This window comes from Populus alba, chromosome 2 (assembly GCF_005239225.2).
Source record: "Populus alba chromosome 2, ASM523922v2, whole genome shotgun sequence".
Classification (NCBI taxonomy): domain Eukaryota; kingdom Viridiplantae; phylum Streptophyta; class Magnoliopsida; order Malpighiales; family Salicaceae; genus Populus; species Populus alba.
The window spans coordinates 18,433,740-18,489,354 of NC_133285.1; the positions used below are offsets into that span (position 1 = coordinate 18,433,740).

The 55,615-nt window shown below is 33.7% G+C and overlaps 4 protein-coding genes and 1 pseudogene across 8 annotated transcripts; 2 read left to right on the plus strand and 3 right to left on the minus strand.

Annotated features, from left to right (window-relative positions):
- Window positions 1–2,576: 2,576 nt before the first annotated feature.
- Window positions 2,577–7,567, minus strand: LOC118044144 (uncharacterized). Of its 2 annotated transcripts, XM_073407676.1 has the most exons (3): window positions 7,153–7,566; window positions 6,479–6,510; window positions 2,577–5,274 (listed from the first exon to the last, which is right to left on the minus strand). In XM_073407676.1, the coding sequence occupies exon 3, from the start codon at window positions 5,191–5,193 to the stop codon at window positions 3,073–3,075; it is 2,121 nt and encodes a 706-aa protein (XP_073263777.1). In that variant the 5' UTR covers window positions 5,194–5,274; window positions 6,479–6,510; window positions 7,153–7,566; the 3' UTR covers window positions 2,577–3,072. The 2 variants fall into 2 exon arrangements, with proteins under 2 accessions (XP_073263777.1, XP_034908201.1); XM_035052310.2 differs by lacking the exon at window positions 6,479–6,510 and having other exon boundaries at window positions 2,577–5,199; window positions 7,153–7,567.
- A 9,767-nt stretch (window positions 7,568–17,334) lies between these two features.
- LOC118044189 (uncharacterized) lies at window positions 17,335–19,055 on the plus strand (annotated as a pseudogene).
- A 1,994-nt stretch (window positions 19,056–21,049) lies between these two features.
- LOC118044143 (transmembrane 9 superfamily member 12) lies at window positions 21,050–23,891 on the plus strand. The gene is made up of 2 exons (XM_035052307.2): window positions 21,050–21,329; window positions 21,696–23,891. The coding sequence occupies exon 2, from the start codon at window positions 21,723–21,725 to the stop codon at window positions 23,685–23,687; it is 1,965 nt and encodes a 654-aa protein (XP_034908198.1). The 5' UTR covers window positions 21,050–21,329; window positions 21,696–21,722; the 3' UTR covers window positions 23,688–23,891.
- An 8,929-nt stretch (window positions 23,892–32,820) lies between these two features.
- On the minus strand, window positions 32,821–39,549 carry LOC118044141 (auxilin-related protein 1). Of its 3 annotated transcripts, none has more exons than XM_035052305.2 (8): window positions 38,507–39,549; window positions 35,844–37,476; window positions 35,622–35,754; window positions 35,433–35,533; window positions 35,250–35,315; window positions 34,196–34,285; window positions 33,397–33,573; window positions 32,821–33,273 (listed from the first exon to the last, which is right to left on the minus strand). In XM_035052305.2, the coding sequence occupies exons 1-8, from the start codon at window positions 39,142–39,144 to the stop codon at window positions 33,235–33,237; spliced, it is 2,877 nt and encodes a 958-aa protein (XP_034908196.1). In that variant the 5' UTR covers window positions 39,145–39,549; the 3' UTR covers window positions 32,821–33,234. The 3 variants fall into 3 exon arrangements, with proteins under 3 accessions (XP_034908196.1, XP_034908195.1, XP_034908194.1); XM_035052304.2 differs by having other exon boundaries at window positions 35,433–35,530; window positions 35,832–37,476; XM_035052303.2 differs by having other exon boundaries at window positions 35,832–37,476; window positions 38,507–39,548.
- Window positions 39,550–45,482: 5,933 nt separating this feature from the next.
- LOC118044140 (uncharacterized) lies at window positions 45,483–55,137 on the minus strand. 2 transcript variants are annotated; one of them, XM_035052301.2, is made up of 11 exons: window positions 54,678–55,137; window positions 54,034–54,077; window positions 53,240–53,372; window positions 52,778–52,904; window positions 52,304–52,683; window positions 52,043–52,225; window positions 50,949–51,354; window positions 50,039–50,333; window positions 49,373–49,534; window positions 47,458–47,955; window positions 45,483–46,374 (listed from the first exon to the last, which is right to left on the minus strand). In XM_035052301.2, the coding sequence occupies exons 1-11, from the start codon at window positions 54,838–54,840 to the stop codon at window positions 46,078–46,080; spliced, it is 2,688 nt and encodes an 895-aa protein (XP_034908192.1). In that variant the 5' UTR covers window positions 54,841–55,137; the 3' UTR covers window positions 45,483–46,077. The 2 variants fall into 2 exon arrangements, with proteins under 2 accessions (XP_034908192.1, XP_034908193.1); XM_035052302.2 differs by having other exon boundaries at window positions 50,949–51,339; window positions 54,678–55,136.
- Between the last annotated feature and the right edge of the window lie 478 nt (window positions 55,138–55,615).

The following is a 55,615-nucleotide window of genomic DNA, read 5'->3' on the forward strand; positions in this document are numbered from 1 at the left end:
TATGTTTTTTAATTGCACCTTTATACTCTTAGTCATTTAAGAGTATAAGGAAATAGGTGATATAGAAAACTATTATGTGCAGGTGTATGAATCCAATCTTGAGGACTTTAGTGATCTAGATAAAGATAATGCATAAAAAGAGGGACTTAACATTATAAGTCCATAGGAGTCTGAAAATGAGGAAGAAGTTTTAGGAAACTCTTTAGTGAAATTGCTCAAAGAGTTGGATATGATCTTAAAAGAGTCTTGTGATATTAGTTCTCTTAAACTATATGATTCTTCACCCACCATGATGCGAACCTCGTGATCACATGGTCACACAACTCATACGCAAAGACAGCAATTCCTGGAAAGCCAAGTAAGTCAGGTTTGATAGGAGTGTAACACAAAGATAACTTGTACCTAGGCACCAACACTATTGGAAACGGAGACCCCTACCCAACGAATATTGATTCGCGAACAAGAAGTATAAGGATGACGTCATAAAGACAGTTGTTCTTCGATAAGTCGTTTTTCAGTTCTTTAAAGAACCATGAAAGAGAGATTATCTCACCAACACACACACATAAAGTGCAGCAAATAAGAAATTTTATTAATTTGAATTGTCTAGCCTTACATCTCTGGTCATGCCCTTATTTATAGTGACTTCAAACTAAAATAAACCCTAATGGACCCCTTTATATGGATTTATATGATGTCCACTTACAATTAAACCCAAATAATATAAATAAACCAAAAACTAAGAAGAAAATAATAATAAAAATACGAATTTAAAATCCTAAATATGATAGGATCAAATTTGTTGCCCTTTAGAAGTCCCATATAAGCTAGGAGAATCAAATCTGAAGGTAGAATTAGTTCTGAAATCTTCTTTTTCCTTTTTGTAGTTAGGATGAATAAGGAATCCTTGTAAGAAAAGGATTCTGAAATATTTATGAATCCTTGCCACACTTGGAAACTATGTTGCAGCCCATTAAAGATCTTTGTAGAATTAGAAGATTTTCAAAATAAGTTGCCACATCCTCTTAAGAAAAGAATCCTAACCAAATAGAAAGTCCACAAGTCAAAAGGAAATAAATAACAAAACTCGTACGCCTCTGTTGACCTATTTTTGGATGCCTTACCGAACTTAGATTGACATGATATTTTAACCCATGGTAGGCAAACATGTCAGGAGCCTCCACATAAAATTTCAGCTCGATCCAATGGTAGGATTGAGAATTATGACTATTGCTGTAAAATTGGATAGTTGCATATTTTACGTTAAAATCCGAATTTGACCTTGCCTGGATTGTATTATACCATGCTTGACATTCAACATGTCACAGGTTTAGAACAACATGTTGGGCTTCATGATTTGTTACCCCTAACATGTGGTGAGAAAGATGAAGATAGTTTTGATTTACTAGGTTATGTCCAAACTATATCTACTAAGGCTTCCAATAGTGTTTGTTTCACTCCACATCCTCAATCATATAGTATTCATGGTTATGAACCTAGAAAGCATGTAGATCATCAGTCTAAGTCTCCTCACCCTAAAATATTTGATTTAGCTAAGGTTTTTGCATGTAGAATTCATAATTTGCATATTGAGATCATAAAACAAATTCAAGCAGGTAATGGACAATATAAATTTTGAGTTGATTTACATAAGTATTATAATGTACTTAATGTTGGAGACTATTTCATGATACAAATTAGACCTGAATAATGTCCTTTGAAAACCAACCATAAATTGCAAGAGAGTAGTGTTAGGCCATTAAATTGTTACAAATGATTGAATTAAATAATTATATCATTAAATTGTCACTAAACTTTGATATTAGCTCTAGTTTTGACATAAAGGACCTCGTTATATATAAAACACAATAGTCTATCCCTGATGTTCCTTTTGAAACCTTTGCCCCATTATCCTTATCATTAGTACAAAAAAAACATATTAATGCTACTTTTAATGCATAAGTTTTTTTTACCAGGGATGATGAACTTCAACAAATCTCTGTATATGGGCTAAATGATCAAATTCAGACTATATTTGGATTATCAAAGAGACATCACAATAGCTTGATCCTTATCTTTGAGAGCGTTATTGGAGTCGCTTTGATCGATATTCAACGGGGTTGAGTTCTTACAATCCAAGGAGAATTGATAGGGACATCAAACTCGAAATATTATTTACGCACTCGTATGATCATAGACAATGAAGAATAGTCTAACCATTGAGAGATTGAGCTTTAACTTATGTTTTAGTTTAGTTTATATGAATTTTTAATTGAGATTTATTAATAGGCTTTATTTATTGGGTTTAATTTAATTATTGTTGAGTATTTTATTTAATAAACTATAAATCCAATAACTTGTTATAATTAGAGTTTTAGTATTTATATCCTATTTTTCTAAATATTAAGATAAATGAAATAAGAATTGCAAGGATATATATTTCTCATGAGAATTTTTGTTTATTGTTCCGCATGAGAATTTTTAAGCAACATAATTTGCAGGCAAGTCAGCGCAGCTGTGACTAATAGCCTGTCAACTCAAAAGTGGGAATATGAAAGGACTAAAGAAAACGAAAATGAAGACAAAAGTGAAAAGTACGACAAAGCCAAGTCCATTTTTGTGCTCGGCAAAACAACATGATCCTTCAGATGGCCAACATTCAGCTTGTCCAGCTGGGCAGTGAGTTCCAGCAACAAAAGAAAACGTGAATTTTGAGTACATATATATATATGTAAACCTTCCCGAGGAATAGATTCAAAAGTCTCAGATTGCTAAAAAGTTCGAGTCTACTGAATCTTTCTGTTGAATCGCAATCAGTTCTGACACTTAATTAATGTTAAAACAGCCCCCAGATAACCACAGAAGAACATTCTGTCTACAACCCAGTCAATAGACTCAGAATTCCAGATGCAACAGCTCTCAGTAAACATCAAGATGTCTAAGATCATATGGAGTTAATGTTGCAATGCCTTTGAACCAAGTGTAAAATATTGTACAGTCAACCTAAGAATTTTCTATAAGAATGGTAAATTGGACTCCAAACAAATATCGTTTCCTGCTTGACTGGTTATGCTAAGCCTTCGCTTCTGTTGCAGCATGAAGTAGCTCATCTGGAGTTGCAGCTGGGTCCAGATCCCAACACTTTTCTGGCAAATTACTAGCTTCTCCTTCAAGTGACCAAGAAGGCACCTGATGAGAAAAGCGTACCATCTCTCTTCTTGGAATCCATCTAATGGCACCCTTGTCTGTATTCCTTTGGTACACTGTTTTGAAACCAGTCAACTTGATCAGAGGAGTAACACAAACTCCAAGCTCTTCAGAGTAATTCTCAAGGACCTCTACCATCTCATACTGGTGCCTGACATCATCTGGGGTTGATCTGTTCCAATCAGGTGACCAGTTTTGATAAACAGCCCAAACATCTCCACTTTTTGGGTATATTCGAACACAACCACCTCTACCAGGCTTTTCTCCTTTCATAACATGAGAGAAAATGTTGACTTGATCAACAACATCAGAATTCCATGCTCTGAAGTGTCCACAAGATTTAGTAAACCCAGAATCCATCCAATTTACTACCCCAAATTCACTATCAGTTTTAGAGTTCAAGTAAGTGATGTGAATCTTAAAGGGTTTAACTGAGACCACCTGGCGAATCAAACAGTATAAGCGTGGCATGCCATCATCTTCATCATACAAAGCCCATATTTGTTTTGGCTTGAAGCATTCCTCTGCTCTATCTTTGTCAAAATCATGGAAATCAGGGTCAGGGACTGTTATCGAGATTGGCTCGATTTTGTTTGGCTTTGTATGATGGCCAGTAATATCAGAATTTGATTGTTTAGGAGCCTCTCCTGCCTTGGTGAACAGATCTTCAATGTTCTTTGTATCTGCTGCAGCTGCAGCTGCAGCTGAAGCTAATCTCATCTCCTCCAATTTCTTCCTGATGTCGATCCTTGCTTTGTCAATCAACAACTTTCTGGCATCAAAAGCTGGCGCAATCACGCTGCGTCTTGTTGGAACTTCACTTGGATTGGAAAGCTTGGTGTCGTGCTCAACATTTGCACATCCGTTAGCTAGTCTTACTTCTGAACCCAATCTAGGTTCATTTTCTTCATGCCCATTTCTACAAGTGGAACCAATAACCACCTTCCTTTTCTTATCAGGTCTACCAGTCTTGGAGCCTGAAAATTCATTACAGCTTGCGGATACATCAGAGTATACTTTTTCTGTGGCAGTTTTCATGGATCGCCTTCCATTGGCTGCTGGTTTAACCTTTGCTGCACTAACATTTCCATTAGCCTGATAAACAATATCAGAAGATACTGCACATGATCCATTGGGACCAACAGCATCCCCAGAAGTTCCAGAACATGAGCTCCACTGAAATGAAACATTTGAAACATGCTCATGCCTGTGTCCAGCATCCAATCCTGAGACCCCATTTCCTGTATATAGGGTGGTGGTGGTGGTGGTTGGGACATATGCAACCCCATCATATCCATGACATCTATACCCATTACCAGGGACATATGACCAAGGACAGTAAGGGAAAGAACCATTGACAGGAGCTGCCCCAGTTTCAATGGCAATGAAAGTACCCCGGCAGTTCTTACAAGAAAGTTTCTTATTCACATACTTCCGAAGATACTCATACTGAACTTTACAAGATGTGCAGACTGTCCAGAAAGTATCAAGTCCATGAGCAGTGGGTGAATTGGAACATTGGTTATATCCTGTAACCCCAGCAGCATGAACTGAAGATAAGTTTGTCTGAACAGCACAAGATGCCATCTGTTTGTTTCTCTTGACATTGTAAGAGTTTTTCTTAAGACTATCTGACAACATAGTCCATGCTTCAGATACAAGTTTAAACGCTCCATCAGCTCCTACAGTTTTATTCTTGTCTGGATGGAGCAACACGGCCATCTTCCTATACTGCTTTTTCACTGCATCTTTATCTGCAGGAGGCTTCAAACCAAGAATAGAGAAATAGTCAACTTCACCATTACATTTGGCCTGAGATGCAACATAAACTTCGAAAGTGGCCACCATCTGAGATATACCCTCTAATCCAGGAAACAATGTTTTTGCCTTTAACGCATAGTTCTTTGCACCAGCAAAATCTCTCTCGGCAAATCGCTTCTCAGCAAACTCTTTTGCCCTGACGGCCTCTTCTATATTTGATTCCATCTGGACCTTCAAATCAAATACAAAGCCAAAATCTTGAAGCAAAAGCTATGACAGACCCAGTATACCAAAAACCGGATGACACATCGTGGCCGTTTGGGAGTGTGGTTGCGGGTGAGGTTCACCCGCAACCACACATGAAACGTTTGGTTAAGGAAAACAAAACGCATTTAGCTGATGGGACCCATTAAAATCAGAGATTAAACCGCAGGTTGTGAGAAGCAGCATTTTGCTGCTTCTCGTCGTGGGAAAGGAACTCAACAGTGGAGCATGGCTCCACTGTTCAGTGAACAGTGGAGCCATGCTCCACTGTGCACTGTTCACTGAGTGAACAGTGCGGGTGAATTTTAATTCACCGCACTGTTCACGTGAACAGTGCGGTGAATGTGAACAGTTTTTTTTTTTTTTTTTTTTAACCAACACCCAAAGTTTTTTTTTTTTTTTTCCGAAAAACTAGTGTAGTTAATTAATTGCACTCATATTATTTTTTTAATTTTTTAAAAAATTAGTTTAAGGTGAATTAAATTTACTTGTATTGTAATCTTAATTTTATTCATGATAATATTTTACTTAATTTTATTGCACGCAGGATAAATCATGGAAACTGTAGTTATTGCCGAATGATTTTTATACGTACTGAAATTGTTGATTTTTTTTTTTTAAATTGTGTTTTACTCGAAAAACTAGTATTTAATATTATTTAATAACACTACATAAATTAGAAGGATATCGCATGATGACGTAACATTTGTGAAATTTGATCGCAATTCCAATTATGTTCTTGCCGGGTCCGGCCCAGTTTAAAAAAATTCAGTTTTTATTTTTATTTTTATTGTGTTCTATTCAAAAAATTAGAAGAAAATCGCTTGATGACGCAACAAAAAATTCAGTTTTTGTTGTTGCGCGCTTAAGAAACCATGAAAAATATAGTCATTGTTGGATAGATTTCGTATGTGATGACATTGCACATAGTTTAATGGAATAATAAAAAATATTTGATATCAATATTATTTATTTTATGATGTAATAACAGTAGTTAAATCTACAATATTTAAATTTAAAATCATTAATATTAATATATATATATATATATAATTATTTTATAAATTTAATTTGAAAAGCATTTTTTTAACCAAACACATTAAACTACTTTTTCTTCAACCTCAATTTCAACCACAGTTTTAACCAAACACCTATTTTTTCAAATCAACCTCAACTAAAAGTACTTTTTATAAAATAACTTTTTTCAAACCACAACCACAAAAGCTACCACAATACCAAACACACTCATCATTCTCATGCATAACCACGTTTGCTTATCTGCACAAATTATTGTCAGAAACATTTAGGGTCTTTGTTGTACTTCAAGAGAATGCCAGAGTAATACCTCAAATTGGCCAAGTCCAAAATTTATGAATGCGCGAGACTGATTCTCGTGAGGATTATAGATGCAGACACAATTTGTTGGGATTTCAATTTAGTCTCAGAAGATTTGATATCAAGTAACAATACTTGAAAAGCAGAAGGAAACAATAAAAAATGTAAATCATAACCTAAAATATCTAACTTTCGAGCTCACTAATTAAGAATTTTAAATCAAAAGGCTAAAAAAAAAAGAAGATATACAATGCTTGATCTCTTCACTCTTTCAGCAATGAAACAAAAGGTAGGAACTTTGCATTAGATTTCACTCAATTTTCTCAGTAACCAAACAGTCACAGCTCAAAATTGAAAACCCATTTCACAGTAAGCACCCAGAAACAGACACATCAGCTCAACTTCCTCAAATCAAAAACCAAATTCAACTACTTAACACCAGAAACAAATGCACAAAGATCGAACCTCAGATTATCCATTATCAACTCAAACTCATCAATTAATAACAAATTTACACTCTAGACTAACAAACAAAAATTACACATGATTTAAAGAAATAAACAAATGAAGAAAAAAAAAACTCACCAAGATTTAAGCAAGAAATGGGAAAGGAAGCAAGACCCAGATCGCCACGTGTAATTACGAGATCGAGCAAATCAAGGTAATGAACTAATTTTTTGAGAACCTAAGTGCAATTATAGCATTTGCTCTCGCACCCAAAAATAGACAAAGTTACTCAACGAGGAGTATTATTTATTTTTGGAAGCTAACACAGTGTAAAACGGTAAGAGATTTAGGGTTTTCAAGTGATTAGAGAAATTGGGTAAAAAAATTCGGGTCGGATTTGGGTGAATCGGCGGCGAGGAGTTGGGAGATTCCCACAGATCGCCGATCAGAAATGAGGGAAAATTAATAAATAAACAGGAAAATGATAATTTTCGGTGGAAGTAAACGGTGCCAATACTATTTAATGGTGAGTCTTGCTATAGTGCGCATGGATGCGTATTGTACGTATTGCTCCTTTTTTTTGTTTTTTTTTTAATCTTATTTTTACATATTTTTTTTTGTTTTTGTTAGAGTAATGTTTGGTGAACGGAGACGGGTAGAAATGGAATTAGGTAATGGAATCATTGTATTTTTGCTTTTAAAATAGTCATGTAATTTACTTTATTTTCAGGGCATACCCAGACAAAGTAGAAAATATATTCACTCTTTCAATGAGCAGAACCTACTCCCTAATAATTTATTATGCATATTTACTGTACATATATACATTCCTATATATTTGCATTCATACATGCATATTTTAAGATATTTAAATGTTATGTGCATATATAGATTAAAATAGATTGAAATACAAATTCCTAAAAAAATCCAAACCTATAAAATCTACAACACTAAATTTTAACGAAGAAACATGAAGAACGAAGAATGTGTTCATCGTGAAGCTTATTTTCAATGAGAGTTAGATTCCATGAAACTTAACATGGCTCACTTTACTAGCCTATTAAGAAGACACTTAAAAGCATCTCTAGTAAAAGTCCATCTAATCAGCCTGTAACCTTTGCCTAAACTCAAGCTATATTCCAACCATAAGAAAGGATAGGTGGCCAAAGTCAAAAACCCTGTTGTAATATGGCATATACGCAACCAACTATACTTGTACCAACCTCAATAGTTTTGGATGCATCTTCTATTAAGTCTCTCAAGATAAGATACTTTAAGGATATCGAATATGAAAAAATAGCAGCACTAAAGGCAAGAGTGAGGGCTATTAAAGGTGGTGACTTATATGATCTCGTTCGAGCTATCACAATACATCTTGTTCCAAATATGGTTGTACCAAAGAAGTTTTATGTACCTGAATTTATCAAATATATGAAAATGCAATGCCCTTCCACTCATCTCAAATCATTCTATAATAAAATGGTGGCGATTATGCATGATGAAAAGCTATTAATACAATTCTTTCAAGATAATTTGAGTGGAGTTGCATTTAGTTGGTACATGAGGCTGGGTAACACAGAAATTCGAAGTTGGAAAAATCTAGTAGTTGCTTTCATTAAGCAGTGCAAATACAATATGAATACCGCTCCAGACATGTTTAGTTTGTCTCTTCTAGAAAAAAGGAGATAAATAGATTATGCGTGAGCATGCTTAATAATGGAGAGATTTGCCCCCCTTCCCAATTACATCCCCCACTCTTTATTAGAGAAATGATCACTTTATTTGCTAAAACCCTTAAAGCATCTGCTATGAGCATGTAATAGGTAGCTTAACTTAACAATTTATTGATGTTGTAGTAATGATTAAGCACATTGTGCAAGAAATATGTAGTGGAATGATTTATGCACCCGTGGAGAAAAAAGATTTTGAAGGAAAAAAGTTAGATGTTGATAATGTTGAGGGAGGTTATAAAGGAAAAATGAACAATTTCTAAAATTACAATCTCAGTCCTCTTTATCCCAAATAGCTAATGTCAACTTTAACTCACCTTTTCCCACTAAAAAAAAACTAAAAAACAAAATAATCAAACTGAGAACCTACCTAGAAGAAACTCTCAAAGAACTCAGGAACAATTAACCCACTACCCTTACATTTGAGCGAATTATACCAAAAGCTACTAAGTATTGGACAAGTAGCTCAAGTCCCTCCTAAACCGCTATAACTACCCTATCCTAATTGGTACAAACCAAAGCTTACTTATGAATATCATGCAAGCATGGTCGGGCATAATATTATCTCCTGCAACCACTTCAAAAACAAGCTCTTATAATTGATTAAAGCGGGATGGATAATGATTGATGAAGATCCTAATATGAATACAAATCCTTTACTTAATCATGTTACAAGTAATGGAGCTGTAAATGCACTAGAGATTAGAGGCTTTAGGGTCTTGAAGGTGTCTATGAATGAGATCTATAAAATTCTTATAAAAGCTGGATATAGGAAAAGTGGTTGCGAAAATGGGCTAATGAATGAGAGTTTTTGCAAGTATCACAAAAAAGAGCATTGTATGATTGATCAATGCAATTTTTTTCATAATAAAGTGATATAGATATTATCTCAAGATATTTTGTGATTTGAAAAGGCAATAAGTAAAGAGATAATTTTAATTGATGAACATTTGAAGATAGTTGACCTTTGCATCAACAACTTAGAGTATGAGGATAAGGGATAAAGTGTGGAGACAAAATTTAAAGTTGAGGTTGAGATGTTGTCATAGTTGTCTATTCACACAGTAAAAAAGACTCATGCAAAAGCTTTTGTGAACAGGCTAGCAGATGGGAAGGGACTCTAGAATTGGAAAGTTGAGCTTGTTCCTTTTGTGTTTTTTTAAAAAAGTAGTTGCTCTTGTTTAATCATGCTTGTTAAGATGTTTTATATTTGTTTTGTTTTGTTTGCTTTTCTGATCATGTTGACAATCTAGCTCATAATGCCACAAGCTTTTTATTTATTAACGAACCTTTATTTTAATGAGATCATTTATTTTCTTTGTTCAAAATGTGTCTTGTTTCCTTTTTACTTTTTTATGCAAATACACACTTACACAAGCATGCCTTTTGCTTTTTGAAATTCTAAAAGTGAATCTTTTACTAATCTAATAGACTAGGATTTCTTTTGTGTATTTTTCTCTTTATAAACTCCAAAAAAAAAAAATGTTTTTGAGAAAGTTCAAATTTCAATCAAAAGTTTTTGGGAAATCAAAGTTTTTATAAATTCAAAAGTCAATTTGATGTTTGTATTTAACAAGTTTTGGGAATTCAAGTAATCTTCTTCTAATGAGGTGACCAAACGCTTAAAAACCTAAAAATTAAATCAAAGACCATTCATACTAACTTTAAAGCTGAGTTTTAGTTGGCTGAATAATGATGTATAATTTAATTTCATGAAAAAAATTTTGCATGTCCAACTAATCACAATGGATGAGAGTTAATCTTATTGGTCCTAAACATATGTGTTTGAGATGATGAAAGATCATATTTTATAATCCTTTCATAATACTTGAAAAATATCCTTTGCAAGTTCTTATTGAGCCTGATTAATTTTTTTTCTTGAAAAAAAAACTCTGACTTAGATTACACCCCATACTAGGAGCAAGTACAAAGAATATAAGAGCAATATGATCTTGGATTTATACAAAATAATTCTCAATGATCAATGGAAAGATCAAAAGTGCTCAAATAAAGCTAGAGACACATAAAGATTCAAAGATTTAAAGGGGTTAAGCATGTCGTGTAATGAAAAATGATGGTGATCAAAATCAAATGAAGAAAACAAAGACAAGTAGTCCAAGCCTGATACTGGAGGCATCACAAGATCATTTTATAAGATAAATCCCAAGGTCTGGGAAGCCATCAACCAAAATAAAGAAAAATAAAGGAAGAATTAAGAACAAGTGCTATTATAGAGCAAATATGATGAATATTGAATGGTGGTCATGACACCCTAATAGTGATACCCATATAATTACAATGATAAATATAGGAGCTTTGAAAGGTCACAATCAATGAGACAAACTTACCCATATAATAGGATAAGAAAACATCTAAGCTTATAAGATCAGTGTCCCTTTCCAGAGATTGAGTCCATAAGTTGTAGCTCAAGTAGGCCAAAATAGAGGAGCTTTGGAAACTTGCTACAAAGATTAAAGTGTTGAGAGACAAAGTCTATAAAAGAAAGGGGACTTGATGCTATCCAACCATTAAATGATCCATTGGAGGTTCCAATTGCTCTAATTATTAGGCTTAGGGCTAAGAAGTTCAAAGAAGCTTTCAATGGATTTCTTCAAGATACATGGGCTAAGGTGGACATCAAAGTGATTTATAATAATAAAGAGCAAGCTTTCATTAATCTGATTCATGTCCAAGAAGGGCTTGTTGGTGAAACCAAATCTTCTTAGCCCTAGGCCTAGTAACTGGAACCTCCAATGGATCCTTTGATGGTTGGATCACATCAGGACCTATGTTTTTTAGGTAAAAACATATAAATATTAACCCCCAAAGTATTGGATTTTGATCCTTTTAAGAAATTCCAAAGAAAAAATCATTGATAAATTTTAATTTTTTCTAGCAAAGAAGATCCATTGAAGATTCAATTCCCGTTGATATTGGAGCAAATAAGTCAAAAATTTTAAAATATGAGATTATAAGATTATATGAATGCAATTTTGAAGCATATCATTTTTGGAGCGCTTTTATGCCACTCACTTTTAGACAACATTTTTGAAGCATATCATTTTGAGTGTGCTTTTGAACCACTTATTTTTTCACCAACATCTTTGAAATTATCATCTTTTGAGTGTGCTTCTAAACCTCTCACTTTTAGATATCATCTTTGAAATTATTAATTTTTGAGTGTGTCTTTGAGCTTTTACCTTTAAGATAGTGCGCTTTCTATCTCTATTTTTTTTAGTGTACCTTTGAGCCATCATCTACCAGATAATATGCTTTCTAGCCCTATCTATTTTTTTCTAAGTGCGCTTTCAAGCCCTCACCTTTTAAATAATGCATTTTCAAGCCCTCGCCTTTGAGCCCTCACATAGTGCTTTAGACACTATCAGTTTATGAGTGCGCCTTTGAGTCCTCACTTTTTAGATAGTATGATTTTTAGCCCCTATCTCTTTTTGCATAATGTTTTTGACACTATCACTTTCTAAGTATGTATTTAAGCCATTGCCTTTCAGATTGTGTATTTTTTTAGCTCTTATCTCCTTTGAATAGTGCTTTGGACACTATCAATTTCTAAATATACCTTTGAGTCATCACCTTTTAGATAATATGTTTTCTAGCCCTTATCCCTTTTAAATAATACTTTTGACACTATCACTTTCTAAGTGTGTTTTTTAACCCTCACTTTTTAGATAATACGTTATTTAACCCCTATTTTTTTGAATTTTACTTTTGGTATTATTAGTTTTTGAGTGCACATTTAAGCTTCACTTTTCAAATAATATGCTATTTAGGCCCTATCTAAGGAGAATTTTGGAGACATTAACAAAAAAAAAAAAAAAAACAGAGAGGAATTAGTTAGAAAGAGCTCACACAAAAATGGCATGACCCTGTACTCCTTAAAAAAAAAAAAAAAAAAAAAAAAAACACAACACAAATGAGAAAAAGGAGGAGAAGCAATAAAAAAAATTTAACTATCCCAGCCTCCATTGAAGCAACAATAGCAGCTCTTCTCTGCACAACATCGTGACTTTCCATTCTCAGCATAGTCACCAGCTGCGGCAGCATCTCCTTCTTTGCATTGTGAACACCACCATATCCCACCATACTAACCTCCACACCAGGAAGTTCCTCTACCCGTGAACAGACTCGCCTGTGGCAACGGTGCGGCCTATGGTGTTCCTCTGTCAAGCAGGCCAGCAACTATCAGCCAGGCACCATAAGTAGCAAACCAGCAGCTCCTCAGCAACCGCCAACAATATCTCCTCTGCATCAGCATCATTGGTTCCATCGCGATTAGCATTACCAGCAACTCATCTCAGCAAATCAATAGCTCATCACGGTTGTGACTTGTTTTTGAAGAAAAGCAGAAGCCTTCCTCAGCAGCTCAGCCTTCCTCAATAGCTCAACCTCAGCCACCTCTGTCCACAGCCAGTAATGGTTGTCCTCCCAGCCAATAGCAACATCTCCTTCCAGCAGCATCCAGTAGCGTCTCTCAACTTATCCTGATAGAAACGATGGAAGTTCCTCGTTCCAGCAGCGACATCTTCTCTACACCGTGAGCAAGTAGTAGCAGGAGGTTTGCATCATCAACCTTCAGCCTTTCATCTCCTCTGCATCGGGGATTCGGGAGCAAACAACTGGTCTCGATAGTCGATACAATAGCTTCTTTCATGTAGCAATAGCAGTGTAACAGCTATTCTTTGCCTCTCCATCATAGCAAAAACAGAGGTCTGCAATTCAGTAACTTCTCCAAGCCCTGCACATCATCAACAACAACAACAACAAATACTCCAGCCCAGGTAATTCCCTACCCCATTTGTTTATGTAGAGAATAATGCTTAAATGTGATTATGGATGGACAATAGCATTATAATTCATGTTAGTTTGAAGTGCATGAGTGTTTTAGATATGAACACTAAATGAATTTTTGCAAAGGTGTTGTGGTTGTTGTTGAAAATTTTTGGGTGCAGATCTTTTGCCATGGGTTTAGCTTGTGTTTATAATGTTTAGGGGCATGGGTTGACAACTTAGTAGGTTTATTTACTTTGATAATGGGCTGTGCTTTCTATTATTTTGGTTTGCATGCCTTTTAGGCCGAAAAATATGCTTGCAAGCTTGATAGGCTTGAGGTTAGGGTTTGTCTATTAGACCCCATCCGCATGGCTAGGATGAACCTTTTACACCTTAAAACAGAGTTTGGTTTATGAAAATTTTACAAGAAAAATAATATTTTTTTAGGCTCCATTTGTTTGCTGAAAAGTATATATTTTTTTTAAAATAAATTTTGAAAAAGTAAATTACTTTCTAATGTTTGGTAGTGTAATGAAAAATAAATTGGAAAACACTTTCCAACGTTTGGTTATGTCATGGAAAATGAGCTGGAAAATAACTTATTTACATTTTATTTTTCTCAAGTTTATTAAAATAATGAGGAACAAATCTTACAAATTAAAAAGTTGAATGAGAATGAAATTAAAAAAAAATATATAATCTCATAAATTATCTCAAATAAAATAAATAATAATCAAAATAATAAAGATCAAATCTAAAAAATTTTTTTAAAAAAAAATGAAAGATGAAAAAATTAAAATAATAATAATTAACATTTCATAAGTTATTTCAAATAAAATAAGTAACAAAAAAGAATGAGGACAAACTTTAATAGATAAAAAATTTCAATAAAAAAATAATAAGGAAAAAACAAATAGCAATTATAAAAATAAGAACCAAAGTTAATATAAAAATTAAATTTTAAGAGATAAAATTGAAAAATAAACATTCAAAACAAAATATATATAGCAATCAAAAGTTTGAGGATCAAATTTGATATAATCAACGAATAATGATATTTCTAAATTTTTCATAACTTCTAGAAAATGTTTTCCGCTCAAATTTTTTCAGGAAAACACTTTCCTGAAAATCAAGTCAAATTTTCCTTTAACTGGAAAGTGTTTTCGGTTGATTAACTTTCTTAATACCAAACAAACACAAGAAAGTTTGGAAAATGATTTTTCAGAAACCACTTTCCCGAAAACAAACATAGCCAAAAAAGAAAAACACTTTTCTAGAAACTAAACCAAATTTTTCTTTGCTGAAAAAGTGTTTTCTGTTCCCGTTCATTTACCTTTTCTAATAGCAAACAAACACAAAAAAGTTTGGAAAATGGTTTCCTAAAAACTACTTTTTAGAAAACAAAATGGCTTAATCTTTAAAGGCATATTAGTAAACATACCCTAGCAAATTCTTAACCGTCTTTTTCTGAGTTTTCTTCTAGTGTTTTTGAGAATAAATATGGATAATGTGAAATTTCTATTAATTTTGTTTAATTAATATATAATGATTGTTTATTAGTGTAAACCATGGAAAAAAAATTGAGTAAATTATAGGCAAGGGAATGGCTTATAAGCCGATCATATGAAAAAGTTTTTAGGAGATGGTTTTAATTTTTTCTAAAATTTTTTTTTTCTTAAATATCATTTAAAAAAGGTTTCGGATAACCATAGTAATATTCCACCAACTAATTCAAGAACCCAAACTTTCTATTAAATGAAAAAAGAGACCAATCAGGCAAAAATACTATAAACATAAGATATAGAAAATAAATGAATGATTTTTTTTTTTTATCATTTTTTTTATATGTTTTTTGAGTTTTTTTTTAATGAATCCATTCATTTGTAAACTCTATATGATATAATATTTCTATCAAATATAAGTTTTATTCTAATATTAAAATTAGAATATAAAGCTTTGAACCAACAAATCCATTCCTTTTTTTTTATTTGTGAGTTCGGTGGTTGGTCTTGAATTTTGTGGAATTACATATGCATTAAACCAAACTATCTCTAGGTAAAGAATATTGTTATGTTAGTTGTATCATTAGTATTATAACAAGATATAAAATATACAATCTTAGAAAACATATCTACAATAACAAAAATATAATCATCATCATTTTTTGACCTAGATAAACCTAAAATAAAATTCATAAATATATTAACTCAATGTTCCTTAGATACCGATAAAGGAGTACACAAACCATGATGTAAAACTTTAGACTTTAACTTGTCTACATGTTATGCATCTACTATAAATTTTTGGCATATCCCTTTTTATTTTAAGCAAATAAAATGTTAGTGCAAAACATTTAAAGCCTTAGCAAACCTGAAGTGTTCCATTAAATTGTCTTCAGGAGCTTCACGAACAAGCAATTTCACATATAGAACAATTAGGCACATATATTTTTTTTGTAAAATCCTAAAAATTTATAATTTAAATATACGGATCACTTTGTAGAAATTCTTTAAAACCCTAACAAAAAACTTCACTATGATAAATTGAACTAGTAAAAAATAAAATATAAATGGTGGTAAATTGTAAAACCCCGATTAAATTTTATAATATTAATAAAATTATTGATAATTTAGAACTGGAAAATGAGATGGGTTAGTTAAAATAAAATAAAATGGAATAATATTGAATTATTAAAAAAAAATTTTAGAGAGAAAGATTTTTCGCATAATTTTAAAAGCGAATTGAGAAAAAAAGCATTTGGTTGAACGAAAAAGATACCTAAACTTGACATAAGGGTGTTTTTATGGATGAAATATAAATATAAAATTATACAGAAAATATATGGCCAAATAGAAAGAGTAACTCTTAACATAGTAATCCCTTTATTCTAAAGTGGATTACTATTTGAGTCTGGATTTGGATGACTTGTGATTTGTAAAAAATTATCTTTAAAAAATTATTTCAAAATCCAAAAAAAAAAAATTCATATTTTAAATAATAAAATTTTAAATAATTCTAAATCAGTTTAGTAGGATTTCAGAGAATTCTAAATAATTTTATTTTATTATTTTCTTTCCACTCGGGAACTTACCGTTTATATACAGTGAAAAAATAAAAGTATAAATATGCAAGTAAATATAGCTAACAGACACTAACTGTCAACGATGGTGGACCACTAAGGGTTTTAACTTTCATTTATCTTCATTTTATGTCATCGTTTGAAATTCAAAAAGAAAAATAAATAAATCAGTGGCATATATTCTATCAAACATTTTGGATCAAAAGACTCTCTCTCTTTTCTTCACTGCTTCTTCTTCTTCTTCTATTCCAGTTTGTGTTTCATTAGCTCTCCGTTTAATCTGTTTTTATTCTCATATAGAGCAAGTGAAATAAAGAGGAAATAAAATATAAAATGAGTGGTCTTCAAAAAAAAAAAATACAAGAAGAGTACGATAATATATGCTAAAGAACCATCTTATCCAATAACTTAAACTGTTATGTGAAGTTTCAAGATATAATTATAATATTTTTTTAACATATTCCATCAAGTGAAAGTTATTCTGGGCTTGAAATTTACACTGGTCTACATTACCTTATACTTAATTTTTATCAAATAAATAGAAATAGTGAGATTTGAATTTGTGATTATTTGTCATTAAAATGATAGCATATCAAAGAACCATCTAATCTAATAAGTTAAATTATTAGATGAAATTTTAAAATATAATTTATATTATTCTTTAATAATATGAAAACATGTTTTATTAAAAAAACTTCTTTAATGCATTTAATATTTAAAAATATGGCAACAAGAGGTGGAGCAATGGGAGTCAAGCTTCCCATCATCACCTTCACGTTTCAGGAAGAATGGCAGGGCCACCTCCTCTACTACACTCCATTTGGTATCAATGTGCCTATTTTGAAACAAATGCATGCAATCATTTGTGCCGATTCTACTTCATTTCTTACTTTTTTTTTTTTTTAAAAAAATAAAAAATCTGAAATTGAACAATTAAACCTCAGAGAAGAAAGAAGTAAATTAGGCTTGGTTGTGGTGGGTTTTAATTCGTTTGGAAATTATTTATTTTCAATCACATGAAAGAGATAGAAAAGGAAAATTCAACTCAACTAAGGTATATAATTTTACTAAAATTTATCTACCTGAAGCTGTAGGTCGTCCCTTTGCCTGCAAAAAATGCAGAAAGAAAGATCAAGAATGCAGTGAGGATACTTTAAAAACCACCATTTAGATATAGCTTCGGCTAATCTAAAAATATACATGGGGCTTAATTTCCTGATCTGGAACATGAGAATTTGATAAAGCTCCTCTCCTTTCACTGCCATATGAGTTAATCTTTTAATGCACAGACTGACATTTTGTATGATCCATGTGACGAGCACATCAACAGATGGCTAGCAAGTCTGTAATACGGCATATATCAAAGAATCATCTCAACCTAATAATTTAAGTTATTAGATGAGATTTCAGGATATGATTTATATTATTCTCTAATACACCCTCTCAAGTGAAAGCTCTTTGAGCTTGAAACTTACATATGTCTATTTTACCTTATGTATAATTTTTATCAAATAAATGGGGATAGTGAGATTCGAACTCGTGACTATTAGATCATCAAGATTCTGATACCATGTCAAAAAATCATTTCAATCAAATAGCTTAAGTTATTAGGTAAGATTCCATAATATAATTTATATTATTTTCCAACAGCGTAGAAGAATCACATTCTCAGTTGTGCAAGAATCGTCTGCTTCCACCGGTAAGCAGCCACATTCTTGGTGCATAAGTACTACGTCTAGTTGTGTTCAAGTGTCGATGTTGAAATTCAATGGAGAAAACTGAGTCTTTTGTTATGGTTCAATAGTTGCAGCTGATGCAAATGAGGTCAAGCCAGTTGAAAAGAAGACGCCGACAAAGCCCAAAAAAAGTCCGGCTAAGCCACTTTCTCAGTTGACGGAGGAGGACGTGATCCCTTCTTTGAAAGCAACTCTTGAGGCTCAAGATCATATCACTGAACTCGAGCTATCTTTCGAAGAAAACATAGTCAGTTTTCCACTTTGTTTCATTGCTGTATTTTAGCCTAAAATGTCATTGTAAGCTATCCAAAATTGCTCCGACCTGTTCCAGTTGGAAGGCTTCTTCCTAAAGAAGGGCAATCCTTATTCATTTTGGGCCTTCTTCCCTGACGGAGTCCTCACAGGTACTTTCTTTTTATAGCAGCTTGAGAGTTCAAACTGTAGCCCATCACTCTTTCATTTTACATGAAACCCGGCGTCGTTTTCTTGTTGCCGGCAGGTCCAAGAGGGTGTTCTCTATCATCCTACGGTTCAGGAGTCAGCTCAATTGAGCCTTTTCTGATCGATGAGAAGAAAATTACTGAAAAACACATCGTATTTTGGGTGGAAAAGCGCTTGGCAGCTCAAGGAATCATTCCTGTGTGGCGAAGATAGTCCCCCACCAAGTTTAAAGTTCATTCAATTCATTCGAGATGATGTATGCGTTGGTTCGAGTATAATGCATATAGTTAAAATAATAAAATAAAATTATTTAAGAGTTTTTATGATTTTTTTAGATAAATTTATAGTTATTTAAAGATTTATTAACTGAAAATATAATCTTGTTCGAGTTTCACTAATTGTTTAAAGATTGAGTTATTGCAAATTATAAGTGATTCAATTGTTAGCCTCTAGCGTTAATCCATAATAATAATCAATAAGAAATCTTCTAAAATCCATATCTAGAAAAGAGAGATAATTATGTCTATAGTTTTAACTTTCTATTCTATTACTTACATAATTTTTTTTATCTAAATAAATAACCACACAAAAAATAAAAGGTATAACTTATTATTTATAGAAAAATTTAAAAAACCTTATAAATTAGAAAAATATCAATTTACCCCTTGAATGGTATCCATATATTAATTAAGGACAATTTTAGAAATTAACTCAATGAAATCCTTACTTTATTTTTCTAGGTCTAGAACTATAATCCCGTATTAATTATATTCTAGTATTTAATTTCTAAAATATATTTTAATCAAGTCATACTTAATTAAATCATCTTAATTTAATATTTTACTAATGGATTCTTAATATGTGTGACTCATTAAATATGTTAGTCCAAATATAAATTATAACTCTGCATGAAATAGAATTAAATAATTTAATTTATTATCAATTCAACAATTGATTAATTTATATTTGAAGATCAAATGCATCATCTAACAACGTATCATGATCCCTCAAATATTAAAAAAGTTATTAGTGGTTTGACTTAATCTTTTAATGACCGGTTTCTCAATGTAATTAATATTCTTTTATCAATAATGTTATAATTTAACATTGAAGCATAAAGTATGCCTGCCATGTTAAATCATGTTTGTTCTCTATATAATAGTTATTAATCATTTAAATAAGATTTGAAACTCTTTTCCAATCTCATTTCACCTTGGTTAAGAATTTCCTAGTCAATACTATTTGAGAACAAACAAAACATTTTTCTCTAATTCACCTAGGATGATGAATCCTCTCTTGATCACTCAAGTACCTTCATATAGTTCATCTTATACCCAATATCTGCCCCTTTGTTATCTCGATTAAGACAACATGTAATAGGATCAAAGTATAAAATTCTCTATATAAAACAATTTAGTGGTCTCTAGTATAAGAATTACTTACACAATTATCACGTGAGCCTTTCTATGTACATAAGTGATCTCTCCATATAAATTTTTATGCGGGTCAGTTTAGTATACATGTCTTATGACAAACATTTACATATTAGTTCTAGGTATCACTTATATCTTAACTTATAAGTATAATTGTTTCCTTTCATAAAGAAAACTACATGATATGCATCAATCCTTATGGATCTAATAAATTTATAGTATTTAAGAAAGCATTGACTAATAATGTTTTAGGAATAATATTTGATGTAATAAAAATCTCATAATTATAACAACTTTTTAATTTTCTTTGTAAAATATTTTTGTCTCATAAACTTTATCTTTACTCTAGATTTATTAATCTAATATTATATATAAATATTAAAAATAAATAAATTTTTATTAATAAATATAATATTTTTATAAAGTTACATGACATGTCAATGCACAATCACCGATTGTTTTGCTTTTTTGGTTCAATGGAAAAGATGTTACATACCGTTTATCCAAGGTAGAGAATAAAAAAGGATTTCCCTAATTTGTCTTGGGAGTTTGTTCAAACCAGAGAATGACCAAGTGACAATAGTTACGCAATGCCATGCAGCCAATCATATTAAAATATGGATATATTTTTTTATTAATTTATTTTAACAAATATATTTTTTTTAAAATAAAAACAATATTTCCAACTAAAACCATTGGATAATTAATAAAAAAAATATCTTTTATAAGATAATTCAAAATAACTGTATTTTATCATTTTTAATGTAATGACGTTAAAAAATTAATTGACACCTAAAACTTTTTTTAATGTGTAAAAAGATTTGGCCGGCTACCCCGCAACTAGTTCTCCGTATACGTTTTACTTGTACGTTTCCTAGCTATTCCTCTCTCTCGTTTTAGCATAAATCACATACGATTCGTGCTCTATTTTACCTTCTTCTTCATTCACCCCACGCGAACAAAATCACGGAAGAATCTTCCACTTCTGTTATATCAGTGAGAAAGAGATAGCTGGGCGTAACACTTTTGGATCGAAGGAGGCATCTCCGGATCCGGATCCGATCTTTCTTCACCCGAACCGTTTTTCAGTTTTCTAGATTGATTAGAGGTAACTCCTCAAGTCTTTCTCCAAATTTATTGTTAATTGGATGCATGTGCATGTGTATGCTATATGTTTGGATTTTAGATCTAGTTATGATGCGATGCGACCCGCCATTGATTGATTTAACTTTTTATTTTTCCCAAGTTAGATCTAACCATACTGAGATGATGCACGTATCTATAGATAGATGGATGCGTTTATGTTGATTAATGGATCTATTAATTATTGCCATTTCCTAAGTGAAGTTGAGAATCACCATTATTTTTCCCTGAACATCGGCGTGCTAGTTTTCGTGTCAATTCCATCAGCTTTGTTGCTCAAGATTAGGTGGTTTGAGTAGTATTGACTTGAAGTTGTTTTTGTTTGATCCAGTGGCTTTTTACCTTACTGGTAATCAAAATGAGGGCGCCCATGATCTGCTGGGCTTTCCTTCTGCTGGCTCTGTTTGGGAACGCATGTAATGGCTTTTATTTGCCTGGTAGCTATATGCACACGTATTCACCTGGGGATGTCATCTTTGCCAAAGTTAACTCCTTAACTTCTATCGAAACTGAGCTTCCCTTTAGCTACTACAGTCTCCCTTACTGCCAACCCAAGGAAGGAGTCAAAAAAAGTGCGGAGAATCTTGGGGAGCTTCTTATGGGAGATCAGATCGATAACTCTCCTTACAGGTTTAGAATGAACGTGAATGAGTCTGTTTACCTTTGTACCACCAAGCCTTTGAGCGAGCATGAGGTTAAGCTTCTGAAGCAGAGAACACACGATCTATATCAAGTGAACATGATTTTGGACAACTTGCCTGTGATGAGGTATGCCAAGCAAAATGGAATTGACATTCAGTGGACGGGGTTCCCTGTTGGGTATACGCCACAGAATAGTAATGATGATTATATAATCAATCACCTCAAGTTCACTGTCTTGGTTCATGAATATGAAGGGAGTGGTGTTGAGATAATTGGTACTGGGGAAGAAGGTCTGGGTGTGATCTCTGAAGCTGATAAGAAGAAGGCATCTGGTTTCGAGATTGTTGGTTTTGTGGTTGTTCCTTGCAGCGTTAAGTATGATCCTGATGCGATGATAAAGCACCAGATTTATGACAATGTCTCATCTGTGAGCTGCCCCTTGGACCTTGACAAGTCTCAGATCATAAGGGAACAAGAGAGGATTTCCTTCACCTACGAGGTTGAATTTGTGAAGAGTGAAATTAGATGGCCGTCGCGATGGGATGCTTACTTGAAGATGGAAGGTGCTCGTGTTCACTGGTTCTCAATCTTGAACTCGCTCATGGTGATTTTCTTTCTGGCTGGTATTGTTTTCGTAATCTTCTTAAGGACTGTGAGAAGGGATTTGACAAGGTATGAGGAATTGGACAAAGAAGCTCAAGCACAGATGAATGAGGAGCTTTCTGGGTGGAAGCTTGTTGTCGGTGATGTGTTCAGAGAACCAGATTGCTCAAAGCTTCTCTGTATTATGGTTGGAGATGGTGTTCAAATTACAGGGATGGCGATAGTTACTATTATTTTTGCAGCCTTTGGTTTCATGTCGCCAGCTTCACGAGGGATGCTGCTGACAGGGATGATTCTGCTGTATCTTTTCCTAGGTATTGTGGCGGGCTATGTTGCAGTACGTATGTGGAGAACCATCAAGGGAACTTCAGAAGGATGGAGGTCTGTTTCTTGGTTGGTTGCGTGCTTCTTCCCTGGAATTGTCTTTGTTATCCTCACAATACTTAACTTCATTCTCTGGGGAAGCCAAAGCACTGGTGCAATTCCAATCTCCTTATATTTTGTCCTTTTGGCCCTCTGGTTTTGCATTTCAGTGCCGCTCACTCTTTTGGGAGGGTTCATGGGGACACGAGCCGAGGCAATTCAATACCCGGTGAGAACAAACCAGATACCAAGAGAAATTCCTGCACGGAAATTGCCATCATGGGTGCTTGTCCTTGGTGCTGGAACCCTTCCCTTTGGGACCCTCTTCATTGAACTGTTCTTCATTCTCTCTAGCATCTGGCTCGGACGGTTTTATTATGTCTTTGGTTTCTTGCTGATAGTTCTGCTGCTACTAGTTATTGTCTGTGCTGAAGTATCTGTGGTTCTTACCTACATGCATCTTTGCGTGGAGGATTGGCGGTGGTGGTGGAAGGCTTTCTTTGCTTCCGGTTCAGTATCAATCTTTGTCTTTCTCTATTCCATCAATTACTTGGTTTTTGACCTACAGAGTTTGAGTGGACCTGTGTCAGCCATTCTCTATCTGGGCTATTCACTGATCATAGCAGTTGCAATCATGTTATCTACTGGCACCATTGGTTTCCTAACGTCATTCTACTTTGTGCATTACCTTTTCTCATCCGTAAAGATAGACTAAAAAGTTGCTATTGGTGTCTGCTCCTTCTGAGGAAATTTTCCTGGTTCACATTTTTTGCATTTGCTAAATTTGTGCTGTATTAAAGACTCAAATGATATCCTGAATTCATCAAGGCCTGTTATATTCCGAGATTAGAAGGCATTATAGTTGTTTAATGTTTTGGTTGTTGCAGTTGCTCTATAACGTCGTCGTATTTGTTTTTTTTTTTAAAACTTAGCTGTAATGCTCTCGTTTGATAAAATAAAAGTGCAAATGGCATCATGCAATGCAATGCAATTCCTTAAAATCTCCCTAACAATTTGTTTCTTTTATCTGATTTCTTCTCTCTTTAGTTTTCATTAATCAAACAGAGTTCTCAGGGAGACTGCCGGAGAAGTAAGTACTTATCTGGTCTTGCCATGTTTCTCGATCCAGTGAAGCCTTGCCCAAAGTAACTGACTCAATCACTACTGTGGTTATGAAGAATCTTGCGGGCGTTGTTTACTGCTGTGTGGATGTAACTCCTATCTATGTGCGCACGCAGATACCTTTGGAAATTCCCGTGGGCCTGCATACGTTGCAAGTAGATCAACTTCAACTCTGGTTAAAATTTCAATGGACAATATTAAATCCCGTTTCCTTTAGTAGCAAAGGGAGAAAATCCTCGAGGAGTAGCTTGTTAGTCGCTGTATGGTTAATGCGGCCAAGCAGCCGCTTATAAAAATGATTATTTTTTTATTTTGATTTTTATTAAAAAAAAATTAAACCAATTTTTTTTTTAAAAAAAAAAATCAAAATCGGTTCAAATCAACCGGTTCGGTTTGATTCTGTGTTTATGACAAAAACCGGTTCAAATAAGTTTGGTTTTGTTTTTTTCGGTTTGACTCGGTTTTGTTGGTTTTAGCTTAGTTTTTTCTCGGTTTAGCTCGGTTTTTTTCCGGTTTCAGACTTATAAAACCGAAACCAAACCGATTGGTTTTTTAAAAATTTTAAACGGTTTTTTTTTCACGATTTATTTTTTTCAGTTATTTTTTTCTGGTTTAATTAGTTTTTTTTTTTTTTTTGCTCTTCCAGGTTTCTTAATGGTTCCTGAAACATATTTATATTGTTTTTTTCCTACTGCTATATTTTTAGTTAGAATATTACTTGTTTTCTAGTCTAAATAACATGTTTAATCTGTTTATAGCATGTTTTTAATGATTAAATGGTTTCTACCATCAATATTAGTGTTCATGAAGCCTACATATGGAATTATTATATAATGATACAGTAGGAAGTTAAATTATGAAAATATTAACACAAAATTCATGTTGTGTTGAAATAAAAATCGCAGAAGTTTAGCAGGGCGAGGAGTTAAGAGCATGTTCGTTTTTATATTTCACAAATATTTTTGAAAACTTTTATTTTATTTTTATTTGTATTTTTAAATTAATTTTTTTATATTTTTAAAATATTTTGATATGATAATATTAAAAATAAATTTTAAAAAATAAAAAATATTATTTTAATATATTAAAAAAAAACATTTTAAAAAACAAATAACTAGTATAAACCATATTTATCTTCTGTGGATATCATCATTCTTCTGTAATGCTACACCCACACGTTAATTGATGCCTATAATCTCGTGCCTCTTCTTCTGAATTATCTTATGCATGTTTATTAGTCATTCATTATTGATTGGCTGTATATTCAGTGCTTTACAGTGCGGAGGTGGACTCAGATTAGTATATCAATATAATAGTTTAATTTCTAGGATGAAGTATTATTTTCAATGCAAAAAAAAAAAAATGCAGGTATTTTTAATGATTTTTTATTATTAAAAAAATCTTAGCTGTAAAGTAAATTAAAAAAATTATACATGTATTTAATAAAATAAATAAAAAATTGTATATGCTAATAAATAATAATAAATTTCTTAATAAAATAGTTCAAGAATTATATATACAAATAAATGATAGCAAATTTTTTAATTTCAACCAAAGATTAAATCGGAAAGCTAAGATAAAAATATTATTTTTTAGAAAAAAAATTGAATATTTGTTTCATTTTAAAATTGGGTTTCTAAAGTTTTAATTAGTTTGAATTAATAAAGTTAAATTTTATTTTATCAAATTAAACATTAGCTCAATGTTGAAATTTGTTTTAAACATTGCAAGAGCCCTATGTAAAGCCAACTGAAACAAAAATTTTAAATATAATCTCAAGTCAACTTAATATGAAAGGATTAAATTGAGAATAAAAAAAGTTAAGTGACAAAAAATTAAAAAAAAAAAGATGAAAAAGAAAACAATATAGGTAACTATACTATTGCAACCCACAATGAATTATGTTTTTTTTTCTTCTTATGTTGCATTTCCTTTATCTTTCTAATATTTCATCAATCTCACATTATCTCCTGTACTCATGATTTCAAATATTAAAACCAAATTACAATTATTAAATAGGAAGCAAAAAGACTTCATCAATCAAAAAAAAAAAAAAAACAAAGGGAGAGAGAGAGAGAGGATGTGAATGAAAAAAAAAACCTCATAAAAAACAAGAAGGATGTGAATGGGGAAAAAAAGTTTGAGGTGGTTCATTTTTTATAATTCAAACACCAAAGCATCAATTTTTGTGAAACCAAATTCTAATGGTTAAATGGAAAGCAAAACAACTCAATAAAAAAAAATACAAATAAAGAAAATGATGAGAATGAAAAAAAAAAAATTGAGGTGGTTCATTGTGACAATGTTTCCACCTTAAATTTTTTAATTTTTTTGTTAAGCGTGTGTGAGTTTGCATGTATAAATAACATAACAAAAAACACAATATGACAGATTGGTTTAGGCACCAAATTAAGGTTCTGGTGCTAACAAACTAGGGTTCAAATCCTAATGTTGTCTGTATTTTAGAAAAATCACAATTTGATCGAGTGGTCTGGTCTTGAACCTTGTAAGTTAGGTATTATTAGAAAATATTATAAATCATATCTGGGGATCTCTTCTAATAACTTAAGCTTTTAGGTTGAATTGGTTATTTGACATGGTATCAGAGCCTTGATGATTAAGCGGTCACGAGTTCAAATCTCATCATCCTCAATTATTTGATAAAAATTAAATACAAGGTTGTGTGAGCTTGTATAAATTTCAAGTCTAAAAGGCTTTCACTTATAGTTGTGTGTTAGAGAATAATATCAAAAAGATATATTTGTCTACTTGTGAATATTGTCTAGCTAGAAAAACAATAAGAAAACCATTTATAAAAGTTACTCTAGAGCTGAATTTCCATTGCAATTAATTTATTATGATATTTGAGGTCCAATGAATAAGAGGTCAAGACATATGAGTATCTATTTTATCACATTTATAGATGATTTTACTCAACATGATTATGTTTTTTTATATATCTCGTAAATCAAATGCTTTAAGTTGCTTTATAAAATACATGAAACATTTTGAAAATCAATTAGACATGAAAATAAAAACTTTGAGAACCAATCAAAGACACGAGTATTTATATGATTAGTTTAGAGGATTATGTGATGAAAGAGGAATAGAACAAGAATTGACAATTTCTAAAATGCCATAATAAAATGGAGATGTGGAAAAAGGAAATAAAACCTTGCTTGAAATGGTTAGGTCAATGATAACATAAGCAAATTTTCCTATCACCTATTAGAGCAATGCATTATTAACTGCCATATATGTACTTAATCATGTACTCTTTAAGATAGTTACAACTATGTCATATGAATTATGGACAATACATAAACCTGACTTGAATACTTTGAAACCTTGGAGTTATGTTGTTTATGCTAATGATTTTTCTTATAAATATGGAAAACTATGTCTAAGATGGAAGAAATACGTCTTTATAAGATATTCTAAACACTCAAAAGAACTTGTGTTTATAGATGAGTTATTAGTACTTAAAAGTGTATTTTTATCAAGGTTTTATATCATCATTTTGCACTTGAAGTATCAATAACTCTTTAACTAGAGTATGTTTTATAATAACAAGTCTGATAATATAAGATACCTTGAATTTATGATACATGTTCATCTTAAATGCAGGTTTATCACATAAATCAAATCATTGATTGATGAGTTTAACTACTAAAATTGAGAAGACAAAAAGAGGGCGAAGCTTAGAAAAAAGATGTTGGTTGAATTCAAATTGGAACACCATTCAGTTATTGGATCATAAATAGAGATGTAGAACTTGTATTTAAGTTTGGTTTACATGGATGGAAAGCTAAGACATATGCCTAAAACTTTCATGAAGAGTCCAAGATTCAAAAAGGCCGTTTTCAAGTTCAAATTATAGCAACAATGAAGAAGTGGAAATCTGTCTTGCAGCCCAGACACTTTTCAGTGTTCAGCCTATATCTTGAATTCTAAAAGTCTAAATGCACCAATTCTTTTTATTTTTTATATTTTGGAAAGCTAAGACAATTTCCCAGAACTTTCATGAAGACTATTTGTTCAAATTATGATGTTATTAATGACATTTTATTCAGACAAGAAGATAAAGATTGTCGCAAAGTCAAGAGGTGGCCACCCACTAAACAATTAGTCATCAAATCAATAGTTATAAATTTTAGCTTATAAAATGATGCATTTGCCATGTATTTAGACATCTTGGTTTTTCAGATCAAGATCATATTCTTGCTTTTTTTCTTTGTATTTATGTAATGTCTTCCATTAATCTCTTGTTTATGCTTTTTATTATAACTATGTTCTTGTCTAGTTTATTTATGTTTCTCTTATTCACAATGTTTAGCTAAGTTTATTGTGTTAAGGTGAAAAGGTTTCATTAATAATGTTATAAAAGGTATAATATAAACCCAAGATGAACTTCAATGTTTATATTCAAGAAAGTTTGTTGTTAACATGTCTTATTTTTTTATCTTACTAATTCTTAATACCTTGCTTGTTAAATGATTAATCTAGATTTGTGTTATACTACAAATACTTGGCACAACAAATACTTTGCACTTTCGTAGCATACTATATGGTATAACCGACACCTGTGCTATGAAAGGAACTTGATTTGTTGTTAACATAAGATCATAAATTCCTAACAATATTTAAAAGTATGGTGTTACTAAAATAAGACAATTAATATGATTATGTTAAAAATTTTATAATAAACTATTAAGGATAAACCATCCAATTGAAACTTCTTTTATGTGTGGTTTCAAATTGATTAATAAAAAGAGTTTATATTATTCTTATTTTTAATACTTTATGGTGAATCCATCATTTCTGCTATGCAAATACAAATAGGCTTACTCTCAAGTGAAAGCAATTTGAGAGATGATGGATTAATTCCTACTGAAATTCATTTACTATTTATAGTGAATCCAAAGATGATTATTGGTCAAAGTGAGAGTAACATTTATATACTCATTTATTAATGAATCAATCTCAATTATGATGAAGTAGCTATCACAGCATTCATCATTATTGTTTTGAGATTAAAGAGAAAGTATATAGTATTAGTCCATAAGATAAAAAGCAACCAACATATATAAATAAAGCTCTTACATTCTTTGTTAAGGATAAATGGATTAAAGCTATAAAAGAAGAGTTAGAATCTATAAAATCAAACCAAGTCTAGAAATTGGTTGATTTAGCAAAAGAAAGCAAGGTTATTGAGAACAAGTGGGTTCTTAAAATAAAATAAAAGGCTAATGGTGGTATTGAAAAATACAAGGCGCGATTAGTAGCTAAAGAATAAACACAATAGGAAGGAATTGACTATGAGAAGATATTTTAACTTGTTATGAGATTTTTCTCGATAAGATTGATTCTAGCTATAGTAGTTAACTTGGATCTTGAATTACATCAAATGCATGTAAATGCTACTTTTTTAATGGAGAATTAGATAAACAAATCTATATGGACAACTTATACATTTTGATAAGAAAGGCCAAAAACACAAAACATATAGACTTTTGAAGTCAAATAATGGTCTAAAATAGTCTTCAAGAAAATGTTATATTCAATTTTATAATGCTATTTATGACTAATTATATGCGTTGAACATAAATACTATGATAAATGGAGATAAAAGAGATGACTTTCTCATACAAGCATGTTAAATATAGGAAGTATGTCAAAGAGATAAAAGAATGACTTTCTCATACAAGCAATCACCTTCACTATATTATGATAAATGGAGATAAAACAATTTTAAACTTGTTAAATGAGTAATAAAAGATCGCTCAAGCTTAGTATATGAAGTGTCCTCTTAAAAGAAAATATATAAAGAGGTCATTGAAATGTGTTATAACTTTGACCATAAATGATTATTTAAAATATCACTTTATTTGTCTTATTGCCAGATATGATTCTGATGAATCAAAACTTGAATGAGTTGATAAGTGAACATAAAATTAGATGTTGAATATGTCTAAACTATTATTTATACAGTATTATTAATAAATACATGAACTTCAAGGGAAATTAGACAATATCATAGCATGTATATTATATCACATGCGCATACTATGATCAATAAAAGTAATACAAACTAAGATCTCAATATAATATTGTGTGAAACCTAAAAATTATTAGTAATCTTAGTATAGAAGAAGGCAAATGATCTATTGCTTGGTTTACTAAATATCTCCCCTTCAATCCTTTTTCATAATTTAAAGGATGAAAAATTTAGAAGCAAAATCAATGAAAAATTACCTTTTTATTAATTTAAAAACCTTATTGCTAATTGCCATTATCCCACAATTCTTTTTATAAATGATTTTTCCCTTTCTAATGCCAAATTGGGTGCTTCCTCTACTTCCCCTGCTACTCCTATTTCTATTACAACTATTATTTTATTTTTTTAAAAAAAAAGTTAAAAGATATAATTGAAATGGATAAAAAAAAAAAAAAAGAGATCAAGCAAGCTAGCCTAACTTTTAAAAAAAGGGCCCAAAAGTGTTGGCCTCTAGCCTAGACTTGCGCATCTAGGCTTTTTAATTTTTTTAAAGGGTAGATAATATGCTATCCCTTCCGTCTTTTTTTTTTTTCTTAGAAAGACAAACAACATGTCTTCTGTTGTGGAAAATGATGTTTACTCTCACTCAAATTTCGGTCTTTATTGGTGGCTAGAAAATGATGAGTTGGTTTTTTAGGTCAAAAAAATTTTTCAACCCATTTGTGCTTGAGAACACCCAAATAACACCCTTATAACATTAAAAAAATAATTTATCAAGCTAAAAAAACCCAAAAAATTATTTAGGAACACAAAAACAAATTGGATAAAATTTTTCTTTCTCAACTTCGATCTATTTTTTTAGATGATATTGATGTTCAAAATAACCATCATCAAACTTTTCTTGTCAAATGAAACTCGTTGACACTAAAATTAATCATTTAATGCCTGAAATCGATGGGAACCGATGACTTTCTCTTTCCTCTCTCAAATTCAAGGACTGAAAAATAAAAATAAAAATAAACTTATTGATCAAAACTGAATTTTTGAAAATTATAAGGACTTTTAAGGTTGAGAAGATAAAGTAGGAGGATAAAAGTGAATTTTCAAATCAAAATTTAGATTGGTAATGAAACTTTTGTGTTTTACACCTTGATCCCCTATGTTTTAATTTGCCCCAAACTTAACAAATTAAACCTTAATTTAAGTGTTAAAAGATTCAATTGGAAAACAAAAGTTGATGAAAAAAATGTGCTACGGTAAATGTTATAAGCATTTTAGTATATGGTATCATTATCATATTTAAATATGTGACAATGATTATAATATTATAGTAAAATACATGTGTTATCATGACATTTGAAAAAACAATTACCGAACTTGCAAAAACGTTTTCCCTCGTTTTCTTTTTTATCTCTCCCTTGCTTTCATAATGGAGGATTTAAGTATTTCCGTAAATGGTATTATGCATAAAATTAGAAGGTAATTTGCAATAAAGGAAAAGATGCTTTAATGTTGACCTTCTTGTTTTTGTTTTTTGTGTTTCGGAATGTTTAAATATGATAATGATACCCCAGTTGATTTTCAACAGCAAGGTTGGTTCTCTTTTCCTTTTTATGAATATCCTGCTTTCAGGTTTTAGAATTATCCAAAATAAACAAGTCCTCGAATTTTTCTTTGTTATCGGTTGAGACAAAAGAGAGCGTGAAGACACAGGACCCAATTGCTCTGGAAAATGACAAGGTCAGCTTCTCTTTCTTTTGCACTCTTGCATTTCTGTATCAAATTTCGGATTCAAATGTATTATCTGTCCCCTTTTTTAGTGGCGGCTTGATTTATTTCTCTATTTACAATTTTTTTTTGTTTTTGTTTTTTGGGGTCTTGGGATTTCATCAAATATGCTTTCCAGGACATGGTTCCTGATGAACTAGAAAAAGATTATACGATGGTCTTAACGATGCTTATCGAAGTGAGTGCGAGACACCTAGAAAAGGTCTGACTTTTTCTCTCGCAAAATATTTACTAGTTTCCAGATGGAAAATCTTGCCCTGCCTAGAAGTATACGAGTGGATTCTTATGCACGTGCAGTTGTTTCTATCAGCAGGTAAATTGAACCTTGGGTTTTTTTTTTAGCTTAAATGTTTACTCTAGAACCACGAAAAATTTCTGGCCCTGCCACCGATCCAGTTAATTACTGATATATTTCTTAACTCTTTTCCTGCCTAGATTCTAAATTCTCTTTTTTTTTCTTTTTGAACTTTGTGACTTCTTACTTTACTCATATTTCCATTAAGACAGATTCTATTAGCGAAGAGAGGGTCTAAATAACTTAGTAGAACAGTTGATATTCCTGGTAAAGTCACCACTACTTACTTTGCTTGCAGGATTGCCGTGCCTTTGCCTTTGCGGGAGGAGGGCCAGTTCCACGTTGATTGTCTCGTTATCTGTTAATATGTCCAAATCGGGCATGTATGATTTGCCCGCCTGTTCGTAAGCCACCAAAGCACAAAAAGGAAACAGAAAGGCAATCAAAGCTTTCAGTCACAAACAGGAGTTTAGGTTGATCTTTGAAGCTTCCAGTTGTAAACAAAAGAAATACTAGCAAGACCGGACAGGAAAAAAGATGCATACCGTCAGCGTTACTAGCTCAACAATCATACAAGGACAATATGGTTTGATCTCACAACTTATTTTGAATCACTCATCATATCACGCTCGACAACTAAAATGGTAACCAGCAACAAAAAAGAAATTATTATAAAAAAGAATTAACACAAAACGACCACGTTCATCCCATGCAAAATGGGCTTAGGTGACTTCGACTAATGTGTCGAATGATAAATCTACATGAAGGAGCATTCCGACTTTCAGGTGCCACATGCTAGTGGAACACAATTTATTTACAGCAGCCTGAGTCAAGGGAAGATACTCACCCACGGGCTTCTCAACAATTAAAAAAGAAATCTACTGAGCCCCCTTTCATCAGCTGATGTAAGGCAGCAGCATCAATCAAAGCGACAACTGCATCAGATATATGTATGGAAAAAAAAAAACACATCTGCCATAGGAGTTGAGCATTTTCACTGCCGATGAACCATGCAGTTGCCAAATCATGTAGTTGGAGAAAAATATTTACCACTGGGATTCAGAAAAGCTCTTCTGAATTGAACTTGTTCCACGCTTCCTATTTTAACAAAAGAAACTCAAACTCAGAGCAGAAGCAAATTTGATTGAAGCAACAATGCGTGACGTCACAGGTGGAGACTAGCAAGGCTTTTCCTTAGCCGGATTGAGATTGAGGAGATACCTTAAGTAAGTCAAACACTTTCTCGGCAACATATTTTTGTTGAAGATTGGCGCCTTTTTGTTGCACTTTATCAGGATGAATGCTTAAGGTTGCTTTTCTATAAACTTTTTTAACTGCAGCAGCAGTAATCAAATCGGTCAAAGAGACAGGCTGCCATCCACATTCAGGCCACAGCACCTGATCATTGTACAGGAGATTTTAGCAACGGATAGATGAAAACAATATTTACCTTTAGAATGACCACCAATAAAAAAAATTTCTGCAATTACCCTACAGCTAAAAAAGTCATGGATTGAAGAAGAAATTTCGTAAAAGACAGTGTAAAGATCACATGACAAGATGCAACAGCTAAAAGTTTTCAGTTTCAATAGGCTAGAAATTGCAGAATCAGTTTTCAGTTTCAATAGGCTATAAATTGTTTTAGGAAACACTAATACACTAACCTCAAATAGAGTGCTCCATAGATAACTATCCACAAGGACTGTTATTTATAATGTCAAATGCCTAAAGAGTCAAATCAGTTTTAGGAAAGAAAAAAAGACTATAGACATGAGCAAATGCAAAGCTAGATGTAGAATAATGCTACCATCTATAAAATGCAATCGCAAAAAAACCTGTGCAATATTGATGCACAAGATAAAAGGATGTGCTTTTTATTTCTTCTTTGAGGGCAAAAGGTATCTATAATGGATATGGCAAAGCCCACTTATTGAACGTATACAAAAAGTATTCTCCCTGTAAGTGTTATGCTGAATATGATAATATAGTATCAGAAAACCAAGAAATAAAAATAACGCACATATTGGAGTGTTGATAGCAGAGCACGGAGATTCCCCTCTTTTCCCGCAGCCCAACGCTTTATCTCAACATCCAATGTTTCAGCAATCCTCTGAAATCAATTTAAACAGTATCAGACATCTAACAATTGGAGCAACAACAACAACAACAATGAGAAAAGAACAAGATGCAACTTGAAACATTTTTCACACTCTTGATACTGGAAGGAACTGGAGAAAATAAAACTAGGCTTCAATCGACAACATACAGTTTGTTAAGTTTCTAAGAAATGAAACCTGTTGCGACTAAATTCCATTAAGACAGTTAACCTTGTTTGGTGTGCTGAAACTTGTATTTGCTATTGACATAAATCACAAACCAACTGATACAGTAGAACTGGATTCAGCCTGGTTCACTTCTGGATTTGAGAACCATCAATGGCTTTTTTGTAGTTTAAAATAAACATCACACTTATGCACATGCTTTTCAAACATACATACATGGATTCAAACTCTTAAAGATGACATGGGGGTTGAGGAAGTGGGGGTTAACAATGTTGTCCAAGGCCTGAACATCCAAATGACACCCAAGTCCAGAATAATTGCACATCTTAACTAGTTAGCTCCCACAGCTAGCCTCTTTTGACTCAATTATATGGGTCAGTGTACATCTTGATATGTTTAGCTATTGAACTGTGCTTTAACCACCACATCAATGCATGCACTAGACATTTTGGATTCATCACAGATGCTTTTTGTTGTAATTTTGCATACAAAAGATAACCTATAATAGCTAGAACCTACTTCCTGCCATCCCAAGCTGGTTAAATCAAAATGTGATTTTGACACAACCATCTATCTACGAAAATCCCAGTTCAGGGCAAAATAAAAATTCCATGCTACTGTATATAGGATGTGCAAAATCAGTAAAGAATCTGTAAGAAAAATGTCATTGAACTCCAAACCCCAACTCCCCCACCACCCTGGCTACCCATCCCAAGGTTTCACCAAAGAATTAAAGACAGCATGAGTGGAGACAATGCTAAAAAAAGGTCCACTGAAGACTGAACCACTTACATGTCTCTCTGCTTGTTCTCTCTGAGCTTGAAGGTCACGTTGATTCTTCTCCGCCAGTGCTTTTGCCTGGACATAAAAGCTCGACAATTAAAATCTGTGGAACTAATATGAGTGCAATAATAAACAAGTATATGATGCAACCCTCAATATCATCCCAATAAAATCATGCCATGCAAAACATACCGCACGCTCCTGAGTCCTCTGATGGCGTTCTAATCGGGCTTTTCGTCTTTCTTCAGTTTCCCCTTCAACCTCTTGGAATTCTCTGGATGATCCAGCACCTCCTTTACCAAGCAGAAATAGTTCAGCCAATTCACAACTAAAGGAAATTATTGTATTATGAGCAAAAATTCTCATGAGCAGCATAACTACCTCCAAAAAGCGAAGTTAAATCATCAACAATATTTATTGCTGAAGATGCTTTCCTCATGCTAGACGCAGCCCCAACAGACGTCTTCCTAACTGCTTCAGACCCTCGATTGTTCTGGCTATCAGAGAAAGGATCCTGTAATATAGGTTCAGAAAATTAGCCCACTGATACCACAACAAATCAATGAATGAAAGAGAGCTTTTGGTCCTAACTGAAGTGCTTGCCCTAGGTCTTGGTGCACTGTTTGCTCGAGTACTGAAGAATGATTCAAGATCATTTTCACTCTTTTGATGATTTGCCCTCGCAGCAGAAGCAGCCCTTTCTCGAGCCTCTGCAGCAGCTCTTTCCACAGCTGCTCGTTCTGCTCTGAGTCGAGCATCACCTTCAGCCCTTGCAAAAGCAGCTCTTTCCCGGGCTTCCCTCTCCCTACCCTCAGCATTTGCCCTTTCCCGGGCTTCTGCAGCAGCCCTTTCTGCTCTTTCTTTTGCCTCTGCTGCTGCCCTTTCACGGGCCTCAGCTTGTGCTCTCTGCACAGCAGCCCTTTCTGCTCTTTCTCGAGCTTCAGCAGCTGCTCTTTCACGTGCCTCTCTAGTTGCCCTTTCCACTACTTGTCTAGCCTTGTCCCTTTCTCTCTCAATCTCCCTTGCTCGCTCCCTCTCTCTTTCGAGCCTCCTTTGCTCTCTTTCTATTTCCCCCCTTTCCCTCTCAATTTCACGAGTTCTCTCCCTCTCTTTCTCAAATCTTCTCTGCTCTCTCTCTTCCTCCTCCTTTTCCCTCTGTTTTCTCTCACGATCAAATCTCTCTTCTCTTTCTTTTAATTCTCTCAGCTGAGCATCTAGCATATCTTTATCCAGCTGACCAGCTTCTTTGTTTCTAGCAGCCTTTAGGTATTCCCTCTCCCTCATTTGCCTGATTTTAGCCTCTGCTTTATCCATGGCCTCCTTCATAGCAGCAGAAGCAGCAGCAGAGGAAGTTTTATCCACATCATCAACAGGTAGAACATCTGCAAATTCATTATTATTGTTTTGAGTCCTTCCCGTGACAAAGTCCTCAAGTTCATCAATTTGAGAAGTAACTGAATTCCTTGCTGCACGATCTGATCTAGGACTTTGAGAGTATGAAGCGGAATTTTGGAAAGAAGGATACTCATTGACCTTCTTTCTAGAGTTTGTAGAAGAAAAGGAACCTCTCTCCGACTTTGATATCCGCGGTGGTCTTGGAGGTGGGGGTCTAGAAGGTGGTGTTGCGCTTGTGGGTTGAGTAAAAAGAGGGATTTCAGACACAGAAAGCCATACATCATCTGATGATTCAGAGACCTCTTCAGATCTGGGAGAAGAATTTATCTCATTAGCATTGACATCCACATATGAAGGAGGAGAGACATTTTGACCAAAAGATCTATGAAAATCTGTTGAAGCAGTAGGCATATTGAATATGGTTTCATGAGATTCCTGATAATCATCAGTTGTTTTCTTCTGCGAGCGGCCCCCAGCATTCTCCACAGGATATGTGTCAACTGATTCTTGACTCGCAGAGTAATATGAACCACCTGTGCTTGGTCCTGTTCTTAAAGGGCTCCTATTCTCCCATCTCTTGTATGGAACAGATTTCCCAAGATCATCAAGGTGATCTAGATCTTCAAATACTCCCCTCTCTACAGATGAATTATCAACCTTAGTGTTTCCAGGGTTACTGGTTTTACTAATTTCTTCCAAAGGTTCTGTGAACAACCCTGATGATGAAGTTGCAGCGCTTGACGTTGACTCTAGTACTACAAAGGGATCTTCCATCACACCAGGAACTGACCTGGCTGAATTTAAAGATGGCTTTTGGAACAGACCCGGCTCGGAAGTTGAACTGTGAAAAATAGCATGGCACTAAAATATCACTGATATTTATACCACAAACAAAAAACAGAAACAGTATGTCTCATATTAATCGACAGAAAATATGGACACAATTTTTCTAACTACACATGATTCACAATCAAACAATATTAGTTCTTTTCCCAGAAGCAGTCCAAGTTATGGCTAGACTCCATAGGTTCAGAAACAACTTATTAAGTAATAATCAATTCCAAAAGGAAAAAGGCTAAACCAGTACACTAATTTGAGTAAACAAGGGCATTCTAGTAAAATACACAAAGAAAAGAAAAGATGACAACAATAGGATGAAAGAAAAGTGAAGACAAGAGCTCTGCCCGCTGCATAAAAAAACACACTGATTTCTTTTATTCGCAATCATGATAACTCTCCAAGAAAGAAAAGGTTAAGGAATGAAACCAGCCCCAAAACCTAAGTTCACCTCCAAACTCAAACATCATAGCAAATGCATCATTTACTTGTTATGCCGTCTCATATTTCACTTTATAACTGGTTATTCCAGTTATAATGGAAGCTACTGTAAAACTAACCATTCCTCAATTTTCCCTTTTGTTGTCCCTTCCTCCCGGCCAAAATCCTTTACCACCAGATTCTCATTGCTTTTAAGCTGGTTGGGCTAAATTTAGCTTCCAAGATGCAACTTGATGAATATAACCCATATAGAAAGTAAAGACACAGCAATGGCTTCAGTTGGCAACTAAGCTTTCTTGAGCATTAATACACTATACCAACGAACCTCTCTAAAATCAACTCAACCGTAAAAGCATAGAATGAAATTCGAACACTACTTATTTTTAAGACAACCATGCCAAATAAAAATCTGAAGCAATTACAAAGTAACTGCTAAACAACACACTGTAAATGGTCCGCAAGCATGTCATGATTGTAAATGCATTAAGGCACGGCATACCATGACATCGAAATCACAGTAGCATACTTAAATCATCAAAATCTATTGTAAACTTAAAAACAGCGACAACAAAAAATAATAATAAAATCAGTACCGGTTAACCGTATGGGAGCTAATGCGACCGAAACCAGGAAGTAAATCATCAAAAGCCGTCGAATCCTTATCCACTCTACCACTCTCTCTCTTCGGCTCCGTCTCCTTCTTACCTAAATTCCCCAGCAGATCATCAAACGGTGAACTATCTCGCACTGGCCTTCGATGCTGCTGCTTCGGGGGTGAACTGACCGAACCAAACGCATCATCAAACTTAGGGGCTGACGCAGAACCACCCCCAGAAGACGAACTCTTCAACCCAGGCAATCCATTAAAAATATCATCATCGTAAACAGGCTTATCAAAGATCGGCAGCGATGCCGATTTGGTATTCTGTTCCTTGAAAATGGAGTCAAGATCAAATGACGATGCAGTAGCGGAAGCTCCGCCGCGTGATTCTGAATACTTAGGAGGACCACCGAAGACGTCGTTGAACAACAGACCGTCCGTGCCGGCTTGATTGTCGAAAAGAGGAGCGGGTTTGTGGGAGGAGGAGGATCGGGTATGAACGGGACCACCGGATCCAAGGTTAAAATTGGTACTGTTACTGTTTGTGCTGCGGGGTGGAGCCATGGGTGCGGATTTGCCTTGGGGTTTGAACCCGTAGTCGCGGGCTAACAAACCGGGGAAATCATCCATTAATTTGAATTAAATCTTTTGTGCCAGTGAATCTGTGGAGGATTTGAATTTTATTCCTTTTCTAGATCCAAGAGAGAGGGAAAGAGGTCGGGGGTGGCTAAATGATGAAGAAAATCATGGAGACACGGAGGCGCAGAGAAAAGGTGACTGGTCAATTGAGAACTAAAATTTGAAATAAGGAAGATGATGTGCTGTGTTCAGAGAGAGAGAGAGAGAGATGGTTTTGTTTGTTTTTCTGAAGAAAAAAAAAAGGGGGGGGGGGGGGAAGGTAGATGGACATGGTGGAGACTGGGGTGCCTGAATGATGGTGGAAGAAGGGAGGATCAAATCGTAATTAGATTTTTCAGCTGTATATCATATTCTCTCCTCCTTCCCCTTGCTCTTTCGTTCGGGTTTATGTTCCGGTGTTTGGAAATTCCTTTTCTTATCTGTTTTTTTTTTTTTTGTTAAAAATATTTTAAAAAAAATTAAAAAATTTTACTTTTTTATTTTTAATTAATATTTTTTAAAATATTTTTAAATCAATTTAATATACTAATATCAAAAATAATTTTTAAAAATTTAAAAAAATATTTTTTTTGATATTTTTTAAATAAAAATCACTTTAAAAATTAATTATTATACTTCAAAACCCACTTACATATTTCCTCCTGATTCTTTTTTTTTCTCCTTTTTAGATTTTTGAATGACTATACTATCCCCGTCTCATCAGCAACGTTAGTTTGAGCAAACCTAGTTTAACTTCTCCCAACTCTTCAGATTTGAAAAACAAGTAATAATAATAATAATTAGCATAAAGGATTTATCACAATAGTACAATTATATTTTACTCTTTTAATAAAAATCCAATGAAATTGCTATAGAGGTAATATGGAATGTTTTAGATGATCCATTAATAGTTATAAGATTGAGATTGATTGGAGATATTTTAAACATTTTATATTTTAAAATTATAGAATAATAATTAAATTATTTTTTAAAATAAAATATTTTAAACTATCACCGAGTACTTTCAAATTATTATTTTATTAGTAATTATAATATCTACTATGGTGATTCGATCTTTTACTAAATATAAATATTAACTTAAAAAAATAATTGGTGCATGTAAATATAGTCTTTTGTGTTACACGATAGCATATCAATTGAACTTTGATAGATATTTTTTTTTTATATATATTCTTGTCAAAATATAAAGGTGTCATTTCATTTGTTTTTTTATATTTAATTTAGTCTTCATTCTTTTATTACTATTCGTTTTGTTTTTCATCAATTTTTTTATATATTTTTTCTTCAATTTCATTCCTTATACTATTTGATTTCATTTAATTTTTATATCAAATTTAATTTTTATTCTTTTTAGTGATGTCTTTTTATCCTCTTTTTTTCTAATTAAATTTTGTTTTTAATTTTATTTTTCAGCATTTGATTTTAAATGATTTATATCAAATATAGTTCATATTCTTTTTATTGCTATTTTTTCTTTTTTTGGGATCCTTTTTTATTGCATCTTGTTAATTTTATCCCTTGATATTTTGTATATTTAGAATTTTGCTACATTATTTTTTATGGTTTGCCTTCAATGGGGTTACCTCTTGGCTTAATGACCAATGTCACAAGTTCTGAAAGTTTATATTGGTTGACTTTAATTTTTTTTTTTAAATTGATTTTTTTAATTTTATCATTCAGCATTTAATTTATTAAAAATTGATCTTCATGCTCTCTTTTTTCACTTTTCTTTTAATGAGATTTTTTTAATCTTATGCATATGGTAATAGGCTAACTTGTGTTGACTCAAACTTTTTTTATCACTTTTTTTTTAATAATTTTTTTTTTAATTTTACTCTTTAACATTATAGTATTTAACAATTGAGCTTTATAATTTTATTAAGTTTGCTTTTAATGGGGTTACCCGGTATTATGACCAGGTTACAAATTTAACATGTTAACCCAGATAGGCTCCAATTGAGTTTTTTTTTACCTTTTTTGCATTAATTTTTTTTATTAGTTTATTTAGTACTTTTTTTATTCATATTGTTTGAGTTAGTCAAGTTTATTAAACTCAATCGAGTCAATTACTCGAGTCTTGATTTTTTTTTCTTTTCTTAAAAATGCTTGTTTCATTTCTTTTTACGTTAGAAGAAAGTAAGGTCAACCTGTGGCGTAGCACGAGCCCTATATCTAGTATATATGATTTCTCAATTTAGGTTGGTTGGAACTATACACCTTAGAAGCACATCGCATAGAGTCCTATAACTATAATTACTTTAGAAAGGGTAATTGGAAGAACTATGTCTAATACAATATGGTACTTATTGGCATAGCATATCAAACACAACTCAATTTAGACATGATAGCTCTTAATAGGCTAGCCACTCCTTTGGTACACAAATAACCACATGCTAATTAAATGGCCTTATAAAACTTTTATCCCTTCCCGCAACTTGCTACTGGCAATTTTTTGCCTCATAAGCCATGTTATTATAAGAAACTCTATATATTGTAGCTAAATCACTATAAACAATAAAATTATATATGCTCTCATATTTCACCATGGACTTATCATAGAAATTTTTATTTATTTATTTTATTCCTTGAATTTTATTTTTTTTTGGCTGGTTGCATTCTTTTTAGGGCCAAACTGAAGTCCAATTGCTTCAAATTTGTTGAAAAGGGACAAATTTAAAAGAAAGGGGATTGGAATGAAAAAGCTAGGGGAAATGGGTGGAAGTTTTAAAAATGGCCTTAAAAAGTTTATTTTGGTCCTTATACTTTCCAAGTTATATATTATTGGGTCCCTTAAAATTTCAAAATTGCAATTTTAGTCCAAAACTTAACTTTTCTTATTTTTAGACCCTTAGTGTGAGAGATGAAAAAGTGGTTGGATTCTTATGGAGGAGAGAAAGTCTTGGTTGACACCAATTAAGATCACTAAAAAAATCAATTTTGGTGTCAATATGTTTCTTTCGATGAGGGGTGTTTCACTTGAGTGTTTTTTGTCATTTTCTTTTCCTTAAATGGTAGACATGAGCTCTTGAAGTTTTTTAGCTTCGAGTTAATTTTGAATTTTTGATTTATTTTAGATCATGTATAGGTTTATCAAGCTTTATAATTGTTTTAAGTCAGAGTAAGTTGAGAATAGATTTCTTTATATAACATCAACCTTGATTTTTTAGCCACCAATGTAGCTAGAATCGAGAAAGAAATGGGCAGTTTTTTTTTCCAGAAACATTAGGGGCAGACGATAGGTCGGTCACCTAGGTCAGACCCGCACGCTTAGGCCTCTATTTTGCATTTGTTTTCTTAGTACTTTTTTCTTTCTTCCAATCTCATTTAGGCTTGTATTGAAATTTTTACGAGCCTTTTTTTTGTTTTAGCTTGTTTTGAACAAAATTTATGATGTTTTTTAATGTAATAAGATTTTTTTTTTTGATATTACAATACATTTTTTGTGTAGCCCTACTTAAAAAAAAACATAAGAGATAGATTGTAGAAACTAATCCTAGGGTAATGAAACTAGTGCTCTGATTAATTGTTAAATTAAGAAATTAAATCTCTAATTAATAGGATTGGTGCCTTGATTAATAGGCAAATTGAGAAACTAACTAGTTAATGAATTATTTGAGAAATGAATTCTCTGGGTAATAGGGTTAGTATCCTGGTTAATGGATGGTTAGAGAAACTAAATTCTTGGATAATGAGATTAGTATTCTGGTTAATAAGCAATTAGAGAATTCAAGATGATATAGTTATAGAATAAATACATGGTTTAGGTTAGTGATGATCTTCGTATTTCCACAAGAATTTATATTAATGATATTGATTTGCCAATGTCAAGGAATGATAAATATAAATTGTTTGATAAAGAATGTGGCGAATGCATATATACATGTATTTGCATGTCATAATATTTAATTATTGCTGATTACATCTAATATCATATAATATCATAGGCATAATCAGCTTTACAGTCAACGATTAATATATAGACATAATCAACTTTTATATATAAAAAATAATGCTTGTTGACTGTAAAGCTGATTATGCCTATGATATTAGACGTAATCAACTTTATATATAAAAAATAAATTTCCGGGTACTTCGCTACACCGATCTAAATAGTAGTAGTTCATGAATTTGTATCTTTTGTCTAATCAAATGATATATTTGGAAGAACAAGTATTTTGTTTGTAATATAATTTTGTATCTAAAATTATATTTACTTATCCAATCTATGTATTTAAAGAAATAATCTCTTTAAAGTATGATATAATTTAGTGACACTTTATTTTGGATATACCATGTAAGAACATGTGTCTTGAATTATGTAATAACTAAATTAACTGTACTATTATTCGTAATAATTACAGAATATTATAACCATTGTTCTATGGAGTGAATATTGAAGAAAAACAATAGGAAAACAGAATGATATCACAAATATTAAGATTATTGTTTGCAGGTTGTGAGATAACTTGGTATAGAGAAAATATAAGAGAAATTTTATTGGATTTTTGATTAAAATAAATCTTTTAATAACTAATAAGTTCTTGAAAGATACCAAATTATTTTAAATTGTCTCACAATAAATTCTTTTATTTTTTCCACACAAGAGTAAAAAATAATTTCACTGTCCAATGATACATTGAAACACCCGTAACCTATGTATTTTATGTTAATGCATAGGCGTGTACTATGTTGTTTGTTTAAATGCTTTATTTTTATAATTATACCATTAACCTCGCAGTGGAGCGCGGCATTGTGATTACTTTGTAGCTTTTTTTTAAAACTTTAAATTAAATTTGATGCCTTTGGTAACCCAAGGCCCAACATCACTCCCGTCCCTCTAGGGAAAAATAAAGACGACAACACAAGAAATCCTCATTATGTAAAATAAAAAAGAATAATCCCGGGAGGAGTAGAGAAAGAGAGTGTTAAGGAGGAGGTAGGGGTGATTGAAAAAACTAATTGGTTTGGTTTTGGTTTTATAAGCCTGAAATAAAAAAAATTTAATCGAATTCAAACAAAAAAAACCAAACCAAACCAGAAAAAAACCGAGTCAAACCGAAAAAACCAAGTCAAACTGGTTTGAACCGGTTTTTGCCCTAAAAAATTGAATCGAAACCTGTTAGTTTGACCTAATTTTGGTTTGTTTTTTTTTTTTTTTTTAAAATTTGATTTAATTATTATTTTTTAATAAAAATCAAACCCACCTGAAAATAATAGGAGAGGAGGATCAGATAGTGGGATTCTCGGCATCAGCAGCTGCAGTTTCACAATTTGGTGGGAGAGACCTTTTCAATCAAAGATATGCCCTCTCCGCTCATGTTTGTCTCTCTACTTCTTCTCTTATTTATTTGTTAACATATGAACTTGAGGACCTTGAAGCTGGAGTCCTGAATCTGGAGGCGATCTCTCCCCAGAACTCAAATAAAACAAAAGCAGCGATCCTGAGTGGAGAAAGCCTGGCTATATACTGACAGATCATACCAACCAGGATAAAAAGTAAAAACACTAGGGACTACATATGCTGCAAATAACATGCACAGATGGAGAATTGCTGTCAGCTAATCAGCTACATATCTTTAAGGAAGTGTCGTGATCCACCCTATTACCTTTCTTCTCCGAATTAGTAGAGCTGTGGCCTCCCTTGCTTGACAGCAATGCCTGCAAATCTTACATGCTTTTTAACACCAGTCTTCTTCCTTACTCCAGAATTTCTGTCCTGGAGTAAGGATTTTTTCTGGCCGGAACACTGAATTCCATGGCCTTCTGAAAACCTCTGGCTTAGCTAATGCATGAGAGGGATATTCTCCAAGATATTGCTATATAATAGCATTCAACTCTCCCTCCAACATGGATAATCTTCAACGCAGAGGAAGCAATCTCCAGCTTCTCAGGAGTCGTTGGGTTTGCTGGCTTAGGGAGGTCACTGCGTGCGAAAGGTGAGAGCTTATGAGCTTTGAGTAACTTCTCGAGCATGGTGACAGTTTCGGCGGGGAGGCTGTACTCTCCTTTTATGGCATAGCCTCGGAGCATCCGACGGGTTCAAGAGACCACAATTCCATCCAATGAGTTAAGGCTGGCGCTGCGGGGAGTCAAAGGATGAGAAATTTGAGTCGAAGTAGATAAGATCGATGCAAGGATACAAAGGAGAGTCCCGAGGCAGGCCATATTATTTGTAATCTATCTAGCTTTAGAAGAAATAATAATCTTGCAATGGCCCGCTCTACTGGATAGCAGCAAGAACGCAGTCTTCAGATGTCAAAAAATTACAATATTCTAACCAGGAAACTTCCTCCTTGAAAAGGCTGTTCAAGATTGTACATAGGTGTCGATTGAAACAATGGAATGTCACCTTTTTTCTTATACCAATTACAACAGTTCGGTACATGCGTTTCTTGCTATCAAAATTCACTTTACATATAAGACAGCGGAAAGACTAGGAAAAAAAAGGAATTTGAACGATTATCCACCAGCCTATACCTTACCTTCCAGAGACCTAAAGAACCTCGACATCAGAAAGAATTGGAAAAGATTCTCACCACTCAACAATAAAACCCTAAGAAAAGTTCAAAGATTTAAAAAGTAAACGGTGGCGGGGGGTGATAAAGGCTTGGAACTGACATGGAAAATGGTAAACACCATTCGGTGCAACCAGAAAAAGAAAAACCTGCACATGCCCACCTCCACTAACTTGAAAAGGTCAATATCAGTTACATGCAAACTGAACCTTTTATGCCCTCAATCCAAGCAATTAGACGATACTATGGCAGAATTCCAGCCCCATTTTCTAGATTTACACTCTCAAGTCCAGCCAATGTTGTATCATCTTGCTGTTGACCTCCATCCAAACTTGTTGGAGTTCACAAAAAATATCCTAAGATTGGACTTGTTTCCCTGGTATATAAAAAGAAAAATCTTATCCATGTTTTAGTAGTTGCCAGGCCAGTTGATCTGTTGATGTTGAGACTGCTGGTAAGCACTGGCTGCAGGTCCTAGCATATCAACAGCTCCACCCATGGCCTGAGACTGTTGCAGAAGTGGGTGAACAGCTGCTGCGGTTACTGGTTGCCCAGGGTGATAGATATTGGTATAGGTGCCATGGGAAGCCTGAGTTGGTGCAAAAGCCATATGCTGACCTTGAGGAGGAAGGTTGTAAAAGGTACTTGCTGGCAAGCTAGATATGTCTCGGCCAGGAGTAGTCATCCACACAGCCGAACCCTCACTCTGTGGAAGCAGATCCATCAGTTTTGTGAACAAAATATCATTTTAAAGCTAAAACAACAAAAAAGGAGACTTTATGTGCTAAAAATTAGGGAATGCCGGTCTGAAAACCTGAACACGCATCTATGGACCTAAAAGTATTCACATGACTAACATTGCCCACATGCCCTGACAAGCATCTTGAACAGGTACTCTTGTAGAGAGCAACAAGCATTGACATCTTTCAAGAAACTAAGACTGGTCTAAAAATAGCATCTAAATTTCTATATGCTAAACCAAAAGAATTAAATTAACTAATCTTGCCAAATAAGCATTAGCATTCTATACCAAACAAGTTTTCTGCAGGAAAGCTATTCTGAATCCTAGATAATCCACGATAACTGGAATTAGTCATTCTGATTAGTTTATCCAGTTGTTAAATCCTAAGCTGGCTGATTTTGTGTCTCATTGCTTTATATAGTGAGGGCTTGGCATAACAAAACATCCCCGACCCCCCCCCCCAAAAAAAAAAAAAAAAAGGTCATCCACAGCATTTCACTGATCCCATGCTATCCAAATCATTGAGCTCCAATATTATGGCCAAGTAGCAGGCTCAAACTACTGTATTCAAATTGAAACGTGGCCACCAAAACAAAAGAGGAAAAAGATATGGAGAAAATGGCAGTAGCACATGCAGATGTCAAGCAAACCAGCTAAAGGTCAAATGTCCATAGTATAAAATTCAAATGCAAGCATCACATGTTGATTAATCACAACAATCATCTACTACAGCCAAAAACAAAAACGCCTTCAGCAGAAACTGCTGCCAGTCACTATCACCACCACCATTTTCGTTTCCACCTCCCAGGCCTCCAGAAACACCACTGGTGCTAACAGTAAGATAAAAGAATCCCAACCAATATTGCAACTACTTCCATAACAATATTAATTCCAAGAATGAGACTACTATTTATCAAAATTGATCATAAAATTGACATCACAGCCTTCAATGATGCAACCAGCTATGTTTAGATGAGTAACTTAGATTCTCATAAAACATTAAGAATTAAATGTAATAAATTACAGAAAAATCAACTGTTAGCCTACCTGCTGCCCAGTAATGTAGATATTACTTTCCTTGAACTGAGATGCACCAAGATCATCATTTGTGGTTGAGTTTCCTCCTGTCGCTGCAGAATTGGGATTAAAACCAGCAGGAGAGGAGCCATATGGTCCATAACCGCTTGGCATCCCAATGTGAGTTGCATTTCCTGTATTACTTCCAGGTTTGAATTGCGGAAGTGAATATTTGACCCCCGTGGCTGCTGCAGATGGTGGTGCTGGATACACACTGCCAGCCGGAGGTTGTTGTAGGAACGCACCATTGCTTAAGAACTGGTAGATACCTGGAGCCACATATATTGGGGAGACGTAATGGCCATATGGGATGTAGTTTGGGGGGAAATGGGATGTGTGCAACCCAGTTGGTGGACGAAAGACAGGGACAGGTTGCTGAGTCACAGCTATGGAGCTTTGCATGAGCCCAGCAGATTGGGTCACCTGAGGAGTGGGACCTGCAGTGGATAGAACTAAAGAATTCCCACCCTGCAAATAGACATGCACATTATTAGAATTCAGAAACATAAGAAAAACATCTACACACACGCTTATCTTCATGTCAGACACAATTCAGGCATTCCATCCAAATGGATCCACAACACTGGAAGCTCATGAAATCACCTCACACATTGCAAAATGTCTTATCCATGCATATGATTTTAGTAGCTCGTAAAAGACCAGCATTGCTTGTAGATGAGAAAAAGATGATACAACAAATTATTAGCTAACATTGCAAAACACGACACAAAATTACTGTAAGCAGCAGCTAGGTGTAGTGCCCTCAACAACAAGGACCTGCGATTGCTATCAATGTTTTGGTCATGCTATTCCGTTCCACTTCTCATGAAGATCATCTAGAAATGCTTGGGTGTCTACTACCTACAAATGCTTCCACACATCATGGCTCAACTAACTATTAGTGCCACCATAAATTTCACTAATAATGTACTGAGGTAGATTACATATGAGCCTGTGACCAACTTGGCAGTAATACAGCATCATTCAGCATGAGATAGTAGATCTGACAGCAATTGTCCAAGGCAGCCAGAATGGCCATCCTTAAACAATATTGCCCCTTGAAATCTCTTCAACTCTCCCCGGATCTCAAAGGCAACAATACAGGGCAGCAGCTTGCAAAACTAACTTGACTTTAGATGTGATGCCAAGCTGCTAGGTCATTAATAAGGACTATCCAAATGACATATTACCCGATTTGAACATCCAAAATGCAAAGCATGTTGACATGGTTAAAAAACTAGATATCTGATGTTGAACACCAGCATACTATAAATTGGAGATAACAGTAACATATAGTTTTACAGAGCTAAATATGCTCTACACAAAAGCTTGGAATAACTTATGAAAATTTCTGTAACACATAGGAGGATCCCTACTCAATAAGATAAACAGATCTTTACCACTAATTTCAGAATACTAAGCAAAGGGGTAAAACAAAATCCTCTTGAACAAAAAAACAAGTCGACCTCTAGCATGACTACAAAATGAAAGGAGCCCATGGATTAGATTCCAGCACACATCTTCAACAAGGGATTCAAAAGTATCCAAATGAGGTTGACATGGCCTGACAACAAATAGTTACATTATATTTGTGCAATTTGGGGCTAAACTGTGCAGTAAAGCATTCACAGGCTAAAATTCGCGTTGCAAGCATTGATAACTGATAACAGAAAATACAGTACTATTTCTCAAAGAAGAATAACCAACTGTGCAGTAAAAGATTCATGGAATACCCAATCCATACCCCAAAAATTTAAAACATTCAGCCAACACAGAGTGATTTTAAAAAACAAAGTACTATTTCTCGAAGAAGAATACAATCAACAAAAACTCCAAAGGTTTTGCTTAAGTGCCTAATTAAAGAGAGGATTTTATCTATTGAAACCTCTTGGGGAGGCTGTGAAGTATGTGGAGACAACACTGCAACATTCCCATTATATTTGGAAGCAACTCCAGGCGTAGGAAAGGGAGAAACGCGACCATCACCATCAGCACTTGAACGATAAAATTGGGCATAATAACTTGTAGGGTCAAATGGTTGCTGGACCTAGACACAGAAACCATCAAATAACCACTGGTATGTTAAAGCCAAAGTAATATTCCAACCAATTTATCAAAAATTAGTGATTTAATTATAACTTAGTCCTTGTAGTTTACAAAAACAATTAATCAATTCTTGTAGTATAAAAAATAATAAAGTCCCTTGACCAGTGTTGACCATGCTTAATTAGTAGTAATTTTTTTGTCTTTTTTTCTCATCAATCTTCCATCTTATCGACTTCTTTGTTTCCCTTTTCTATTTATTAAAAAAAATAAAAAGAAAAAAACAAGATGAATTGAAAAAAGAACATGAAATGGATAGAAAGATTAAGTTATAAATGGATTTAAAAACATAGGAATTAAATTTATAGTTTCGAAGACCATAGGGACTACTTAATTGCTTTTTTCTATATTACAAGGACTAAGTTATAATTAACTCAAAATTAAGCTAGATACTTTTTCATGGAACCACGATCATCATAACATAACAAACAAAGTTTTGGAGGCTTACCACAAAGCTAGGTAGGCGAGAAACATCACGTGCTTGAGATTCTGAGTTCTCAAATGGCATAATCTGACCACTCAACATTGGAGGCACAAGACCAAAACTGTAGCCAGGAGAAGTATGAACCACCGAGTACTGATGGCCTCCAGACAACAATGCAGCCTCCTGCTTAGACTCATAATCAGGCACTGTGTTGGATGACACATCACCCTCAGCTGATAAATTTCCGGGTACATGTGAAGGCGACTGTGGATGATCAGGATAAATTCCCTCCTCAGCAGTCACCGGTGTATTTTGATTGCTGAATCCAAGAATTATAAGATGAGTGAGAGGGAAATACTGTGAAGGTAAAAGCTGAATTTGTAGGAAGCATACTCGTCAAACCGGAAGAAAAATACAAACCAGTCAAAAATCAAAATTATGTTTGTGTCCAAACAAACTTCATAAATGGGGCATGGACCTTTTCTTTTAAAAACAGTAACTCTTAGGACTGGCTAACAAAAGCTATTTGTTGGTACATTGGTTTACTGAATATCAATTTAATAACTAAAAAACAAGACATAAAGAACTTGACACAAAGCACCACTTAGCTGGATGAGTCAGGAATATACTTCTTTCCCAGGATAATTTGTCAACTGCTCAATCAATTACTTCAATGAAAAGCTAAAAAATGCATTTCTTGATTTTCCTTCATTATATATGCCTCATCTATTTTCCCCCTTCTCAAAAGAATATAAAGAAGTGAGAAAAGAAGGGAGAACAGATCTTAACAGCTGAAATTAACATTCCAGTTTGTTAACTACACCTTAATCATTGCATGAAAAAAAAAATGCAAACAAAATCAGTAACTTAGGGGAACTAGGATATACACTGCATGACATTCAAAACTAAATTGAAAACACTATTTAGCATAAACCTTTCAGCTTGTTCCTCCATAGGTTCTTCAATACCCTGAGAAGTTTCAGACACGGGTGTAGAACTCTTGTTACTCTCAGCCCCACTAACATAACTTGACGTCACTCCGAAACTAGCATCAAAACTTCCAAAACTCAATTTGTTTCTTTCAGATTCAGGAACATGGATATGGTGTGGAATTATAACATGTTGACGCTGTGGAAGATGCAACTCCTCCAGCTTCTTCTGCAGTTTGGCAGTTGCTTCTTCTGAATCAAGGACACCCAAGGAGGCCTGTGAATGGCCACTGGATTGAAGTGGAATATTAGAAATGTCAGATAAACCAGCTGTTCCAGACTCCTGTGCTACGTTAGGGTTTGTTGCCTTTGGTTTCCACTCCATATTAGAGCCAACTGTTGAAGACAGGACTATTATTTATTAAGGACCCAAGTAAGTCAACAGACTATTACTAATAACAGTATCAAATATAAAACAGAAGACTGGATACATGGATAATCTTGTGTGTTTGTCTCTCTCCCCCCGTTTCCAATGTTCAGCTTCCTCACATTATAATATCTAACTGTATGTTCTCACCTAGCCAAAAAAGGCTCCTATTTTTAATAGAAAATTACCAAGAAAAGAATACCATGCAGAACTGTTTTGCAATATTACATGCCAAACTAAAAAGGCATGACCTTGAATGCTGAAATTGTTGTGTTTGATTTGCAAATTCAGATTGAACTATAATGGAACACCCTCCTGTATTTCATAAGGAAAAGAGAACGTGCCTAATCTAACAATTAATCAACTAAATGAAAGGAGCAGTAGAACAACAAAATATGGAAGCCTGTTTGTGAAGTATATTTGACTGAATTTCAGATGTATCCTTTTCATAGTTCACCTTAAGATCAAAATACTTGTACTAGAAATAGATATTTTCAACATTAAGCCTCCGAAAGAAGCTTAAAAAAGAGAAGCACAATGTGAGGTTGAGAACAATCCTTGATGCTTCAACCTTAACATTGACAGAAGATTTGTCACACTAGTACAGAACTTAACATTGTCAGAACAGGAATGTAAAAAGATTTATTGCAAAACCCAGAACAAAATTTGTACCTTTCTGAGGGCCTATTATCAGTTGAGACCTGCTACTGTAGTTAGAGGAAGGCCGGCTACTGGAAGAACCACCCTGGATTGATGCAAAAGAAGGCTGGGAAGAATCACTGAGCTGGTTCTTCCCAACTCCTTGGTTTTTGCTTGGCATCTTCCCTGGCATAAAAGGGACACCAATCTCGGAAGCTGCCATCAGTTAATTACATATCATCACAACAAAGCTAAAAGTGCACAAAATATAATCAAATTATCACTTGTTCTTACCTGATTCACCCGCAGTTTGATGGATCCCCACTTCACGTTTAATTGTACCCACTGTACCAGGGGGACATGAATCATTAGAAAGCTTTAGTATAGGATTCGAGGACGAGAAGCAAATTTTTGAAGAAGATGCTGGAATCACAGACATGGAGGAGTTGTTAGAGCTTGGCACGGACTCCCTGCACGCATCCCCAGTTCCAAATGCAATAGTAGGAGCTTTATCAACATCGATGTGGTCTGCTTCCCTTCCCACCTCATTAACAACAATAGGTGATGAAGTCACTTCATGTTGATTGCTTCCTGTAGGTAAATTGGAGGCAAGCATTGCACTAGTGTTTCCAGAAACAACACCAGTTGGACCATTGGCCACAACTGCAGAGGAGCTGCAATATATAATTACATAATGTAATTAATGCACTTTCAGTAACCTCTTATAAACCATATCTTGAAAAAGTGAGATTTATATTACAAAGTCACCTTGCTGATGGAGTAGTTTCTTTATGTTTCTCTTCGGAGGCTAACAAAGATGAGCCAGCGCCCTTCTCTGCAGCATGGTTGGTTCCTTTGTCCCTTCCAGCAGCAGAATTCCTTCCACCACCAGTATCTGACCAAGGATCACATCCAACAATCAAATTTGCATCATAAAACAATATTTATGCCATAACTATAGCAACTTATTTAGTCTATGGTTACAAATAATGCATCCAAATAGTTAAGGAAAAAGGGATCAACACAAAAACAATGAAGTAGCATCCATTAAACTCTCAGTATAAAGTTACTTGCGTGGATACAAGTGTTTGCATGTCTATAATATTTATATAGATGATTACCAACAAAAACAAGACATGAAAATACAGACGAATAACCACATGATTTGAAAAGGCGGGAGTACTCCAGCAATTTGTCTTCAAAAAGCTGTCATTTCAAAAAGTTGTTTACCATGTGATGTATGACGCGGAGAAAAGCTTGGCCGACCACCCCTGCTCCCCTGCCCCTGCATGCCACCCCTACTCCCCCGCCCCTGCATGCCAGACCTCCATCGAGAATCTCCAGACTCTCTATTGTTCATGTTCTGCTTAAAAGAAAAATGCTAGGAAAGTTAAGAATCTGTATGTTAAGCACAAAAACAATGAATACATCTTCATAAATGCATGTTCATGTAACCACATGATGTCAAGTGTCAACCACTTAATCAAACAGAAACAAGTAAATTCTATGCCGCCACATCTCTCTAAGGCCCAAACCCCAGCCACTTAAATCTAGATTGCCTCAATCTCATCTGTTCATCTTTAACCTGTAGCCCCTTAATCAATCCCCTAGTCCTAGTCCATTAGTTCCAAGAGCTCCCTGCTATTTACCAATAGAATATGAATAACATTGCTCTGCCTCTAAAGTTGCTGTTAAAATTGCACAGCTTTCACAAATCCAATTCCACCAGCAATACAAATGTTTATAACCAATATATCGATGTCCAAATGCAGACAGCAAATTATACCAAGACACAAAAAAATATGAACTCATGACGACCCTGGAGTGGACAGTCATTATCTCGATTCAGTAATTGGATAAAAAATCCGCAGAAAATATGCCAGATTAAGCAGGATTGCATCCCCAGCAACAATATCACGCTAATCTTATCAAGCATAAAAATAACAGCAACAGATTTGGTTGCAATCATTTAGAAGCAAAGGAAGCCAGCGAATGTGAAATTTTATAGAAGCCAGTAAACTTACCTCTTTTTTCCTGTCACGCTTCCTTTTGACTTCGTGAAATGGATCTGTAAAACCATTAGTCCTAGTTAAAAAGGAAAATAGTAGCTACACAGAGACAATGTCAAGCAATATGCATCAAAATCCATCCTTAGCTTCTCGAACAACAAGAAAGAGAATTAGTAATTAATTGAAATAAACTTGCAAGACATATATATAAAAACCATAGCATAAGGTGTTTTTTATTTTTTTTCTGCCCGGCAAGCTTTTGAACTGGTACGAGCTAAGAAAACCCATTTATAAGAGCCCAACTGTCAACTTCAAAGTTCGCTAAAAAGTACATCAAATTCTTCTCATTAAGACTTTGAAACATAAGAAATGATTTCATTCCACAAATCAAAACTTACAAAATGAAAGCAACGGACAAAGATTCAAAAAGAAAAAACATATAACTTATTAGCCACCCCGACAAGGTGAAGACAAAACACAGTGAAAAACTCATAAGAAAATAAGAAAAAAAAAAAACCCCATTTCCCACAGACAGAATTCAAAATCAAACCTTTAACGACGGCTCACATGAAAACCAGCTAAATCCACAAGGTCTAAGACAATGGGTTTGAGAACAAGAAAACCCACAAGGAAAAATGATAAAGACAAGGAGAAGTGACCTTGAGAGAGAAGTTTTTGAGCGGTTTCATTGGGATCCATAGAGCACTCCTTGAGCATTGCATAAATCTCCTCATCACTGTGATTGCCTGTGATCTCCTTTATGTTCTGGATCGTCTTCCTCACGTTGCCCGGGATTGAAACCCTAACCCCACCACCGCTCATCTCCACCCTCACCAACACTAACTTCCTCTCCTTCTTAAAAATACAAATAAATAGGTAAAAGAACAAAATATAAAGTAAGCAGTATTTTATATATAAATAATAAATAATGAGTGTATTTATTTTTTTAAATGAGGGGGAGCCGAGAGAGGTTGTGAGGGTTTATAGAGGGTTGATCGAAAGAGAGAGAGTTGGATGAAGTGTGATTCTGGGCTTCGATTAGTTTTTAAAAAAATAAATAAAAATAGATTGATCTAAATAGGTGAAACAGAGAGGGAGTGGAAGAAGAAAGGAAAAAAAAAAAAAAAAAAAAAAAGGAGAGAGAGAGAGGAAAAGAAAGGGAGGGGAGCAAAATGTCTGTGTAGTGTGGTTTGCGGTAGGGCTTTTTGGTTTTTGTCGTTTTATTACAATGACATTTCATTGTTTGTTTTGATAATTTCCGTAAAACAAATGTGTATTTTCCTTCATAGACAGAGATATTGTGTATTTTGCATCCACACTTTTTAATATGATATTTTATACGATTATTTTTTAAAATATTTTTTATTTAAAAATATATTAAAATAATATTTTTTATTTTTATTTTTTAAATTTATTTTTGATATTAATATACCAAAATAATTTAAAAACACAAAAAAAATTTAATTTGATGTAAAAAAAATTAAAAAATTTTAATTTTTTTTAAATACTTTTAAAACAAACATGTTTCATGAAAGTTTAAATAAGTATTTTTATTAAAAATAAATTAAAAAAATTAAAAAAAAAAAAACTGAAATTA

Excerpts from the sequence above, each read along its gene's own strand:
- LOC118044144 (XM_035052310.2), bottom strand. The coding sequence starts at position 5,193 with ATGGAATCAAATATAGAAGAGGCCGTCAGGGCAAAAGAGTTTGCTGAG.
- LOC118044143 (XM_035052307.2), top strand. The coding sequence starts at position 21,723 with ATGAGGGCGCCCATGATCTGCTGGGCTTTCCTTCTGCTGGCTCTGTTT.
- LOC118044141 (XM_035052303.2), bottom strand. The coding sequence starts at position 39,144 with ATGGATGATTTCCCCGGTTTGTTAGCCCGCGACTACGGGTTCAAACCC. Across the intron at positions 37,477-38,506 it reads AGCTCCCATACGGTTAACCG|TTCAACTTCCGAGCCGGGTC; the intron begins GTACTGATTTTA and ends TATTTTTCACAG. Across the intron at positions 34,286-35,249 it reads GAGAACAAGCAGAGAGACAT|AGGATTGCTGAAACATTGGA; the intron begins GTAAGTGGTTCA and ends AATTGATTTCAG.
- LOC118044140 (XM_035052301.2), bottom strand. The coding sequence starts at position 54,840 with ATGAGCGGTGGTGGGGTTAGGGTTTCAATCCCGGGCAACGTGAGGAAG. Across the intron at positions 52,684-52,777 it reads GAAACTACTCCATCAGCAAG|CTCCTCTGCAGTTGTGGCCA; the intron begins GTGACTTTGTAA and ends TATATATTGCAG. Across the intron at positions 50,334-50,948 it reads ATGGAGGAACAAGCTGAAAG|CAATCAAAATACACCGGTGA; the intron begins GTTTATGCTAAA and ends TCTTGGATTCAG.